Raw genomic sequence first — 70,436 nt, forward strand, 5'->3', positions numbered from 1 at the left:
CCCTGCAGTGCAAATTTTTAAAGGGTAAATTTCATGCTACGTGAATTATATCTCAACTTAAAAATCAAAATAAATTCTTCAAAATTGCAGCGCTCTTGGAGGCCCCGTGCCTTATAAAGCGGATGCCTGCAAACCTAGCAACACCCCAGATCAAGTACAAGGTGAGCCACTCCCCCAGGCGAGGGACCATGAACTGACCACGCCTCCAGGAGGAGGAAGTCCCGGCTTAGAGGCCGCTGACTGGCTGAGCTTTAGGAGGGGGCGGGGCGAAGAGGGGTGCGTCTAGTCTCTCTCGCAGGGGCGGGGCGGCCCGAAGCCTTCGCTCGCGAGATTTTGGTGGTTCCGCATTTTGGGTCGGCAAGGTGGGGGAGGCGAGCGCAGCAACTGGCACCCGCTCGACCCTCGGTTCAAAGCGGCGGCGCTCGGTGCTTTCGCTGACCGCGAGCTGAGGACTGTCCGCTTCCTCGTGGTTCCCGCGCGGGCTCCGAATCCAGGGCGCGGCGGGGGCCAGTGGCCCCTCCCCTCCGAGGATAGAAGATGAGCTTCCTCTTGTGAGTGTGGCGGGGCGGAGGGCCCGGAGGGCTGAAGGGCGAGGGAGAGGGCGGGGAAGGGGGCGAGCAAGCGTCTGAGGCCAGGACTGGGCTCCGGGGTCGGGGTCGGAATGGCCGACGTTTGCTTTGCCCGCCTCCCGCCCCTTTCCCCCGAGGGCCATGGGAGAAGCCCGGAGGTGGGCCCGGGCAGACGGAGATGAAAGTCGAGGCAAAGGAAGCAGAGAGAGAGAGAGAGAGAGGGTTGCGGAGTAAAGAGGCCCCGAGTCCGGCAGTGCCTGCAGACTTTTCCGCCTCAGCGCCCCTGAGGGCGGAGGGACGACCCGGGGGCGGAGCCCCGAGCCCCGCTGTTGGGGCTCCCGAGTCCTCTCAAGTCTGGAGCCTTCTAGTACGGATCCGTGCTGACTTAGCTTTTTACTCCATCGTATGCCAAGTTTTATTATCTTCTGTATTAAAACTACCCCCCAGGAAAAAGGCTACCCCAGGAAGACGTGGTTTGAGAAGCTTGAAGTTAAGCTGCGGCCTTGCATGCAGACTTCTCTCCAGTTCGGATTCAGCCCGCTATGTGACTTTGTGTAGATTTTAGTTAGTTTGTACCCTCCACACCCATCATGAGGCTCAAACTTATAACCCCGAGATCAGGACTAGCATGCTGTACTCACTGAGCCCAGCGGGGCACCACTGTGACTTTGTGTAATTAACTTTTCCTGGGTAGAATCCTGTTTTAGAGATAAGGCCTGGGGGCCCAAATGAGGCTTAAGTGGAAACTTTTGTAAATTCTCTGATGATTCTTAAGCATGTTAAGGTTTGGGAAGCGTTGCTCCAGCACCTTATTATTTTCAGGTGGCTCTCTCTACCTGGTACATCACTTAAATTTTTGTGTTGTGTGATTGAGGACATCACCCACATATTTGACATTTTCGTTGAATTTTATTGAAGTACGTAGTGTTCCTTAACCAGAATTTATCCGTTTCCTTATTGTGAGAATGTTTTGTTTTGGGCGGCACATTATGCTCAGAGACTGGGTTTGTCTTTGCTGGCAATGTATTTAACACAGGTTTGCTGTGGGGATTTCATAGGCCAGTAGCATAGCAGCTAGTGTTTCTTATTAAACTAATGAAATACTCCAAGCCAGTGATGGATTAAATACACTATTGTTCCAGACAAGGAGAGATGAAAGAAAGAAGGCCCAGATTTAGTTGAGATGTACCTTTATAGGTCTTGGTACTGAGGAGGGGGGTTGGGCTTGGCCAACCCAGAGCTGGGGTCCAGCAAGTGAAGGTCCTTGTTGCCAGGGGACGACAGTGCTAGTGTTGACCTGCAAGTGGATTACCCTTCTGGGCTGAGCATTTGATTGGAAGGGCCAGTTGCCCCAAGGTTTTCAGAGAGTTGTTTAGATCAGCAGTGTCACCTTGCCCAGACTGAACACTCTAAAGTATTCCGCACAAATTCTTGGTATTTATAGCCAAAATGTCTTCTTGCCATAGTTGCTTCTTCATAAGTTTTCACTGATAAGCCCCAGTGGGGCCCCTCGGTAGCTGAACTACTACTGGGTGCGAAGAGATGAGATGATGACATCCTGACACAATTTACTTCATTCTTACATGAAAACAACTTTCCTTTTTGTCTTTGTCATAAACAAGTGGATTAAAGCAAATTTCACTTGTCTTTAACAAGTGGATTTGAAATCTTACCAAACCAATACACAGCAGAGAAATTTGGATTCTATGTAGTATTTTGCTGTTATAGCACTACTGAGAATATCCTTGTTCAAGTCGTGTTTTCCCGCCTTTCAGTTATTTTTTAGAAGTATGGGCTACACGGAATGATTACCATGTCTGAAAGTTTTTCTGATTTAGATTGTAATTGTAAATCTCTGTATTACTGGAACAATCTTTCCCTCCACTCCCAAAGTCTTTTTCCTATGAGTTAATGTTTAGTTAGTGGTTTGTTTGTGGATGCCCAGTTGCTTAGTTACTTTTTGGATCAAAATGTAAGGCTGTTTTTTTTTCTTCTGAACTTTTTGTTGACAGGCATTTGCATTTCCACTTCTTGGCTGTTACGAATGATGCGGCTGTGAACTTTTGTGTTCACATTTTTGTATTGGATGCGTAGGTTCATTTCTTTGGGGTAAATACTAAGAAGTGGAATCGCTGAGTTATATGCTAACTATGTTTAATCTTTTGAGGAACTGCCAAACTTTTTCAAAATATGACAGCATTTTGCATTCCCACCAGCATTCTTTGAGAGTTTCAATCTACCCACACCATAGGTAGCACTTGTTAATTGTCTTTTTGATTATAGACATCCTGAATGGATGGGAAGTGTTATTGTGATTTTACTTAGCATTTTCCTAATGACTAATGATGGTCAGCATCTTTTTGTATGCTGTTGGCCATTTGTGTATCTTCTCTGGAGTAATGTCTGTTCAGATCCTGTAATCATCTTTAAATTGGGTAGTTTTTTGGTTTTGAGTTGTAAGAATTCAAAAATACGTATATTTTTGAAGATTTTATTTATCTGAGAGAGAGAGAGAATGAGAGAGAAAGCACAGGTTGGGGAGAGAGAGGGAGAGGGAGAAATAGGCTTCCTGCTGAGCACGGAGCCAGAATTGATCCCAGGATCTTGAGATCCTGACTGAGCCTAAGGCAGATGCTTTACCAACTGAGCCACCCAGGAGCCCTGAAAGTATTACTTTAGATGAAGATCATATTGACTCTTGAGACATCATTTCATGTTAGTCTCTTTCTCTTTCTTTTAAGGTTTTATTTTTAAGTAATTTGTACACCCAGTGTGGGGCTTGAGCACAACCCCAAGATGAAGAGTTGTGTGTTCTACTGACTGAGCCAGCCAGGTGCCCCATTTCTGAAACTTTTTCTGCATTTAGAAGATGGGCTTCTGCTGGACATTTGGTCCTTCATTATGTTTATGACTTGATATCTTGGCATGTGAATACATGTAGCTCTAACTTGTTCTTCTTAACTATGTACTACTCCACGTTATGGATATATCAAATTTATTTACTCCTCGTCTAATAAGTTTTGGGATTGTTTCCAGGTTCCTCTTTGTTCTTTTATGGAAATTTAATTTTTATGGTTAGAAATCTCTCCATTTTTTTCTGGGTTTCATATCCTGTTAGCTTCCTTAAAGAAAATCATTTTTCTCAGTAACCAGTGGTTTCATTTATTTTCCCTGCTAACTTCAGAATGTTAATGTTGCTTCTACTGTGGTTTGCTTTGATGGCATCATAAACCTTTTGATAAAGAGAACTGGATTTTTTTTTTTAGCTCTTCAAAACTTAGGGCTATCTCTTTTCTCCATCATTGTCTGTAGGTAGAAATTGAAGCCAAAAGGAAGTTTGTTTTCTCAGACAGTCACAGAATTAGTGGCAGATCAAGGACTAGAATCCTGGTGCACCATACTACTTCATGAGGCATAGTAAAATTGTGTTCTGTATGAAATTGTGTTGCTAATCCTGAATCTTTGTGAGGAAAAACATTTAAAGTATTCTTTATTTGTGATTGTCACCCTCTCCCCGTCCTGGCACTTTTCGGGGAGTATTTTTTAATTTTCAGAACAATTTGTATGCCTAAAATTATGCCATTCTGCTTTTATTCTTAAAATAAAGATTGATATACTTTTACTTTCAACCTAACAGCAGCAGCCGCTCTTCTAAAACATTCAAACCAAAGAAGAATATTCCCGAGGGCTCTCATCAGTATGAACTCTTAAAACATGCAGAAGCAACTCTAGGAAGCGGGAATCTGAGACAAGCTGTTATGTTGCCAGAGGGAGAAGACCTCAATGAATGGATTGCTGTCAACAGTGAGTTTTTAAGAACATTCAGCTTTGTTGATTTATAGGAACGTTTTGCTAAAATCTTTTTGTTAATCAAATTTCTTTTTCAGGTATAACCGTTGTAGTAAAATGAATTACCTATAAAGAAACTTATAGGGATGCCTGGGTGGCTCAGTTGGTTAAGCGGCTGCCTTCGGCTCAGGTCATGATCCCAGCGTCCTGGGATCGAGTCCCACATTGGGCTCCTTGCTCCACAGGGAGCCTGCTTCTCCCTCTGCCTCTGCCTGCCACTCTGCCTGCCTGTACTCTCTCTCTCTCTCTCTGACAAATAAATACAATCTTAAAAAAAAAAAAAAGAAAAAAGAAAAGAAAACAAGAAACTCATAGGTACAAATATATCTGGAACTGTTTTGTTCTCTTCAGAGTACTTGGTTATGTAGCTTATGTGGCTGGGTAGAGACACCTGAGGAGAAATGTTGAGTGCTTTGGGGTGATTTCTGAGAATAGAAAGGTAGGAATTATTGGGTAAGGTCAGATAAAACATTGGAATACAAAATTCTACCGGTGGTGGACCATGACTTTGTAGGGAGCCTGCCTCCCCAGTCGCACCCCCCACTCCCAGCAGCTCTCACCTGCCTGCATATACACAGACATCAGTTGCGGTTCATGTGGGCAGTCACGTGATTGTTATGACTTAGGAGTAATAGGAAATTGAGAGATTGGGAGAAAATGGGAGGGACCCATGAGCTGAAAGCCGCTTGAGTTCAAGAAAATGAGGGCATGACGTGGACAGTTATATATACTGAGGCTAGAGATTTGAATACTTGAGCCTGTCATTTCTGAGGTGAGATCAGTACCAGCTGACAAGATTTAAATCTGTTAGGGACTTCAGATGTTCCAGAAATTTTTAAACTTCTTATTGAAAAATTTCAACACATAGAAAAGTAGAGAAACTAATACAGTGAATTCCCAGGCATCCATTGTCCAGTTTTAACAGTCAGTTCATGGCCAATTCATGCTTCTATATCTCGCTCCGATTAATTTTTTTTTTTTTTCATGTTTTGATTCCTCCCTCCCCTCTCCACCTCTTCCCCACTCTTCCTGTCTCTCCCCTAGTTTCTTCCGTGCTGGCAGTGAGACATGGCCAGCCCGCCTCACCCTTATTGTTTTGAGGTGCATCCCAAACACATTCTTTCTTTCTTTTTTTTTTTAAGATTTTATTTATTTGAGAGAGAGGGCACAAGCAGGATGGACAGAGGGAGGGGGAGCAGCAGACTCCCCACTGAGCAGGGAGCCTGATGTAGGACTCAGTCCTGGGACCCTAAGACCACCACCTGAGCTGAAGGCAGATGCTCAACCGACTGAGCCACCGAGGTGCCCCAAACATATTATTTCATCTATAAATAGCCCATATCTCTAAAAGACAGGCACCCCTCCCTTTTTTTTTCAAGATTTTATTTATTTATTTGACAGACAGAAATCACAATTTGGCAGAGAGGCAGGCAGAGAGAGAGGAAAGAAAGCAAGCTCCCGGCTGAGCAGAGAGCCGGATTCGGGGCTCGATCCAGGATGCTGGGATCATGACCAGAGCCAAAGGCAGAGGCCTTAACCCACTGAGCCACCCAGGCGCCCTGGCACTCCCCCTTTTAAAGATAATGACAATACTTCCATTGCTTTATGTTAGCAATATCCCTGGTTGTCTTCTAAATGTTGTTGTTTTTTAAAGATTTTATTTATTTATTTGATAGAGACACAGTGAGAAAGGGAACACATGCAGGGGGAGTGGGAGAGAGAGAAGCAGGCTTCCTACGGAGCAGGGAGCCTGATGAAGGGCTCAATCCCAGGACCCTGGGATCATGACCCAAGCTGAAGGCAGATGCTTAGCAACTAAGCCACCCAGGCGCCCCTAAATGTTTCTTTTTTAAAAAAGTTATATTTGGTTTAAATGAGACTAATAAGACTTCTGTGTAGTGTTTCTGGAATCTCTTAATGCGCAGGCTCCCCCTCGTTGCAGTCTTTGTTCCTTGCTATTTTTGCTGTTGAAGAAACCAGTTCATTTATTTCCCACAGTGTGAATCGTGTTGATTGTATCCCCAAAGCATACATTACCACGTTCTGTTCTTCCTTTTACTTCCTGTGAGTGTTAGATCTAGAGCAGCACTGTCCAGTAGAACTTCCTGCAATGATGCAGATGTTCTGTATCTGTACTGTGGCCATTTAGCTCTTGAAATATGGCTTGTGTGGCTGGAACAGAATTTTTATTTTTATTTTTTTTTAAAGATTTTATTTATTTATTTGACAGACAGAGATCACAACTAGGCAGGGAGACAGTCAGAAAGAGAGGAGGAAGCAGGCTCTCCGCGGAGCAGAGAGCCCGATGCGGGGCTCGATCCCAGGACCCTGGGATCATGACCTGAGCCGAAAGCAGAGGCTTTAACCCACTGAGCCACCCAGGCGCCCCTTAAATTTATTTTTAACTAAGTTGCCATTTGTGGCTAGTGGCTCCCACGTTAGCACAGATTTTGAACTTTGCTCAAATTCGGTTTTAATTTTGTTTGTTTGGAAGGCTGCTTTATAAGTGGTGACATATACTTCCAACAGTGTCCAGAATGTCCTCCATACTATCCAACTGTCTTTCTATGTGGTATTATTCAGCTGTTGATAATCATTTCTTTGATCAGCATTGTCCGATAGAAATATAATGTGAGCTACAAATGTTATTTAAAACTTTCTAGTAGCCATAATAAGAAAAATTTTGGTTTTTTTTTTTTAGCATGTTAAGAAGCCATTATTTGTATTACTAAGAGAAACAAGGTGCATAACTACGGGATATGTTAAATCTTTTGTGTAAGACAGGATACAGGTGCTTGGGGGCAGGAGACCAAAAAAATAATGTAGTGGTTATCCATAGGGGGAAGCTGGGGTGGTTGGGATTAAGATTTATCACTGTATGTTTTTATAGATCTTTGTGAACCACGTGAAGCATTATATATTCAGAAAAGACCTTCCCCTGTTTTTTTTTTTAACCTTAACTCAAATTATCATTTGTTTTTCTGAAAGCATCTGTTGGCCTTTCTGAACTGTCAATTTCCTTTGAGACTTTCTGCCTTAGCCTGTTCTCCAACTTTTTAGCCTCAGGATCTCTGTATTCTCTAAAAAATTATCAAGAAACCGAAAGAGCTGTCAGTTATGTGGGTTGTATCTAGTGATACTTACTGTTTTAGAAATTAAAACTGAGAAATTTAAAATACTTTTAAATATTTAAATAAGGACCTAATGATTACTTTATCTTATAGCACAGTTACCAATATGTCTGTCATCTGTTATTCTGAAAGCATCTGTTGGCCTTCTTCCGCCTTCAATTTTTCTTGGAGACTTTTTGCTTTAGATAGGCTGTTCTCCAACATGACTCAGTAAGAGGAAGGTTTGTAAGTGAGGGAGTTTTATATAAAATTCCTTTTGACAAGGAATTTTTTTTTTTAATCTATTTTTTTTTAATCTATTTGTTTTTTAAGAAATGCGGAAAAGCCCCAGGTGGTTTTTAGGGACTCCTTTAGACAGGGAACTAAAACATTTTTTAAAACTTTCCAAGGCTTATGTGGATGTCTCTGCAGAGGAACATTTGACTCTGACAGATTGACTACTTACTCCATTCCTCTTCCATTTCTTCCATATTTAGCAGAAGCTCCTCTTGGAAGTGCTCACTGACTACCTCAGCCCCTCGAGATGCTGCTTTTTCTCTTAACTCTTACATTCCTTTCAGTTTTGTCCCTTTGGATAGCTGGAGTCTCCAGGACAAGGGACATTATCCCACCATGTCCTTTCTGTGTCCTCAGTATGCATTAGGCCTCAGGTTTTTTATGATTTTTATGATAAGATGTTTTAAATGCCTGTTGATACAGCTGATAGACCTTCCCCCTTACAGGATGTTCTCCGATGCATTTTGCTTTTTCCCAACACAAATGGTATTGTCTGGTCCAGATTGATAGGAAGCAATGAATATTTTCATTCCCTTGGATATAATCAAATTATATATTCTAATGATACAATAATCACCATTAAGTTAGAAGTATTTCTAAGATTTTATTTTCTTGCTGTTCTGTGCTGGCTAAAAACTTACTATATTAAAGCGAATATAGATTAAAAGTTAATTTAGGTGTGACAGCTTAATAAGGGAATTTGTAGTATCTCTGGATCATTGAATCTCTTACAGATTTATTCAAGAACTTGAAGGCATTGTCCATTTTTCCTTCAGCTGAGAGGTCTGCGTTTTATTGTGTTTGCACAAACATTTTAACATAATTCTGCTATTATGTTTCCAGCTGTGGATTTCTTCAACCAGATCAACATGCTGTATGGAACTATTACAGAATTCTGCACTGAAGCAAGCTGTCCAGTCATGTCTGCAGGTCCCAGGTACATATACTGACTATTAGATAGGTATTTGAAGTACTAAAGAAAGCTGATCACTCATTGTTAGAAATGAAACAATAAAGCCTTTTCGTTTTTATCTGTTTATATAAAAGCAGTTCAATCTTACAAGTTCTTGAATGCTTCCTTATAAGCTTTTAGTTATTAAATACTTTGGTCTGTGGTACTTAGTATTTAATTGTATTATGCTGAATAATGAACGTTCAGTTTTTTTTCTTGTGCTTAGTGTTATGTCCAAATTGTGCCGCTTTAATTTTCTGGCTTAAAGATGTTAGACTGAAAAAATTTGACTATAGGGGTCGACTCTTGATTTCTGCTCAGGTCATGAACTCAAGTGTCATGGGATCGAGCCCCAAGTCAGGCTGTGCAATTGGCAGGGAGTCTGCCTGAGATTCTCTCTCCCTCTCTCCATCTCCCTGCTTGTGCATACACGTTTGCCCTCTCTTTCTCTCAAATAAATAAGAAATTTTGAGTATAAAATTTTTTAAGAATTATTAAGAATCGTGGAACTCTTTTATCACCCATAATGTTAAGTCAAGGTGTGATGGGATTAATGTTTAGTGTTTCTTTCCAGCCTTTTTTTCTAATAATAAATGACTAATTTTATGTGACATAATGGTATCGAGATGTTTACGCCTTGGGAAAAAATTGTCTTTTCCTGGATTTGCTACAGGTATAAAGGAAAAAAAAGGTCTCCAATGAGTTTGTAGTTCTATTTTTAATCACAGTATTTTGGAGGGATGTTTTTATTTTGTGTTTTATTCCTCAAACTTCTTCAAAATAAATTTAAAATAAGTAAGAAAGTTAAACTTCTCTGTGACTTAAATGCTTCACACAGTGAAGTTTTGTAGAAGTCTTAATATACATTCTAGCTCAGCAAAGGGAGGGAGAAGAAATGCATACCTAAGGGTATTTGTTTAGTACTCTCTGTAGGAAATAGTCTCTCTTCCTCTCTCTCTCTCTCTCTCTCTCTCTTTTTTTTTTCTTTGTTAAGATTTTGTATTTTTTTCCAGTTGAATTTATTTTTTTATTATTTAGTTTTTATTTTTTTATTTATTTTTTTTTTTTTTAAAGATTTTATTTATTTATTTGACAGATAGAAATCACAAGTAGGGAGAGAGGCAGGCAGAGACAGAGAGGAGGAAGCAGGCTCCCTGCCAAGCAGAGAGCCCGATGCGGGGCTCGATCCCAGGACCCCGGGATCATGACCCGAGCGAAAGGCAGAGGCTTTAACCCACTGAGCCACCCAGGCGCCCCTATTATTTAGTTTTTAAAGATTTCATTTATTAGAGAGAGAGCGCACACACAAGCAGAAGGAGGTGGAGGGGCAGAGGGAAAAGGAGAAGCAGACACCCCACTGAGCATGGAGCATGGAGCCCAGTGCAGGGCTGGATCCTGGACCCTGGGATCATGACCTGAGCCGAAGACAGATGCTTAACCAACTGCGCCAACCTGGTGCCCCCAGGAAAGAATCTTATTATGTAGACTCTGTTGTTGATACCTTGATGGTCAGCTGTTGCAGGATGTGGGGGATCCATCTGTTTCTGACCCAGTTCTTAGCTCCCTCTAGCATGAAGATACAGTTCCTTTCTCTTTAAACATCCATTCTGGCACTGTCAGCTGCCACATTATCCTCCTTTTCTCTTCCAATTATAACTATCCTATTTCAGGATAATTCTATAGGGAACTCTGAGTAACCTCCAGTAGAACTTGAAGTCATTTACTAAGTTATATTTAACTTCTATTGATAACATGTAGACCTTCTTTGATTACAAATTGTACATTTGTTACTGCTTTTGAAAACTCTATCAGTAAAACCTTTTTCTCTCCAGATATGAATATCACTGGGCAGATGGTACTAATATTAAAAAGCCCATCAAATGTTCTGCACCAAAATACATTGACTATTTGATGACTTGGGTTCAGGATCAGCTTGATGATGAAACCCTTTTTCCTTCTAAGATTGGTGAGTTAATGTTGAATATTTTCCTTTTTAACTGATAAATATGTTGTATTCTTTTTAATACTTTGTTACTTAAAAAGAAAAGTAATGATGGCCGACAAATTCCTCTCCAAAAAGATTGTAAATGCATACTCCCTCCAGCCATATTTGTGTCTGCCTGTATTTCTTCACTGATAGTACTGGTTGGCTACCTATTTTTTAATCTTTTCAATTTGGGTAAATAAGCTTGTTTGAATGTACATAAAAAAATACTGATGGCATTGAGATTTTTTTGGTTTATCGATCATTGTGTGTTTTCTGTTGCTATCCTTTGTCTATTTCTTTGGTAAGGATACTAGCTCTTTGACATATATGTCATATGTATCTTTCCCTAGCTTGCCTCTTGTCTTATTTTGTTCATGAGATATTCTTGCCATATGTAACTTTCTATTAATTTTTTCCTTTGTTGTGTGGATTTTAATATAATGATTAGAAAGGTTTTCCCTACTTCAAGATTATAAAAATATTTGCCCTTGTTTTCATTTAGTACTTTTGTGGTTTTGTTTTTACATTTAAATCTTTGTTCTTACCAGAAATTTTTTTCTTAAGGCTCCCTTCATTTTTTTTCTAGTTATAAATGTGAATCAGTTTTGTATAGTACCATTTATCGAATGCATGTGTCTCTTCTCCCTGGGTTATTGTATGTGTACACCAGATTACCATGTAATTTGGAGTCTTTCAGTCTCTTTATCTGTTCCTATAGGAATTCCACACTGTTTTAATTACCATGGCCATATATCTTTGAGCATCTTGTAGGGCTGGTCTCTCTTTCTTGCTCTTCTTTTTCAGAATATTCATAGCTCTTCTGGGATATTTGTTCTTCTTAGAATCATTTTGGCAAGGTAAAATAAAAGTATTTCTGAGATTTTGATTATTTCATTCAAGTTGTAGATTAACAAAGGCAGTCTTGTTCTCTTGACGATACTGGGTCTGCCCAAGAATTAGGTACATTTCTTCATTTCTTCATCTTTTCTTTCTTATTTCCTCTTGTAAAATTCTGTAGTGTACTTTATGTTAATCCTTCAAGTTTAAGTTTATTCCTAGACATTTTATGGTGTTTTTAAATTGATGTCTGGTTTACAAATGGTTATTGTTTAATACATAGGAAAGCTGTTGATTTTTATATAAAATTTTGTATAAATTGACCATCAGATTCTGATTGTTTAAGTTGTTCTGGATTGGTTTTCTTGAGTTTTTCAGGTACAGAATCACATCATATTAAGATAATACTAATTTTGCCTCTTCCTTTCTGATACAGATGCTTCTTGTGCAGCTCTTATCTCATTGCCCCAGAGTAGTGCTGAGTAATGGTGATGATGTGGCAGACCTTTTTTCTTGTTGCCTTACTTTTATGCAAGTGCTTCTAGTACCTCAGCATTAAGCAGGAATCTTGCTTTTGGTTAGAGGTGTGTAAATTTTTAAAAATCAGGTATGATTGTTGAGTTTTACGATATTTTCCCAGTGTCTTGTTGGTTACCACAAGGTTTTCTCCAGTATCTTTTTTATTTAATGTTTTACTGGAAGAGTATTTTTTATTTGCTAATATTTTGATCAAGATTTTGGCATCGGTATTTATGGATGAGATGAGATCAGTCTTTTCATTTTCAGTTTAAGAGTGTCTGACGAACATCATGTTGGATTCTGTCTTGTCTGTTCGGGCTGCTAATTACAAAACTACCAGAGATTGGATGGTTTATGACAACAGAAATTTATTTCTCAGCTTTTAGGGCCGGAAGTCCAAGATCAAGGTGCCAGCGTAGTTGGGTCCTTGTGAGAGCCCACTTTTGGGTTGCAGACTTCCGACTTCTCAGTCTTCACATGGTGGAAGGAGCCAGCAGAAGTTCGCTGGGGCCTCTTTTATAAGGGCATTGATCCTGTGCAGGAGGGCTCTGCCCTTGTGACCGAATCACCTCCCAGAGCCCCACGTCCCCACGTTAGGATTTCAACATAGGAATTTTGAGGGGTAACAAATATTCAGACCATAGCAGATTCCTTTTTGTGGTCTAATCAGTGACTCTTTTGGGAGAAAAGGTTGTATCATGCTAACACCCTGTCTCTTTGCTATTGGTCAGGTTTTTTATTTTATTATTAAACCGTTTCCTTTCTCACAGATTCTTTATTGTGTATTGACTGTGCTTGGATGTTTCTGTTCAGCTCAGCTTGGAAAGTGCTTGGTTTAAGACAAATTACTTCTATTTCTTTAATGATTAAAGTCTTCCAATTATGGAAAATAAAGAATACTTAAAACTTTGTTCTCTTTTCTCAGCTTTCCATTCATTAGTAATCCATCCTAATGTTCCGGAAGCCTTTTCCCCCTCAATTAGGCTATTACTTACATCTTACTTCTGCCAGTTATTTATTCTTACTAGATAGAACTGTTAACTCACTTTTATTAGCTAGAGACATATATTTGTAAATTCTAAGAGAAGGAGTTTGACTTAAAAATCCAGCTTTTCAGTATATGAGTATAAGACACCAGTCCAGAAAAACATGCCCACAAGCTCCAGAATAAAGTTAGAAAATGCAGGTTGTTAGGGACAACCTAACTGACTCATTCGGTAGGGCATGCATCTCTTGATCTCTGGAGGTCTTGCGTTCAAGCCGCATGTTGGGTGTAGAATTTAACTTAAATAAAGTTAAAAAAAAAAACACATGCCAGTTGTTAGCCAAGATGGGATGGGGGGATCAGAAAAAATTTGCTTGCAAGAGCAAAATAGACTAAATTTTAGGCTTTTAAGGACTGGTTAAGAAATAAATTAAAATGCAGGCAAGGAGAAAGTGTTTTAACCATTTTTTTCTGAAAGATTGAAGAAAAGGAAATGTTTCTTGAGTAGTGTTGTGGAATAGCCTTTAAGGCTGTCTAATCTAGGTTAGACAGCTGATGCCTTCTTAATGTGTTTATATACTGTACTCAGTGCCACTTGTATTGTCTTGCTCCTGTCTCTATTTCCTAAGACTTTGATCTTGTCAACTGGAATTCTCAGGAACGTGACCAGAGGTTACCAAACCCTCTCCCCATTCTTTTCTAAGGAAGTGTTTATTTTCTTTGCAAAATAGTGAGGTGCTCTGCCTCCCTTTTCCAGGAAGTTTGTCCCTATCTTGTATTACAGGAAAATGAAAATAGCACTTTAGAGAAAAGATAAAAAGTTGGGGATTCCTAAAACCAGAAAACTTGTTTTTCAGAGTAATGCAGATAAGATACTTTTTATTTATAGACCGTAGATTATAATGCCTTTTTCTCTTGCTTAGTTTTCATTCCTGGTTGAGTGTGTGTTTGTAAAAAAATTTTTTAGAGTTATGAATTACAAAAATAGAAATTGTTTTATTTATATCAAAATACTTGTTGCATTTAGTCTTAGGAAGAAACTCTCCAGAATTAAACAGCTGAAATTATATTCATGTTAGCTCCTTATAAACTTGGTGCCTGTGCCTGTTCTTCTAAGGCAGTCAGAAAAAGTGCTGTGTGAGGATACCTCATATATTTATGTTTGGGGTTTTTTTTTCTTCGTCTTTTTTTTTTTTTTAAAGTATGTATGTGGAAAACAGGTTTATATTTGTGAATGTGTGTGTTTCTGTGTTGGAGTTGCTTATGGCAGCTTCTAAGCTTTCCGCTGTTCAGTTGGATAAAAGACAATTGATATATATGTGTATTTGATTACAGGTGTCCCATTTCCCAAAAACTTTATGTCTGTGGCAAAGACCATTCTGAAGCGTCTGTTCCGGGTTTATGCCCACATTTATCACCAGCACTTTGACTCTGTGATGCAGCTGCAGGAAGAGGCCCACCTCAACACCTCCTTTAAGCACTTTATCTTCTTTGTTCAGGTAAGTTGAACCCTGTTGACTTCTTTGTCCTTTGACTTGGACTCGTTTGTCAATTTTAATAGAGTAATTGAGAGAACTATTTTACAGACAGAGAGTGAAGTATAAGCAGAGTCCTCTCTTTTCTCTTTTCCATGCTGTTTATTTCGTTGGTGAGCATAGTGGCAACATAGAAAGCATCACCCCTGTTTTGGGCCTTCTGCCTCTGGCTGCCACAGCCGGGTCTCTGATTAGGATAGGACAGGGAGCACTGAAACTCCAGGTCAGCTTTTCCACATCCTCCTATTCCATCACCACTGCTGAGTAGAAGGGATGCTCTGGAAAAACGTCTGGATGTCTGTGCCTGGGAGAGAAACTTTGGGGAAAAACTTATTAGCTGTTCTCTTGGTTTAAGCTCCCAGAAGTCCCATTTCAGGCCAAATCTTATGAAGATAGCAGCTAGAAACTTCAAAAAGGACCGCCCCCTTCAATGATGTAGCCTATTACCTAATGCGCCCTAACTTGGAACTGGAATTTTTTTTTTTTTTTTTTTTTTAGATTTTATTTATTTATTTATTTAACAGAGAGCACCCCGGAACTGGAACTTTTTAAAAATCAAAATAATTGGGGTGCCTGGGTGGCTCAGTGGGTTAAAGCCTCTGCCTTTGGCTCAGGTCATGATCCCAGGGTCTTGGGATGGAGCCCTGCATTAGGCTGTCTGCTCAGCGGGGAGCCTGAAGCTTCCTCCTCTCTCTCTGCCTGCTTCTCTGCCTACTTGTGATCTCTGTCTGTCAAATAAATAAAATCTTTAAAAAAATATATTATAAAAAAAATCAAAATAATTCACATTGTTTGAAAAAGATATTAAAGAATTGGCAACTTTAGCAACTTTAGAGATAAATAATTCTCTATGCAAAATGTACATACGTCTGTCTAGATAACTGTTTTTTGGTAGAAAAGCCGGAAGTCTTAAAGTATATATTGTGTATTTCAGTTATATGTGCTGCACAAAGGAGAATGTACTGTGCTTTTCTCTGTCTTCTGAGATTGTTGCGTAGCGTGGATCTCGATAAGAGTGTAGGTGCTGAAACAGGTGTATAGATACAGATACGGGGTACATACAGATACAGTGTAGAGAGGTAGTGTAGCTATAGTACAGACACAGATGGAGGGTTAGTATAGATCTATGAAAGACAAAGGGCCACTGCCCAGTAGGTGGCCATGATCAGAAGTTCGTTGTATAGCTTTAAGATCATTTCCATGGAAAGGCAAACATAGACAGTTTTGATTTTAATGTTTTACACAGTGAGGATCATGTTAATACATACGGTTGCTTCTTTGGTAAGTCCCCTATATTTTAAAAAAATGAGTAAAATGATCCCATTTTAAAATGTTCACAGAGAACATTTTCATCATTTTTTTTGTATTTCAGAAAACCAGGGCTGGGAATGACATTTATGGAGTTTTAATTTTAGGCTTATTTTTAAATTTTACTTTTCTTCTCTTTTTAGGAGTTTAATCTGATTGATAGGCGTGAGTTGGCACCTCTTCAGGAGTTAATTGAGAAGCTTGGATCGAAAGACAGATAAATGTTTCTTCTAGAACACAGTTACCCTCTTGCTTCATTTGCTAGAGCTATCTCATTGCTATCTGTTATAGACTAGTGATACAGACTTTTAAGAAAACAGGATAAAAAGACACCTGTGTTCGTGTCTACTGACAAAATTGTCCCACAGGTAGATTGGCCCAATCCTTCAGTGAGAAATTCAAGAGGCAGCTGACTCTGAGGCACTGTTTGACCACTCCTATTACTGTCAGAGTTGGACTTGCTTGTAATATGTGATGATAACATGTAGTCTGTTCATTTTCTTTTTTTTTTACTAAAGAAAACGGGTGCTTCAGGTTATAGCGTAATAGCGATTGGGAATTTCCACCAGTACTTTATTAACAAGTTTCCAGAACAAATTACCTAATAACGCAATCAGATCCATTTTATCCTGTTTTTATTTACAAATAGAAGAGGTATTTTTAAGTTTCCTTAAGATTTAGAACATTTGTGTGTTACTTTGGGTAACCTTTTAGTTTGAAGTCAGTATGCTGGTGTTTTTATAGGTAAGACTATATATTATATGTTTATTTTTTCAGAATCCATGATTGCAGTTTAAATCCTCATATGACTTATGTAGTATGGGAGTAACCAGAGTTATTTCTAAAATGATGTTATTTTTTAATCTTTATTTGGGATTTTATTCACATAAACCTATCTAAAGTTTTAGGAGTTTGTATATCAGAAATAATTTTCTTAAGGCATGTAAGGATATTCTTGTACATTTTTATTTTGAAATGCTTCATTCAGATTAATTTTAATAGGTAGCTTTTGGCTAAGAAAGAAAACTCCAAAAAATTATGACCAATTCAGGTCTCAGAACCACTATTTTCATTCATGTTTTTTTCAGAGCTCCTGAGATCCTGGAGAGGAGAATGGAAGTACTCAGAGTACTTGGTTATTTTCTTTTGAGTGTCCTTTAAAACAAAAACAAGAATTACTGCTATGTGTTTTTATTGTGACTTGATTCTTCGTTAAGAGTAGTGTAGAAATGTCCAGCCTTTCTCCCAACAAGGATAAAACTTAAGGAAGACCATAATAAAAAACCTTGATGGTGTACACATTTTATAACACAGCTTAAAGTTTGGTGTGCTACCTGATTGTGTGTGTGTGTGTGTGTGTGTGTGTGTGTATAAACAAAATGGGAGGAATAAGTAAAAGATCTTTACTTCATTCTGTTAGTAGTCAAAGGATGGCTTGAGCCCCAATAGGGGTTTAAATCCTGTTTTAATTGTTTTTGAATCAAAACTTGAAATTCTTCTATTTCTATTGGGATGAAAAAAATCTTCCCTTTTAGTGAAATAAAGGTCTAATTTTCGTTACGTTTCTAGGATTTAGTAAACTCCATCTACCCGTTAAGAATGTACTGGGCACAAGTCTATTGAGGACTTGCCCGCCTGGCATTGCTTGAAGTTGGTCAGCATTTGGTGTGAGTTCAGAGCTGGGATTTTTGCAGAGTGCTCACTAACTCCCTTGATGGCTTTGATAAAAGGTTAGTTTGGTTAGGTTTTTTTTTGTTGTTGTTACTTATTTTTATTATTCCACTGAAGTATAAGGAAAAAAATAGCTTAGGAACTCCATTTTTATCATAACCGAATTTCATATCCAGATATACAGAATTTTAAAGGAAACAAAACCTTTCACCTATTTTATTTAGGCTGAAACCATACATCACTTCAGGAATTAAAAAGTGGGGTAATCCCTTATTAAAAAAGAGAGAGAGAAAAAAAAACCCTGAAACATTCCACAATTCATGTTTTAAGCTTATCCAAAGGTCCCTATGTGGAGTTCTGTGTGTTTGTGTTGATCATTTATAAACAAGAAAGCAGGTTTCTAGATGCCACACAGAATGTTAACTGCCTCTCGACTTTGGCTTTAATTACATTTTCATGGAATGAAATTCTGTTTCTCAACTAGGATTGTAGTTTCCATCATTTCTCATATTTCACATGATTCCTAAAGCAATTCTCACTTTTCTCCATTTATTTTCAGTGATAGAAATCCTCTCCCTCTCCATGACTCCATCCCAAAACAAACCAAAGATGGTCACATGCTAGACATAAATAAAAAATTGGAGACTCAGAATGTCCTTTTTTAAAATAATAAACGTATTACCAGGTTCCCAGGCTAACCGGGCTTTACCAACAGTGCACCTACCCATTAAGTTACCACTACTTGTTCACATCTAAAACCAGGGGGTAGAGAGCAGGAGAACTGGAGGAAGCAGGGAGGGTGAGGCCTTCCAGACTGGGATGAGGGCCAGCCTTTGAGAAAAGTCAGAAGAAATCAGTCTGTCTTGGACTCTTCTCCCTTTTGAATTACCTTCCTGTGCCCAGGGTCCGATTGCTGCTCCTCACCCCTGAGTACAGTCATGGAGTAGAGAGTGCTCACTAAATTATGTAGGTAGTCCTATGGTGCTTAATTCCCAGGCCTTTAAAAAATACTTTTAGACAGTGATGTGCGGGTTTTTTGTTGTGATAGCCAAATGTCTTCATTATTCTCCAGACTGTGAATAAAGCGATTTGTCGAGGGCTACCCGCTAGCCAGTTTCCTCTCCTCTTGGACTTGTAGAGCCCTGGCTTCTGTAAGCTGCTGCCTGCTTGCGTAATGCAAACCTGCAGTCATCGTGACTTTGATAAAAAAAGGCAGGCTTCCCTAGTAGCGCAGAGCCAAGAGGAGCCAACCGCTGGTGATTCTAACTTCTCCAGACACTTTTGAAGTTTTCTGATGATACCGTTGGCTTTCTCTCAGAGAAGTGAGGTTATACTGGAAGTGGAGCTTCTAGACATAACATCATTACCTCACCAGCATAAACAGATCATCCCCAGAGAGTCCCAGTCTTAGAACTGTGTTTCTGAGCAGCAGCAGTCCCGGTGCTGGTGGTGCCCGCCTGGTACGGGAGGCTGCCTCCTGTCTAAGAACTCCGGCCTGACAGATGCTGGCCGAGACCCCAGACACAGCCCCTTCGACAGGGATGGACTTTCTTCCTGAGGTCAGTTCAGTAAGTGGATTTGATTTTTACTATTGTAGAATTCTGGCAAAGAGGGAAAGTAGTGGTCCCTCAGTCTTCCTGTGTGTTCCACATTAGATTTTGATATTTCCAACTCTACAAGTCTTGGGGGGATGACACTGCATGTGACAGCGGTGACTTTATTGAAGCAACTGCGCTGAAATTCACTTGGGTTTCTCTCATTCTCAAATTCTGTTCCAGACAAGTATTCTGTAAATCCAAATGGATTACCAGTGTGCTATAGGTTTTTTAATAGAACATTCTATGTTTGATCTACATCAACAGTAGTTTGCATAAGTTAGTCTTGGTTACCATCTAAAATACTTTTAAATGTTCTTTACATGAAAATTTATGTTGTATTTTTAAACCTTTAGGGGCTTTATCTATTTTTCTAAGTCAGTTAATTGTACTTTTAAAGAAAGTATTTTGTATCTACTTTTGTAACTTCATCAGAATAAAATATATTAAAAGAAACGACTGATTATGTGCCTCAACACTTTCTTTTAAAGATTTTCTTTATTTGAGAGAGAGGGAGAGTGTACATGCATATTCCCTTGAGCGAAGGGGGACGGGCAGAGCGGGAGGGAGAGAGGCAAGTGGACTCCACACTGGCTGGATCTCATGACCCTGAGACCACGACCAGAGCCCAAATCAAATCACACACAAAACCGGCTGAGCCACCCAGGCTCGTCCCTCACACTTAAATCTATTTAAATGTGAAACTTAAAGTTTTTGCTTCTATAGAGGGTTGTCTTTGGTTATCATTTAGTAGCTAAAAAGTTTCCTTAACTTTTAGAGGAAAGGGAAGTTCCGAAATAAATATTCCAGGGCCCCACTCCCAAGAAAGAAACTAGGCCTATGATTATAGTGGCTAAAACCCACCCCAGACAAAAAAATTAGTAGTCTCCTACATTAACCAACCTGATCTCTTTTTGCATATTCCTGGTTGTGGACTGAGAAAAAGGAAGAGGAGAGAATGGACTCATGATTTTCTGACCTTGAACTGAGTGTTCATCATATCTATAAAACACCGCCCACCCCAAACAGCCAGTTTTTGTTCTGTAGGAGAAAGAGAGTTATTTTTGGAGGTTTGAATTACTGGTACCTTATTTTAATGCAAAATAACAATGATAGAATTGTTTTGAGCTTTTGATTAGAGTTAAAATTTATAAGTTAATATAACTAAATAATATGAGTTAATACTCCTATTTTGTATAAGATATAAATACACACTTAGTTTTGGATTTTTTTTTTTTGTTGTTACATTTCAATAATAGGATTAAAATCGCTCACAAAAATGTAAGGATGTCTAATGTCTAAGTTTGAAAGCTCTTTTAAATTTTTAAATGAGTAGTAGAATAACCCAAATAATCTTTGGGAGGGCCAGAGTCAGGCTTCAAATCTACATAGCCAGAACAGTCTGAACCCTGTCTCAGGCCCTCTAGCCATTAACTCATTGCTGAAGGGCTTGGAATGGACATTACGGCCTGCACCATTATTGTTGGCCACTAGATGTCAGTCTCTGGGTCAGCATCTCCCAAAAGCCAGATGCATCAGCCCTGACCGGAATAAAGAATTTTACCTAAAACTCTTCCTTTCCTGTGTCTTCCTAATACAAAAAAAAATGTACATGGGTGACAAAAATAAAGAAAAATAAAAACATGGGCACCTCAGATTTGGTAGATCCTAGGTCACATACCTCTGTCCTGGCTGCTACAGAGGCTGGGCAACTTGCTGGATTTTACATGGAGGTTTAGGGTTCACAGCAAAATTCATGCTGGATATTCAAAAAACTTGGACTGGCTCCTTCCCTGAACTTTTTGTTCTCGCTCTGCGAAAAGATAAGGGAGTTGGCACTAGAATGTAAGTTTCTGGGCACACTGTTCAGTTCAACTGATATTTTTTGGTAGCGTATTTGCTAAGTGAAGGAAGTCAGTTATTGATTCAAATTCTGGTCAGGTTCTTTGAATACCACAGGTTCTTTGATGAGTGCTTTGAATACCACTTCTTTAGGGGATCTACCTGTTCAGGGGAGTCCTTCAGTGGATTGTCTTATTTAATCCTTAGAGCCACCTGCGAAGGGGGCGGTAACAGAGGTATGTTAAGAATTTTCAATGTTTTTCAGAAGGTGGCACAGCTGCTCTGACTTCAAATAGCTAGTTCATAGTGAGACCAGTGTTTTCCTCTGGGATGCATCTGGAAAATTAGGTGTGCTGATGAGTGCCAGGAGGCTCTATAAAACAAAATGACTGCAATTTATACCTATGAGGTTAAAAAAAAAATGTATCCAAAGAGATCCTCCTGAAGGAGTTTTTTTGCAATTAGCTCAGATGTAAATATGAGTGACCATGGACCAATATAAGCGAAGATAAGAGAATCTCAAGTTCAGAGCAAAAAAAGGTAAAATGCAGAAGGGATAGACCCATTTCCTGGGATTAAAGTTACTATACTTTTCAATCATAACAAAACTGGCCTTTTATTTCCTTCTATCATAAAAAGTTACACTTGAAATGTTAAGTTGAAACTAATTTGGAAGCCCAGAATTGCTGAGATTGTTCTGTAAATCCTTTCCTAAAAAGGTTCAAATTCACACTCTGGAGCTAGAATGGCTAAACCACTTTTCAGCTCTATCCTAGTGTGTGCACTTTTTGTTCTATTCCAGGCTGGGCAGCTGACAACTAAAACTAGAGCCTGGGATGGAGGTCAAGGATCTCTGGGAAAACAGACACCCACGTAAATTGGTAGAGTTCTCCGATTGCCATATGTGCAATCAAAGTTCTGCACAAGTTGTGGGCCCCTAAGTTTACTGTGGGGCAATCAGAGGTGGCTGCCTGGAGAAGACAAGGCTTGAGTTGGCTTAGAAGATGGGTAACCACATAAGGAAGCTTGTAACATAGATGGCACAAGTAGGCACCAGCTGTCCAATATTACTGAAGGATGGATGTCAGCTGGACAGGTAGGTAGGGGTTAAATCATATGAAAGAACTTGGGGTTTTGCCAGTAGGTGATGAAGGGTTAGAAGGATTTTAGGTAAGCAAATAATGGACAGGTTTTCACTTCAGATGGCTCTGACAGCAGTGTGGAGATGGGAAGGGGAGGATTCTAGGGCAGAGTGTTGGTCCAAAATAACAATAATAATGTAAGCCATCATGAAATTAGGAAGAGAAAGTTTGAAGATAAGCAAAAGTACCAATTTCACCAAAAGAGGTATTCATTCAATACAAATCAATGAGTTTAACGTGGGTGTCTTACAAGTAACAAACACACTAACCAACTAAAATGACTTTAGTGCTTATTTCTGGCACCCTACAGTGTCCAGCATCTGTCTCCCAACAACTTCTGGATCGACTTCATTTCTAAACGGGTGCTGCGCACATGATTACAAAGATGGCAGCCGGTGGCAAAGGACCATTTCTCTTCCTTAGTGCCAGACAAGTCTCTAGAGCAACTCTCACTGGGCTGGCTCAGATCATGTGACCAACCCAAACCAATAGGTGCCTGATGGGCCATGACTCCGGTCATGTGACCACTCAGGGGAGGACAGGTCCACCTCCTCTGAACCTTGGTGGTATGAGGAGCGAAAGGTGGTTCACTACTACACAATGGGTAAAATATTTTTGGTAGTTTTAATTACTCCTGAGAAGAAAAATGAGAAGTTAGCAAATTATCCCTAATCCCACCAGCCATGATGTTTAAGGAATGAAGCAAAAAAAATGTGAGAGAGGTTACTAGAGTAATCCAAAGGAGAAATGATGAGACCCAACAAAGAAGTCACTCAGTACTGGAACGAGTAAGCATAAATCTGGGTGATCACTATAAGGGCAACTGTAGGCCTGTCCCACGTGTGGATGAACATACTGAACATGGTGACTGCACAGGCCGGAATGCAATAGCAAGAACGGGGAAGTCTGCAGGGTTTACCAGACTGCCAAAATATACTGCCTGGGAAAGGGCATGAGGCCTTGAGGTCTGTGAATCAGTCCAAAGGTGGGGCAGGCTGGCTGGATAATCGTACCTATCCTCCAGCCGGCAGCTTCCACTACATTCTCAGGACTCCACGGTCTGCGGCTCCAGTCTACTTCTCTGCAGGCACCTTAAACTCAGGCAAAACCCAAACCGAGTTTGTTGGCCCCTTTCACTCCAAACCTTGCCCTCCTCCACCCATCGCACTGTCCACACCAGACACCTTCCTCAGCCTCGCCGCCCAGTCCAGTCACTCCGTTTCCTTCCCCTCCCAAGTATCCAGATCCACTCCTCCATCCCTGATGTCCAGCTGTCGCTGAGACCTCACATCTCACGTGGGCCATCGCGGCAGCCCCAGAACTTCTGTCCTCATCTCCAGTGTCAGCACCCCCTACAGTCCCTCCTCTTCGCAGGAGCCCGAACGGTCTTTCTAAAACGCAAATCTGAAAACGACTCCCCTGCTTTAAGTCCCTCCACGACCCCCCTGTTCTGTGGAGGGAGAAACCCACACTCCCCAGTTTGGAAGCCAGGTTGCCGGCGGTGGGGATGGGAAGGGAGATGTCCCTCCTAGGGCGAGAGGGGCATTGGCGTGCGGGCAACTCAGATCGGAGGGCCGAGAACCCCGGGCGTCCCCCGGCTGGGCAAGAGGAGCCCGCCGGTGGAACGACCCTTGGAGGCTGGCGGAGCTGGGCGCGGAGCGGGGCGGGCAGGCTCGCGAGCTGGCGGAGCAGCAAGTTCCGAGGAGGCGCCCCCGGGGCGAGGACGGGCGGGAGCTGGAGCCGGGCGGTTCGCGACCTCCGGGCAGCAGGGGGCGGCCTCGCCCGCGGCGGCGGTGGCTTCCGGCCCCCGGCTCCGCGCCTCTCAGGGGACGCGGCGACCTCGGGCAGCGGGCCGCGTCGGCCGGGCATGGCGGCGTGGAGCCCGGCTGTGGTGGCGCCGCTGCTCCGCGGGATACGCGGGGTGAGCGCGGGCGGGGCTGGGCTGTGGTTCCCGGGCGGGAGCTGCGGAGGGGCCACGGGGCCGGTCGAGGCTGGAGGACGGGCTCACTGAGAGCGCGGCGCCGGGCCTGGGCCCCCCTCCCCTTCCCTTCTCTCATTCATTCCTCGTGGGTTGGGTCTTTCCGTGGGCCCGGACGGCGGGGCTCCGAGAAGTGTCGGGCTCCGAGAAGTGTCAGGCCCCGGCGCGCGCTGGCGGAGCTCCCGAGCCGGTGGAGGTGGGGGGCGAGGGGAACAGACACGGAAACAGTTGTGATCCGGCGGGCGCGGAGAGAGCGATGTGGAAGTACCGAGCCGGAGACACGGCAGTCCCAGCTCGCAGTCCTCCAGGCACGCCGGAGAGTGCGAGGGTCTGGGCTTTGGGCAAGTACCCCCAGCCTCTGGGACCTTAACCCTCTCCAAGCCTCACACGCCCTGAGTAAAAGCCCAGCAGAGGGCACTCGCCACGCGCTCTCCGAATTTTCTCTCCCCACTGATTATACTTTCCCTCGCTTCATCCACTTTGCTCTCCCGTTCTTCTTCTCTCCTGCCGCTCTTGAACCTGCATCCGCCAAGTATGAAGAGCTGGTGACTCTCCACGCGGACAGTCGGGGTTCTAGGGATTTTGTCAGTAGATTGCTCCTGTAAAGGCCGCTGCCTGCAGATGAGCTAAAATGGAGGAAAGACCTCCCAAGGAATCAGCAATGTTAAGTACCCTCAGCCCTTAGCGATTACTGCTTCTGCCTGCCACCTGGTTACCCTCTGCCCTTGCCCCTCCAATGCTCTGTCTTCAGAAGAGGCTCCATCTTACCCCCTCCTCCAGCCCAGTCTTAGGCCCACAACATCAAGTTTCTGTCCCTCCGTCTCACTCCAGACCATTTTTCTGACCTGCATTTCAGCTGCCTGCTGGAACGGGGACTTCTTTGCAGGTGCGAGCAGGCATGCCCTGCGTGCTGTGCTCATTCTGCTCGTTCATTTGTTCATTCGTTCAGCCATCCATCACCCAAGTCTCCTGGAGGGCCTATCCCGGCCCAACTTTGGAAGGCTGCAGTAACAGGGTGGACTCAGTCTTGGCCTTTGAAACCAGCTGGTGAAAGAGCCAGTGCACAGATCATTTTAAAGAAGGTGCTTCAGGGGGCACAGGTGGCTTCAGGGTCAGGTGTCCAACTCTTGATCTCAGCTCATTTCTTGAACTCAGGGTGGTGAGTTCAAGTCCTGCGTTGGGCTCCACACTGGGTGTGGAGCCTACTTAAAAAAAAGAAGAAGGTGGTGCTTCGAGAGTCTCTAACACAGGACCCTGTGTTAGAGGGTTAGAAGACCCTAGGCCTTCAGGAACGGCCTGAGGACAGGCGGGACTAAAGGCTGAAGGGATGGTACGTTCAGCACCAGCACAGATGAACAGCACTCCTGTGTCCCACCTGCCATCCCCCACCAGTCCCAGGCCCAGTCTACTCCGTTTGTAACAATACCTCTCATCTGGGCTAGCTTCAAAAGGCACTGTTTTGTGCCAGTGACTTTGGCACCAAGAGGCCTAATAAACTCCAAAATCTTTAGCTGGACATTCAAGGCCTGCCAAGCTCTCTTGTCAGTCTCCCTTTCAGCATGTGCTTAGCCCAGTCAAAGGGATGCAGATCTGGTTTTTGTTTTTGTTTTTTAAAGATTTATTTATTTGACAGATAGAGATCACAAGTAGGCAGAGAGGCAGGCAGAGAGAGAGAGAGAGAGAGGAGGAAGCAGGCTCCCAGCTAAGCAGAGAGCCTGATGCGGGGCTCGATCCCAGGACCCTGGGATCATGACCTGAGCTGAAGGCAGAGGCTTTAACCCGCTGAGCCACCCAGGTGCCCCCAGATCTGGTTTTTTGTTCTTCATCCCATAAGGTTGGAGACCTCCCCCTCGGAAGCACTGGCTCCCTATGGTACCCACTGGGGGCAGGGGGAGTGTTGTTACCAATGGTAAATAATCTAAAAATATTTCTCCTTCAGGTAATTTAGTAGAATTCTGCTACTTCTCCCCAGTAAGAATTGGTACATGTCGCAGACTGTAGCTGGCTTACTGAGCAGTAGGTCACAAGGCCACATCCCACTGGAGGGTGTGGAATGTGAATCAGGCCTAAAGGACAGGTGGCGTCTGGTTTCAGCAGTGTGTGGTCGGTGGCACGCTGGCCTGGGAGGCACGTCTGAGGCGGGTTGCCCAGACTCTGGCTCCCTATCTCACCAGTGAACCGAACCTTAGCCCTTGCTTTAGTCCCCCTGTTTCTTTGCCTCCAAAACTGACATCATGATGGTGTCTCTCACAGCGTTATCATGAGGCATTCAAAGATCTGTTGAGTTGCCTTGTGTCGGGAGTCAAAGTGTAATTTACAGTTCCACTCCCTACCTCCACTAACTCCCCAAAAAGCTTAATCTGGGTCTTAGGGAGCGTCAGTGGGCATGCGATGCCACACAGTGCCTGGGTTGGAGCCCATGGCCAAGCTGCTGGGAGGCCTGGGCCCTGGCTGGCAGGGCAGTGGCAGGTAGGCCTGCACCGTGGCCTGGCCTGGCCTGGGGGGTGCCATCGTCTTGCTGGGCGATGACTCTTCTCTGTTCTCTGGCAGCTTCCTCTTCACTGTGCCCGGCGAATGTTTGCCTCACAAACTGAGGGGGAGCTCAAAATGACCCAAATACTCAAAGAAAAGTTTCCTGGAGCTACAGCTATCAAAGTCACTGACATTTCAGGTGAGGTTTTTCTGTCCTCTTTTCCATGGGGATTTTGCCCTCTGCAGGGGGCAGGGGGCTGGGCAGAGCACACTCACCATCAGCAGCTTCTCAATACGTGTGGCTTTTGGACAGATGGAATTCAGCCTCTCCCAGCTGATGGCGTGGAGGTGGGGACGTGAAAGCATCAGAGGGAAACTGTGTGTGGGGATAAGGCCCGGCTGGGAGGACTCATGGCTGTTAGCCTGGCCTGGGTCAGATGAGGTCCCTCTCAGTCACCCTGGGGCTCAGGTCCACAGTCTTTAATTCAATTTGAAGATGAACATTACTTTACTTTCTCGACATTTTTCTGGAAGGTGAGCTGGAGTAGACCTCAGAAGGATTTTATCCTTTTGAAAATAACTTCCTTACTTTCCCACGAGGAGCCGAGCCCAGAAAGACCAGAGAATCTGCCCAGGCCCTCCCAGGGAGGAGGTGGCAGAACTGGAACCAGCATCAGGACACAGGGGACACAGGCAGACTCTGTCCTAAGTCCAGTTGCCAGCCCCAGGCGCCTCAGAAATTCAGACTGGCTACATGTTAGGCACAGGCTGGGGAGGTGAATTCTGTACCCACAGGCCAGGAGGACACGTGTGGAACAGCTCAGTGGGGATAGTTAGGTGGGCGTGCACCTGCATCTCTCCATGCCTACATGTGTCTTTGGCACCCTGCATTGCCATGAGGGCTCACTGCTTCTCTGAGAACCTAACTTCTGCAAGCATTGGGAAAAAGTTTAGAAAGTAGTTTTTATGGGAAACTACAGACAAATTCATCAATCCAAAGACCCATTGGTAGGGGAGGTCAGGCAAGCCCCCTCTGTGATGTCCCAGCTCTGAGGGCCTTGACCTTCCTAGTCCTATACCTGCCCCAGGCCTGGGTCAGGCAGAGCTGGAACTTGACCTTTGGTCTGGGTCTGCCTCATCCTGGATGGAGTGTGAAAAGGGAATCAAGGCCAGGAAGCTTAGGTTAAGCCAAGCTCGGATTCCTGGTACGCATAAAGCCTGCTGAGTAACTTGTACTTCTCACAAACTGGCTGGGGGCTCCGAGCACAGGGGACGTGTTGTCTCTTGTCCACATTGGTTCATGCTAGAACAGCACACTCCATCGGTCATTGGCATGAGCTCCCCAGCCATGTGGGTGCAGGTGGATGTGTCCACCACAGGGTCTGCCTTGACAGCTCTACCAGAAAGCTATTCCTGCCCCACGGAAGCCCAGGATGATACCCTTGATGCTGCTCACAGACCAGGAGGGCCTAAAGAGAGCCCCGTGCAGGGGCACCTGGGTGGCGCAGTCGGTTAAGCGTCTGCCTTTGGCTCAGGTCCTGATATCAGGATCCTGGGATCAAGCCCCATGTCAGGCTCCCAGCTCAGCAGGAAGCCTGCTTCTCCCTCTCCCTCTGCTGCTCCCCCTGCTTGTGCTCTCTTTCTCTTTCTGTCAAATAAATAAATAAAATCTTTAAAAAGAGAGAGAAAGAGACCCATGCAGCTCCATGGCAAGCATGTCTGTGGCCTCCACTGTCCTGCTGTGTCCCTTTCTTCTGCTTCCATTCCTGTCCTTTGCATTAGTATTATGCAGGTTTTTTCAAACCAAACTTTAGTGTGTTTTTGCATTTTTTTTTTAAGATTTTATTTATTTATTTGACAGAGAGAGATCACAAGTAGGCAGAGAGGCAGGCAGAGAGAGAGGAAGGGAAGCAGGCTCTCCGCTGAGCAGAGAGCCCCATGCGGGACTCGATCCCAGGACCCTGAGATCACGACCCGAGCCGAAGGCAGCGGCTTAACCCACTGAGCCACCCAGGCGCCCTGTTTTTGCATTTTTAAAAAGACTGATTGCCGGGGCGCCTGGGTGGCTCAGTGGGTTAAAGCCTCTGCCTTTGGCTTAGGTCATGATCCCGGTGGTCCTGGTATCGAGCCCTCAATCAGGCCCTCTGCTCGGCAGGGAGCCTGCTTCCTCCTCTCTCTCTCTGCCTGCCTCTCTGCCTACTTGTGATCTCTGTCTGTCAAATAAATAAACTTAAAAATTAAAAAAAAAAAGACTGATTGCTGCTCCTTTGGAAGGCTGAACACGGAAATTCGGCCTCTCCCATCCCTCTTCCATGGGGTTTCTTGGCCTATCAACAAAAACACAAGGCAAACTGACATTTCCTAGGCCTTCCATGCTCTGTGCCTTCTCTTCTGTGCCCCACAGGCATAATCCTGGGTGAGTGCATCTGGCTTGCAAAAGGAAGAGCACATTTTGGACCGAGGTGGCCCCGTGGGGAGCATGTGGTCCAATCGTCAGCCATGAGGTTTTTCTCACCATGTTAGCAACTTTGTGCTGAATAAGAATATTCAGACCTTCTTTGGATTGTACGGTACTTTGAGGACATATGGGATGGTGGCTGCCGTAAGCTAATAATTGAAACACTTTGAGTCATGTTTATTTCAGGAGGCTGTGGGGCGATGTATGAAATCCGGATCGAGTCAGAAGAATTTAAGGAGAAGAGAACTGTCCAGCAGCACCAGATGGTAAATCAGGTCAGTAGAAGCAACACGGCTCTGGTTGCTATTGGTCCCCAGTGTCCTGAAAGAGCCTGACGAGCGGGGATGATATTTAACTGTCAGCCCGAGGAAAGAATAAGGCTCATGCAGACAGCATTCAAGAAAGACCTGAGAAAAATATAATATGGAACTTATCTGGAATCAGACTGTGGGCAAATAGGAATTTTATTCAGAATTAAAAACAAGCCACCCAATAGTTATTTTGCATTTCCTTCTCTATTTCTTTGTATAATGCTACCAGTGTTTACCGTATATATTTGTAAACATACAGGTACTAAAAAACATGTTTTTGTAGATTTGAAGATTTTTTTTTTTTTTAGCGTCCTTTTGGACTCCTTGACAGATGTGTAAATTGAGGCACGGCATGATTGAGAATTGCTCTACCTGCCCCAGACCCAGGGACAGGATATTGAGGGTCTGGAACATCAGATTTAACCAGACTAAGGTCCAGTTTATTCAATGATCTGTGCTTATTTTACTTGGAATTTATACCAGGCTGGGCCCCTGGCCTGTATCTGCAAAGTCACCCCCCGCAGCAGGTGTGTCTGACATTATTTTGGAAGATCTTGTACATTGGGAGCTAGCTAGTTTGATTTTTGTCCAGCACAGCTCTGGTCAGGAGAATCCCTCTGTGGCCCCTTGTGTCTCTAGTTCAGATGTCCCAGACTGCTGTTCCAGGCCTTTCCCCACCCTTCTCCGAACGAAACCTCCCTTGGCCTCTGCCCATTGTTCTGTCTGTGGCTCTGGACCTTTGCCCAGATCAGCCCTCCTGCCTGGGTGCCCTTCCTCTCCAGCACCCAGCTCAAAATGCTGCCCCCGCCACCTGCCTGGCAGGGAATGGATGTCCCTGCACCCTCCTCCAGCGTTCTCTGCCTCTCGTCCTAGGTACTTATGTCCCTGTTCACTGTCCCTTGGCCCCATCATCCCTCTGTGGGCTGTTCCCTTTCAGATCCATCTTTGACTTCCTCACAGAGCCCAGTCTTTCACGTGCATGTGGACACCTACGGCCATATGGTGTGCTGCGGGCTTGCTGGGGCGTCTGGGGTGGGAGGGCTACTCTGCTCCTCCCAAGTGCTTCTAGTCCCGTGTGATCTCAGGGGTGGGAGCTGAGGCAAGACAGGGAGGCCCTGACAGGGAGGCAAGACAGGGAGGCCCTGACAGGCCCAAATCATCCCCAACCAATAGGAGTTTTGTCCCCAAAACTCCCCTGGCTGCCTGGTGTGCTTGGGCCGCTAGGGGCGCTGTGAATTTGAGCCCATCCCCTGGGCTGGGGCTGCCATTTCAAGGGGTTACGGATGCAGGTTCTGGAGTCTGTCTGCCTGCACTACACATGTGGGCTGTGCTGCTTTCTAGCTTTGTGACCTTGAGCAACTTACTAACCCTCCCTGTGCCTCGGTTTTCTAATCTGTCACCAGGGAGAGAAACAGTACTTGCCTCAAAAGGCTGTTTTGCAGATTAGTGGCAGAGCACGCGTGCGGCACTGCAGACACTGTCCGAGCTTGTAGCCCTTGGTAAATGTCAGCAGCCGCTACCCTTGCCATCCTTGTCCGCAGCGTAGTGTGGAGCCTGCGCCGTGTCTGGGGGGAAGGCAGCCATTCTCTGGGTTGGGGGCAACGTCCCCACATCATTGTGGGCTCAGGGCTTCCTCTGGACCCCTGCAGTACTCGGACTTCCCCTGGCACCCTCAGAGCGGGAGAGCCTGCGTGCTGACTGGCGGGGCCCTAGGAAGCCAAGCTCACGTGGGCCAGCCCTGAGTCTGTTTTGTCCACTCTGTGTCCCCACACCTGGCTGCTGGCCCCTAAAGGAGCTCAACCGGTCTTTGTGGAGCATTTGTAGACAGTAAGGAGAGCTGACCTGGTGCGGTTATTGGCTTACAGACAACAGAAATGTTGGGTGGCTGCACGTGCTCCCGTTTCAGAGAACGCCCCTGCTGGCCCTAGTGCGCTCATCACCCGGGGCACCCCAGCAGCCAAGCTTGCCCCCCCCCAAGTGCTGCCAGCCGCCATAGCGAGCCCTGCGGGCAGGCCATGTGGATCCACAGCAAGGTGCCCGCTGAGCCAGAGCCTGACCCTAGGCGGGGACCCTCATTAGCCACAGCAAGCTGCGAGGGCTCCGGTACAAGGGATTTGTGCACTCCTGGGCCTTTTCCAAGGGTTGCATTTGCAGGTGTTGGCCATGGGGGAGTCCGTGGGAGCAACAGAAGGCAACGCCTTTAAGAGCAAGACATTTGGCCTACAGGGGGGCTGAGCTGGACCTGAAGTTCACTGCCCGCCTCTTTGAGGTGTTGGGAATCACGGTTCCCAGGGGCTGTCATGGAGGAGGAGGCCTGCCTAGCAGTGGAGTGAAGGAGAGGGGAGCAGACGCCACAGCCCGGCTTCTGCTCCGTGGGTGCCGAGTCAGCAGCTTTGGGAGGGTGATGGTTGGTTCCTCTGGATGCCCAGGCTGTCGGGTGGGGTCCTGATGGCCCTGGGCTGGGGTAAAGCTTTCCTCATTGATCTTGCTTAGTCACCCTAATGGAACGAGACTTTCAGGCCCCAAAGGCCCTGAAAAGGCCACCTGGTCCATCTGTTACTGGAATCCACTACTGTCAGACAGTCGCTGCCTGGTTCCCCAGGGACAGGGCGTCCCCGCTGTCACGACTCACACCTGCTCCACCCTCAGCAGGAACGTGCTGCCCCGGGGACCCTGCCGATGCGTAGCTTGGCCTCTTTTAGCTCCCGGGGTTCATCAGCCTTCTCTTCCGGAATAGTCACTGGTTTTGACTTTGGGCCAGACCCCAGGGTTGCCATCCATCCTATTCCCGCGCTGGGGAACAGCCACAGGGAGAGAAGTGAGCGCTGAGTTCCCTTTTGTGCTGGAGGAAGCTGGCTCATTCCTAGCCGTCTGCTTCACAGCAGGACCCAAGCCTCAGTGTGCAAAGATCGCAGGAGGTGTTGGCCACACGTGCCTGGCCTCATGATGTATGTGGAAGGCATTCAGGCAGTACCAGTCCTCTTTCCTGCTCTGGCCTCTTTGCTGACTGTTGCCTCTTCACCTGCCACCGAGGGTGCCTCTGCCCGTGCCTCCCGCCCGCCCCAGTGCCCTGCAGCGGTGCCCTGATGGCCCAGGGAGTCCAGACCCACTCTCCACTCTGTGGTCTGCCTCCGTCTCGTGTGGCCTACACCTGACTCACAGCCAGGCCTCCCCCTGATGAATTGTGACAGGTTCCCAGCCTTCCCTCCTGGGTTTGGTGCTTGGCCTCTCTGCCCATCCCACTCTCAGCTGCCTGGCTCCACAAACAGCCAAGGCAGGCTGACATCCCCCCCCCCTGAACACCCACAGCAGCGCTCGTGGCCTCAGGGTCTGGCAGTGCCTGTCACTGTCCGCCATGTCCATTTTCTATGCCCTTGTATTATTTCCCTTTATCTTTTTCCTCCTTTTCCCATGCCTTTTGCACCTGTGACCCCAGCATAATAGCAGGCGCTGAGAAATGTTTACCCAAATGGCATCTTATACACTGTGGGCCTATGGCCAAGTCACTTCCCTACCAGGACCTCAACTGTGAAGTGACCCACGTGACCTTTAAGACCCTCTGTAGCTGAGAGATACTGTGACCTGGGTGACCGTGGAAACCTGCAGGAGAGCTGGAAGAAGGCACTGAGAGGGTTAAGTACACAGGGCACGAGGTGGTCAAGGCCTTCCTTGTAAAGGGTGGTTGGGCCCACGCCTAGCCAAGGAGGCTTTAAGGATTGTGGCCCTGGCGACAGCCCAAACACAGGCATGGGGACAGCCTTTAGGGTGCATTCTGTACCTGCAGAAAGCAGAGAGCTTGTGGCCCAGGGGGCTGTGTTCCCTTCCCCGCGCCCCCCCCCCCCCATGACATGAGGCTTCTTTCCCAGGGCATTTCTGTTGTCTGCAGAGTTGAGGGGGTTGCACGTGAATAGGGAGAGGGTCGGGCAGTTCTCTGACACCCAGCACATGGCAGCTCCTGGCGTCAGGGCTGGACAGGAGCCCCAGGGGAATGAGGAGTGGCCAGAACATCAGCTTCTCATCCTAATTCTGTTCCTCTCTTGCTAAGTGTAAATGGGGGGTAGGTTCTGTTTCTTTCTTCTTTTTTTTTTTTTTAATCAAAGAAAGGGATAGAACTGGAGTATCTGTCTCTAAGGATCCTTTGCCCTATAAACCTATCTACATGTGTTAGGAATTTTTGTTGTTGTTGTACGGGAGCAAAAGTAAACAAAGGGAATTAGCTGGCCCATGTAATTAAATTACCTAGTTTTGTGGCATATCTAGATTCAGGGTCTTAAGCAAGTTCTTTTGCTTGTTCTTTTTCATGTTCTCTCTCCCCCTCTCTGACCTTCTGGCTTTCTCCTACTGGAGATGGGCTTTCCCTGCTGGAGAACACGGTCCCCAGCATTGTTCAAGGATAGTGACCCAACAGACAAGGCTCCACACGGAAAAATCCCAGCAGAGGTTCTGATTGGCCCAGTTTGGGTCATGTGTCACCCCTGGACCAATCAGGTTGGGCAAGAGGCACGTGGCTACCCATATCCCTGGTAAATTGGTAGGCCCACCAGCAGTACAGTTACAATCTCCGGTGGCTAGTGGAGAAGGGGAAGTATAGACCAACGTGTCTGACATGCTACCATGTGTGTTATTAAAAGGTAGTGGGGTGGATATGTATTCATATTAGCTTAAACATGCATTTTGCAATCATTGCAAAGACACAAGAAACTGACACCACTTCTCTCATTTGGCGACAGAGGTGGGAATGGAGGGTGGTGGAGGGCAGGTGTCAGAGGAAACCTCACTGCATGTCTTTCTATAACTAGATTTTTGAGCCTCCTTAGACATTAATTTAAAAAAATAAACTATTTTCTAAAAAAAAAAAAAAAAAGGCAAAACTGCTCAGACAAAGCACAGGCAGGGCCTCCCGTGGAGACTGCTGTATACAGATACTCATAGAGACTGCTCAGTGTCAAGTGCAAAACAGTGATGCTCTCCTCCTTGCTTAGGCGCTGAAAGAAGAAATCAAAGGGATGCACGGATTGCGGATATTTACCTCCGTCCCCAAACACTGACCATGCCCTGGCCGCATAGATGCTGCTGCTCAATGCCTTGGATGAACTTGGCTGACACCATCCTTTCCTAGGCATTTGCCAAAAAGTTATCTATTTTGTTCATAGACATTTCCGTTTTATAATCATAGAAGAATATGTTCTCTATTTAGAGTTTAATTAAAGGCAACAGACAACTGAAACCTTTGAAGAGTCAATGGTGATGCATCTTGCTCGTCTGTTTTGGAGGCATGGTCCTTTGTCCAGAGGTCTCTCATCCTCCGACAGTTGTGTCCTGCTGCCGAACCCGTGGACAGGAGTGCCAGCTCCTTTTGTCGTGTCAAGGCATTTTCTTGGTTCTTCTCCTCTAGGAAACTGCTAGTAAGGCCCCTTAATCTTGCCCAGAAGAAAAGAAAAAAAGAAGAGAAAAAAAATATTCTTGGGTTTTGCTGTTCCCTTGGTGGAATGCCTGTCTTTTCCTCCCCTTCCAAACTTCTTACAAGAATGATCTTAGACCTTCAATTTCCACTCCCTGGAGTGGACCCTGAGGAGTCTGGGATGTCAGGATCAAGGTCTTCCTCCTATTTGAATATCCCCCACCCTCTGCATCTCAGAGGGAGGTGCAGCCTATCTCCCACAGCAGAAGAAAGGTCTGCTTTCCCAGCTCCCTTGCCTATGGGCGCAGGTCGATGGTCTAGACTCGCCCATCAGATGGATCTGGACTTTGAATGCGGAGCAAGCGAGCCACGAGGGAGCCTCCATGGCTTGCGGGTCCAGCGTTCTGGCTACTGACAACGACGGAGTCAGAGTCACAGGTTGCTGTCTCTGCAGTCCGTGGTGGTGGTCGCGGTGTGTGGGTCTGTGGCATGATCTGGGGGCTCTGGTGACAGAGCCTTCCTGTTCCTGCCCAATTTCAGAAGCTGGTTCACCAGTCTTCCCAGAAATTTTGTGATTGTTCCATGTGCTTTCACTAAATTCTTTATTGTTCACATCAGTCTGGTCAGTGTCTGTTGCTTGCAACCAAGGAGCCCTGAGGGGTTCACCTGCCCCTCACAGTGGGGTTCTTGCCCCCCAACATCCACTTCCCTCTTGGACTGCTTTCTGAGGCTGTGTCCACAGCCACTCTCAGTCCTCAGTACCCCAGTCACCATGGTGATGACAGGTTGACCATCTACTCCTTCCTCAGATGTCTCTTTTGTCTTTCGTGGAGCTGCTCTCCAGGGAAACCAGTGGTCACTATCATTTCTGGAGATCCCTAGTACCTCCCTAAGTCATGAAAGTGTGTGGTTAAAACAACCTTAGGCCTGAGTTTCAGAGCAGCACAAATTTTAAATGTGCTGTTCATATACCATGCCCCCATTTTGGGGTTTAAAAATACTCTCCATCTCCATAGCATGGGGGTGGGATTGGTGGCCTGCCAAGGCGGAGCTGCCTTTCACATGGAACAGATTCACTGAGTTGTGTAAGAGCAGAGAAGCCAGGATAAAACAGAACAGAGGATCAGAGACATCACTGAGAGAGTGCCCCAGAGGACAGCTTTTAGGTGGTATAGTGAGGAAACACTGAAGAATGGAGTCCCAGGGGCCAGAAGAAGGTAGCAGTCAGCAAGGACAGAGAGATCACAGAATTAGACACATGTTGGTTATTCTTGTAGAGCCTACTTGTCCCGAGAGTGGGCTGGACATAGTCATCTGCTTCTAAAGAACAGAATCCAGTAGAAAGGACAAAGGGCCGCTTCAGAGACCACGTCATAAAAGGCACTGAGGCCTCCTCCTTGCTCTGTCTCAGGTTGCTCACTCTGGGGGGACAGTAGCCGCCATGTTGTGAGGGCACTCAAGCAGCCCATGGAGAGGTCCATGTGGGGAACCGAGACCTCGTACCAACAGCCAACAGCGCAGGCCTGCCAATAGCCAGCAGGGAACCAAACCTGCCCAAACAAGAGCAATTTGGGTAAGCCATCTTAGAAGTGGGTCCTCCCAAGTCACAGTCACTGTGAAGCCTTCAGACAACTGTCGCCCCAGCTGACATCTTGACTGCAGCTTGCCAGAACCAGTCCACTAAGTTACTCCCAATTCTTGCCCAACAGAGACGGGGAGGTAATAAATATTTGTTGTTTGAAGTCACTGAGTTTCAGGGTATGTTCCAGAGCAGTAGATAACTGTGTACACCGGTCCACATGTGTAGTATGGGCAGCACACTGGGGCATCTCACATACTGAAGGGGAGATGGAAGGGCCAAACTGCAGAAAGGACGGGGGACAGCTAACCGTCAGGAGCCCACGACATCCCTGGTTCTCTGCAGCTCCTGTCTGCTGCTCTCTGCAGATCAGCTTTATTATAGATTTATTCATCATGGATTGGCCTTCACCATCTACTCCCAGGTTAGGACTCACTGTCCTGCCCATAGCTCTTCGTTTTTATACTTAATGTCCAAGCCACGAGAAGGGCAGACTTTCCTTCCAAGTTTCAGTCCAAAGAATGCCAGGCAAGGCCTTCGAAGGGCCCACCTGGAATCCGGAGCCACCCAGGAGTCATGTGACCTGGCAGCCTCTCTCCCGACTCCGCGTCAGAGAAGAGGGAAGAGCAACTGCCTCAAAAAGTGGGGGGTTCTGTTCCACAAAGAGGCTGGGGACAAAAAACAGGTATTCTTGACCGGAGGGAAAGGTGATGGGGCCTTGAAGGCCTGCTAGGGGTCCAGGGACACCAGGGACACTCTGACTCCTCCTTGGCTTGACCCCAACTCCCCACCCCAGGCAACTCTTCAGGCCCAGAGAAATGTGTCAGCCCTACCACGGCCACATGTCTGTCCCCAAATCTGGCAACAAGAACCTTTTCAAGTGACTCCCCTCCCCCCTCTGCAGTTGATCTCCCTCCAAGATTAAAAGGAAAGTTGGAGGAATCAGAGTTTCTTTTTAGTTGATTAAATAAGAAGAAATTGTTTAATCTGTGTGGCCAGAGTATAACACTGCATTTGACACAGCCAACTCTTAGCTTTCTGATTAAGTGCTACTTGTGGAAATTGCAGAGTGGAGATGGTGCAACTTCTGAGTCAAGTGTCTTTTTTTTTTTTTTTTTAAAGATTTTATTTATTTATTTGACAGAGAGAGATCACAAGTAGGCAGAGAGGCGGGCAGAGAGAGAGAGGAGGAAGGAGGCTCCCCGCGGAGCAGAGAGCCTGATGCGGGGCTCGATCCCAGGACCCTGAGATCATGACCTGAGCCGAAGGCAGCGGCTTAATCCACTGAGCCACCCAGGCGCCCCTCAAGTGTCTTTTTGAAAACAGTTTTCCAGTGGAAAATCCAAAGCACCTTGAGGTAAGTGCTTACTGCCTAGAGAAATCAATCTAAGGGACACTGGCCTGTGCATCCCCACCCCCAGGCCCTTTTGGTCCCAGGCGTTCATGTAGTGACCCTCTCTCCCCTGAGTAGACCACTCAACAAGCAGCCAGGAAACCAGCCTGCAAGGGGACCTGTGGCCACAAAACCCCACCGCCACGAAGACCCATGCATATCCTGGCAGTGGCAAAGAGCGAAAAAATTTCTCTTCCTTGGGAATTCAAACTGGAAAGAGTGAATGACCCAAGGACCAAGGACAGCGCATGGCTGGTGGAAAGCTGGAGGCAAACAAGGGCACTCAAATCGGGAAATACGGGGAGAATCCATCCAGGAGAAATGGAAGTTAGAAAGATGGCCTGGGAGAGGCCAGGCAGGGCCCTGGCCAATCTGAGCTGAGCGGAAGCCCACTCTGGGGAATAAAGGCAGTGATTCTCAATCCTGCTGCAAGTGAGAACCACCTGGGGTTCTGAAAATACACCTGGGGCGTTCCCAGGTCCACGAGGCAGAGACCAGGCGGTTAAAGGCAGACGTGAACCGCCCCGCACGCCACGCGGAGTCAGGACGGACCCCTACCTCTGCCCACGCTTTGCTCCCAGGAAGCTGCTGCGCCTGCGTCAGTTCGCCAGCTCCCCCCTATCCCCTACTCACCTGGTGGGGGTGGGGGCGGGGGTAGGGGTGGGGAAGGCCCCCACCCCCTAACTCCACGGGGTTAACAGTGGGAGAGCACCCACACCACCTGCGCTGGGGACGGGCCCTGGGCCCCTCCCACCTGCCCCGGGCGGAATCCGGCCTGTGGAGTTAAAAGGAGCGGCTGCCAGCTGGGAATCTCCTGAGTTTTCCGGAGCAGCGCCGCGCGCGGGCTTCGCTACCCTGCGCTCCCTCCAGGCCACAAGGTAGGAGTCCCCACATGCGCCCCCGTGCGCGTCAGAAACCCTTGGCTCGAGTCTGCAGAGTTGTTTCTTACTTGCCACCTAGAGAGCCTTAGGTCGCGCCCTCGGCGTCTTACAATTCTCCCCTTGGCGAGCGAGCCCGACTCCTGACCTCTCTGCTCCGCGTTTGCTCCGCTCGCGCCGGGGGCTGGGGAGGCTGTGGGGACCGGGGAGGCGGTCGTTAGACGCCGCCTCTCCGGAAACTGCTCCTTTCTTAGCTCGTGGTTAAGATAGCTTGACACTGTGAATTTCAAAGAACACTTGAATTTTGTTTTGTTTGAGAAAAATACAACGCTGATTAAGGAGGCAGAGAAAAGATGCCAGTTTCTTCAGTCACGCTGACCTTTATTCAAACACGTTGGTTCAGAAGCCCGGCGTCGGTGCCGTCTCCGGCCGCGGGCAGCGCCGCCTCCCCGGCGGTCGTGAAAACACAGAGGTCCTCAGAGAGCAGAACAGCCGGCCAAACAATTGGATGAAAGAATAAAAAGTGAGAACAACTCAAGTTCAAGTAATAATGTTAGCTTTTTTTAAGTAAACGGTTTTTAGGACAGTTACGTAACTGCGTTTGGAACTATTTTAGATTTACAGAAAAATGGGGAAGACAGTACAGAGAGCCTGTGCATCCCGTAGCGTTTCCCCTCCTCTTAACAGCCGAGCTTAGTGTGGCACATTCGTCACCATGAATGCACCGGTACTGACACAGTATTACAAATTAAAGCCCAGAGTTTATTCGGATTTCTGTAGCTTTTCCTTAACATCTTGGACCCGGTGTCCCCTCCGCAACTCTACATTACATGTCGTTGTCGCGTGGCCTTTGTCTCTTCTTGGCCCCGACAGTTTCTCAGAATTTCCTTGCATTCAGCGACCTTTAAGATTTTAAATAGCAGTGCATACCAATATATTCTGTGGGGGAAACAATGGGTGTGTTTGAACAGAAAGCAACTTATTTATTTATTTATTTATTTAGTCATTAAAGACAAGCTCCTGCTTGGGGGAACCTGGCTGGTTCAGCTGGAGGAACATATGACCCTTGATCTCTGGGTTGTGAGTTTAAGCCCCATGCTGGGTGTAGAGTTACTTAAATAAAAATTTTTTTAAAAGTCTGAGCTTATTTTATATTTAAGAACTGTGTCTTAGATGCCAATAACATATTCCTCAACCACATATGGTCACAGGAAACATTTTGAGGGCACCCTGGAACTACAGCCATATTAGTAAACATCTGGGTGTTTAGGGATTTCAGATTTGCAGTGTGTTTCCTCTTCTAGGGAAAATGTTTGGAGTTGAGCCTAAATAATAGCTTGGTTTTTTAAGCTTAAAGCACTTTTTGCATAATATTCTCACATCCCTGATTTCATTTGATCATTTAAAAAATAATTCCAGTATAAATAACTTACTGTTACATTGGTTCAGGTGTATAATGTAGTGATTCAGTAATTCTCTACATTACTCAGCTCATCATTTGTTTTGTTTCTTAAATTTCACATATGAATGAAATCATACAGTATTTGTCTTTCTCTAATTTATTTCACTTAGGATTATATTCCCTAGAGTCATCAACATTGTTGCCAATGGCAAGATTGCATTCTTTTTCGTGGCTGAGTAATATTCCTGAGTGAGTGTGTGTGTGTATGCACGAGTGCATGTATACACACCTTCTTTAGCCATTCATCTATCCGTGAACACCTGGATTGCTTCCATAATTTGACTACTGTAAATAATGCTGCAATAAACATAGGGGTGCTTATATCTTTTCAAATTAGTATTTACCTCTTCTTTGGGTAAATACCCAGTAAGTAGAATTATTGCATCATATGGTAATTCTATTTTTTAATTTAATGTGTCTTGTTTTTGTGCAGTACCGTATTGTTTTGATCTTTATACCTTTGTGGCATATCTTAAAATCTGGATTGCAAGTCCTCCAGTTGTGCTCTTTTTCAGAATTGCTTTGGCTACTCAGGGTCTTTTGTGCTTCCATATAAATTCTAGTTCTGTGGAAGATGCTGTTGGTATTTTGATAGGGATTGCATTAAATCTATAGATTGCTTTGGCTAGTATTTTCATTTTAACAATATTTATTCTCCCAGTCGATGAACATGGAATGTCTTTCCATTTCTTTGCATCCTCTTCAATTTCTTTCATTAATGTTTTACAGTTTTCAAAGTATAGGTCTTTCTCCTTGGTTGAGTTTATTCCTAGGTATTTTACTATATTTGGTTTGTAAATGGGATTTTTTTTTTTTAAATTTCTCCTACTTCATTGTACTGTTTGGAGATGCATCAGATTTCTACAAATTTATTTTGTATCCTGCAACCTAACTGAATTCATTTCTCAGTTCTAGTGGTTTTTTGGTGAAGTCTTTCAAGTTGTCTGTATTTGGAATCATGTCATCTACAAATAGTTAAAGTTTGACTTCTTCCTTGCCAATCTGGGCGCTTTTATTCCTTTTTCTTGTCTGACTGCTGTGGCTAGGACTTCCAGTACTATGTTGAATAAAAGTGGTGGGAGGGGACATCCTTGTCTTATTCCTGGTCTTAGGAGAAAAGCTCTCAGTTTTTCACCATTGAGTATGATATTAGCTGTGAGTTTTCATATATGGCTTTTATTATGTTGAGGTGTGTTCTCTCTAAACCTACTCTGCAGAGGGTGGGGTTTGTTTGTTTGTTTGTTTGTTTTGATATTGTATTTATTTGAGAGAGAGAGAGCAAGAGAGCAAGAGATCAAGAAAGAGCACAAGGAGGGGGAGTGGCAGAGGGAGAGGGAGAAGCAGGCATGCTCAGCATGGAACTCTATACCAGGATCCTGGGATCATGGCCTGAGCTGAAGGCAGACACTTAACTGACTGAGCCACCCAGGCGCCCCTGTAGAGTTTTTTTTGTTGTTGTTTTCTTTTATCATGAATGGGTGTGTACACTGTCAGATGCTTTTTCTGCATCAATTGAAATGATCATATGGCTTTTATCCTTTCTCTTGTTGATGTGATGTATCATGTTGATTTTTTAAAAAAATATTTTATTTATTTTTCTGAGAGAGAAATCACAAGTAGGCAGAGAAGCAGGCAGAGAGAGGGGGAAGCAGCTTCCCTCCTGAGCAGAGGGCCTGATGCAGGGCTCGATGCCAGGACCCTGAGACCACGACCTGAGCCGAAGGCAGAGGCTTAACCCACTGAGCCACCCATGCGCCCCTCATGTTGATTGATTTGTATATATTGATCCACCTTTGCATCCCAGGAGTAAATCCCATTGATTGTGGTAAATGATTTTTAAAAAATGTATTGTTAGATTCAGTTTGCTAATATTTTGTCAAGGATTTTTGTGTCTCTGTTCACCAGAGATATTGGCCTATCAATCTTTCTTTTGTAGTGTCTTCTCTGGTTTTGGTACCAAGGTAATGCTGGCCTCAGAGTATGAATCTGGAAGCTTTCTTTCCCTTTATGTTTTTTTGGAATAGTTTGAGAAGTATAGGTATTAACTCTTTAAATGTTCAATAGAGGAGGTGCCTGGCTGACTCAGTTGGTAGAGTGCAACTCTTGATCTCAAGGGTGTAAGTTTGAGCCCCACATTGGGTGTAGAGATTACTTAAAAATAAAAGTCTTTAAAAAATGTTTAGTAGAATTTACCAGATGGCCAAGCCATCTGGTCCTTGACTTTTATTTTTTGGTAGTTCTTTGATTACCAATCCAATTTTGTATGAGTAATTGATCTGTTAAATTTTTCTATTTCTTCCTGGTTCAGTTTTGGAAGATTTATGTTTCTAGGAATTTATCCATTTCTTTTAGATTGTCCAGTTTGTTGTCATATAATTTTTCATGATATTCTTTATAATTCTTTGTATTTCTATTGTGTTGATTGTTATTTCTCCTCTTTCTCTCTGATTTTGTTTGAGTCCTCTCTCTCTCTTTCTCTTCTCTCTTTCTCTTAACAAGACTGGTTAAAGGTTTATCAATTTTGTTGATCTTTTCAAAGAACCAGTTCCTGGTTTCATTGATCTGTTCTATTGTATTTTAGTTTCTATTTTGTTTATTTCTGTCCCAATCTTTATTATTTCCTCCCTTCTACTGGTTTGGGGTTTTGTTTATTCTTCTTTTTCTAGCTCCTGTAGGTATAAGGTTAGGTTGTTTATTTGAGCTTTTACTTGCTTCTTGAGGTAGGCATTTATTGCTATTAATTTTCCTCTTAGAACAGCTTTTGCTGCATTCCAGAGGTTTTGGACCATTGTGTTTTCATCTTCACCTCCATGTAGTCTTTTTTAAATTTTTTATTTTTTAAAGATTTTATTTATTTATCTGACACACAGAGAGAGATCACAAGTAGATAGAGGGGCAGGCAGAGAGAGGGGGGAAGCAGGCTCCCTGCTGAGCAGAAAGCCTGATGCAGGACTCGATCCCAGAACCCTGAGATCATGATCCGAGCCGAAGGCAGAGGCTCAACCCACTGAGCCACCCAGGCACTCCTCCATGTATTCTTTTAATTTTGTCTTTGATCTCTTGGTTAACCCATTCATTATTTAATGGCACGTTATTTAACCTTCGTGTATTTGTGCTCTTTACATATTTTTTCTTGTGGTTGACTTCTAGTTTCATAACATTGTGGTCAGAAAAGATAGTATAACTTCAGTCTTTTTGAATTTGTTGAGATTTGTTTTGTCCTAACATGTGATCTGTTCTGGAGAATGTTCTATGTGCACTTGAAAAGAATGTGTAATCCACTGTTTTAGGATGGAATGTTTTGAATATCTATTAGAGCCATCTGGTCCAATGTGTCCTTCAAAGACAGTATTTCCTTGTTGATTTTCTGTTTGGACGAATCTGTCCATTGATGTAGTGGGGTGTTAAAATCCCCTACTATTAAAGTATTAATATCAATATCAATATTTCCTTTATATTTGTTTTTAACTGCTTTATGTATTGAGTGATCCCATGTTGGGTACATAAATATTTATGATTGCTATATCTTCTTGTTGAGTTGTCCCCTTTAGGATTATGTAATGTCCTTTATTATTCCTTGTTACAGTCTTTGTTGTACAGTCTGTTTTGCCCAAATAAGTACTTCTATCCAGGTTTTCTTTTCATTTCCATTTGCATGATAAATGCTTTTCCATCACTTCACTTTGAGTTTACAGGTGTCTTCAGGTCTGAAATGAGTCTCTGGTAGGCAGCCTACAGATGGGTCTTGCTTTTTTATCCATTCTGTCACTTTATGTCTTTTGATTGGAGTGTTTAGTCCATTTCCATTCAGAGTAATTACTGATAGGGATATATTGCCATTTTGTTGCTTGCTTTATGGTTGTTTTTGTAGTTCTTCTCTGTTCCTTTCTTCTCTTGCTTTCTTACAGTTTGCTGGCTTTCTTTAGTGATACTTGGATTCCTTTCTCTTAATTGTTTGCATATCTATTACCAGTTTTTGCTACAGAAAGTACTGTTTATAACAAAGACAAAACTACAAAAGAAGTCACCATCCAGTTGGCCAATTGAAAGTTACTCTATCCTAGACATTTCGGCAAACACAAAATAGTCACATCTTAGACACCACACCAAAAAAAGTGCACTGGCATTATTAAAAATAAAATGAGTGCCCTGAGTTAGAGGCATCCGAAATTAGCAACTTCACCCAGACAGGATGGGTTTAAACGAGGGCATTGTCTTGGGTGAGTTTTGCTAGATTTATAAACAAGGTTAGGTAGGGGGCGCCTGGGTGGCTCAGTGGGTTAAGCCTCTGTCTTCGGCTCAGGTCATGATCTCAGGGTCCTGGGATCGAGTCCCGCATCGGGCTCTCTGCTCAGCAGGGAGCCTGCTTCCCTCTCTCTCTCTCTCTCTCTGCCTGCCTCTCTGTCTACTTGTGATCTCTCTCTGTCAAATAAATAAAATCTTAAAAAAAAAAAAAAAACAAGGTTAGGTAGGACAGGCTTCTCCACACACATCATTAACCTGTAAGTGTGTAATTAGTAACCTGTGAGACAAAGGAAGAAAACTTTCCAAACAAGCTGAGATTGTCCTTCTTTTATTTAACAGAGAACTGTTGGAAGAAAAAGAATACTTTGTGTGGACATAGAAAGTTTTGATGCCTTGGAAATTGTACTTTTTCTAATACCTCAGGCATCGACTAGCGGAACTAAAAATACAAAAGACCTTAAACTGCTCCAGCCCTGCCCCGCATCTTCCTCTGTTCTGGGAGCTGAGGTTTGCAGTGTAAACTAACACTCACACATTTATGCACACAGCCGCCTGCCCCGCCCTGTTCAAACCAACGGAGCTATTTTCTGAATCAAATTTGCACAACTTTAAAGAAAAAAAAAGTTCAAAGAACAGGATGTTTTTCAAGGCAGGCTTTTTAGAGGCTCATGTTGACTTGCCCTGTTTTAGGCTTTTTCAGTGTTTATTTTGCCTTCTCTGGTAGCTCACAGTTTGGAAATGAGTTCCTCATCTGGTGTGGGAAGGTCCAATTTTTTACATCTTCGTGCTCCCCTTTGTTTGGCTAAATGTCTGAAGCTAGGAATCTACTCGTGCTGCAGTGAGGAGAAGCATTTCCGGCTCATTATACCAAATCCTCATGGTTTGAAGTTCAGCTGATTTTCTTGCTACAGTGCCTGAAAAGAGACCTGGATCCCCCTGAGGAGGTCTGGGTCAAGATGAGGGGTGTTGATCAATATCATGTCAGTAAGGGCAGAATGCAACAGAGTTGTTAATTACAAAATTTAGAAAATCGTATAGTTGCAAGTCAGGCTGCCATTAAGTTAAGGCCACAACATTTCACTTTGGTGGCCCTTACAAAATGTAAGCTAACTCACTGCTGGGACCTTGAAACAGGAGTCAGTCAGAGCAGCAAGCATAGCTCCCCTCCTGCCACTTTTTGGTCCTCTGATTTGAGCTTATGAAATGAGCCCATAATATAGAAACAAGAAGCTAATTTTCCTGTGTAAAAGGAGGAAGGACATGAATAAATATTTCTCAGAGAAATAAAAAGAAGAACATCTCAACCTGACACCTTTCTTCTGACCCATTTAACTTAATAGCTGGTTCTCTGTGATCTCTGGGTAGATCTCATTACTGAGCATGATGAAACCCTGGGCTTAGTAGCTGTCTCTGCATGTGACTAGTTTCACTCTCCATCCTCCTGCTTCAGTGCCAATTTAAGAATGCAAATCCTACGTGGGCAGGTTTTTGAAGTTCGTGAGATATTTTTATTTTATTCTAGCTAAAAGTAATCATATTATTTTCTAAAGTGAGCCTTTACATTTATTGCTTTTTAAAAATCCCAGTCAAGGGGCACCTGGGTGGCTCAGTCAGTTAAGCATCTGCCTTCAGCTCAGGTCATGATCCCAGGGTCCTGGAATCAAGTTCTGCATTGGCCTCCCTGCTCAGTGGGGAGTCTGCATCTCTTTCTCCCTCTGCCTGCCACTCCCCTTGCTAGCGCAGTCTCTCTCTGTGTGTCAAAGAAATAAAATTTTTTTTAAAAAATCCCAGGGGCGCCTGGGTGGCTCAGTGGGTTAAAGCCTCTGCCTTCGGCTCAGGTCATGATCTCAGGGTCCTAGGATCAAGCCCCACATCAGGCTTTCTGCTCAGCAGGGAGCCTAATTCCCTCTCACTCTCTCTGCCTGCCTCTCTGCTTACTTGTGATCTCTGTCAAATAAATAAATAAAATCTAAAAAAAAAAAAAATCCCAGTCAATTTGAAGGTGAAGTTTTAAGGATGCCAATGATTTTAAAAATCTGCCCTTTGAGAAACACTAAGCTGAGTGTCCCTGTGTGACAATAGTGACTGCCACACCATATTCTAGTTTTAGGTCAGCCTAGGGAAGCATGAGCCAGATACAGTTCTTCTTGCCACAAAACTTGCTGAAACAGAACCGAGGGGGGTAAGAAGTAGACAAGCACTGTTGACATATAAACATGTCTATATGGCACGAGAACATCTGATCTATTGTGTTCTGCGGAGAGAGGTCAACTGATGTCTTGTGTAAAAATCAACGGGTTAGGGGCGCCTGGGTGGCTCAGTGGGTTAAGGCCTCTGCCTTCTCAGGTCATGATCCCAGGGTCCTGGGATCGAACCCCGCATCAGGCTCTCTGCTCAGCAGGGAGCCTGCTTCCTCCTCTCTCTCTCTCTCTCTGCCTACTTGCGATCTCTCTCTGTCAAATAAATAAATAAAATCTTTAAAAAAAAAAAATCAACAGGTTAGCTGTCCAAACTTTTCTGGATTTCACCTGGTTGTGTGTTAGCATAGAGACATGCTAGCATAGTCACGATGAACCGAGGAAAAATACAAAGGTTTATTACCAGTGTAAGTATTTTCTTATTTACTTCTTGACTCTAAAAGGGGGAGATTTTATTTTGTTCATGACTTCCCCTAAGTAAATGATGGGGAAATTTAACACACTAGCTTAGGTCAATTTATTGAGTTACAAAATGTAACATTCTCGGTCGCCTGGGTGGCTCAGTGGTTTAGGCCGCTGCCTTCGGCTCAGGTCATGATCTCAGGGTCCTGGGATCGAGTCCCGCATCGGGCTCTCTGCTCGGCAGGGAGCCTGCTTCCCTCTCACTCTCTCTGCCTGCCTCTCTGCCTACTTGTATCTCTCTCTGTCAAATAAATAAAATCTTAAAAAAAAAAAAATGTAACATTTTCGTGTCGTCTAATTTACAGTAGGCACTGTATCTAAATAAAAGAGCTGAAGTCTTCTACTCCCCCATGGTGCTTTCCTTTGTGGTTACAAAATGACGGTTAGAAGGTAGACTCCAACTTCTTTGTTGTATATGGATGCTGGTGAAAGAAAAAAGGATTTATCAGATTTTGGATAGCACCAATGGCAGCTTTCAGTGTAAAGCTTCCTCTTAGCAGGAGAGAGTGGATTAGAGTCCAGAGTAGCTGGGCTCTTTCCCGCTGGGTGAGCACTGCTGTCAGGGGTCGCACGCATGCTGCCGGGAAATTGGTGTGATCTGGAGAGGTTCTCACGGTGTTGCACAAGTTCCTTTTGTGACAGGCAGTATGATCCTGAGAACTCTTAAGGGCAAAGGACTTGCTCCTGGTGCCCCTAAGGATCTCTATCATGTGATTAAGAAAGCTGTTGCTATTTGCAAGCATGCTGAGAGGAACAGAAAGGATAAGGATGCTGAATTCGGACTGTACTCTGATCAAGAGCCATCATCCCTGGATGACCCAATATTGAGATGGAACAACTTCCCCCTCCTACTCCCTGCCCTGCCCCCCAAATTCAAGTCATCCACAGCCTCTGCCCAGGTGGCATCAATGTGTCTATGTGTTCCAGCAATAAAATCATTGTCTAGCTAGACAAAAAAGTGCCTGAGGTAAACTCCTAAAAGCCTACGTGGGAGTCTGTAAAAACATACACTGTTGGGCTATCCGTCCATCCATCCTGTGTTTTGGAGAACTGCCTGACAATCGCAGGGGTGGGGAGAAACATTTCCAGTCCCCCCCCCACTTTTTTTTTTCTTTTTTAAGTTTTAAATGAGAGATGAAATCCACATCTGGGCACCTTTGGCATTTTTGTCCAAACAGACTCTGACAAAGAAAGCAGGACCGTAATAACCCTGCTCACTTCATTTCTCCCAGGCGGACTCCCCTCCCATTTCGTCAGTGCCATAGGTGGTTCTGTTCCAGTGACCGCGATGCCTCCTTCCTTCTGCCCTCACAGATGCACAGAGCTTTACACGTTCCTATGGTGGGGAGGGGTTCCTGGTCATCAAACTCACTGTTAAAATCTCTACCCAGAGCCCGCACCTCACTCTCCCAACTAGGCTCCTCTGTGCCCCCCCGCCCCCCGCAGCTTGAGCACCATTATTTGGGGTTTGGGGGTTTTGTACATTTTCCTCTGTTGTCTGGTCCACATGCTTGATGCTGGGAGCCTGCTTTCCACCTCAGCCAGCCAGACTTTGTCACAGTTTTTCTATATTTTCTATATTTTCTGCTAACCTGTGACCCAAACTGGCTGGGTCTCCTATTTGAGAATTCTTTGGAGAGCCCTCCTTCATCTTTGTGATGCCATCTCTTTGATCCCTCTCCATCTGGATTTCCTTATTTGATTCGTTGACTTTCTTTTATGGTTTCTTCCTTCTTCGTTGAGGTGGAAGATTACTGAAATCCTCTAGCGTCGTAGCCCCTGCACTTTAGGCTTCTGAAGCAGGGAATTTGGGGTTTGAAGATCGTGAATTCACTAGAGCGGTGAGTTCCTTTTTCTGTTCGGGAGGCTTAGGAACAGCCATAACTGCTTTCTGGATTTGCTCACGGATTTGACCTCTGATTTGCCTTCTCCGGAATTAGAAAGACTGTTCTCAGACCTAGTACACCTCTTTGGCTGAGTGTCCTCCTTGGATGTCTCTGCCAGGCTCCAACTCTGACCTGACATTTTCTATGACCAGCTGTGGCATTTTCCCCATCACCAATCCAGCTGCCTTTCCTGTTCTCTCCGAGAACTTCTCATTGATTGCGCTCTCCTGGTGATTAATGTCTGCACATCTTCATTGACTCTCCTGTTCTCACTCTCCTCCTGGCCTCCACCCTTTGTATTTTCTGCAAGATGTTGGAACAATGAGGATAATATTCGCGTAGCTCACGGTAGCATTTCTTGAGGGAATTGATTCTGTTTGCTCTCCTCTGTCCCTGGCAACGCTTTCGAGCTTGGTGGTGTGCCTTTTCACCATCCACTTTTTAAAACATTCCTGTCAGCATCATTTTCTCAAAACACTGCTGAGCTCTGCCAGTCTTTTTGCAGTCTTGCCCAAATCATCTTTGACTTGATTTAAGTTGCTTCCGGTGAGCATCTGTCGTCCGTGCGTCATGAAAGCGTGATTTCCACTCCTGCGCAGGAGGAGGCCGTAGCCCGCGTGCTTCACAGTCACTGTGACGTCAAGTTCTCGTGGGTCTCGCAGGCTGCCCACCATGATCACTGCTTTAGCTCGCAGGTTGGAAGGAAAAGCTTTCCAGGATGTGTGTCTGTACTCTTCCTCCTTTGACTTCTGTTTAGGTTGGTATTTCTTCAAAAGGTCCCAAATGGCTCTGCGTAACTGAGTCAATGTGTTTCTCAAGAATAGCAATTCCCCACTGTGTGTGGTTTTCTGAGTCAAACTGGTCCCTCCATGCCCCAGGCCAGATGCAGGGGTGCAAAGGGGTACTTCCCAGGGGGCACAGTTCCTTTACGGATCCCTCCCTGGCCACCCACCATCCCATCCTCTTGTCACATGTCATGCAGCCACTGCCTCCTGGGTCTCCTCCAACCTCCCCTGCCCTGCACCCTGTGTGTGTTCCTTTGTAAGTAACCAGGAAGTGGACTTGGACAAGTGGAAAATGCAACCTTGTTCTTTTTTTTTTTTTTTAAGATTTTATTTATTTATTTAACACAGAGAGAGAGAGAGAGAGAGAGATCACAAGTAGACAGAGAGGCAGACAGAGAGAGGGAAGCAGGCTCCCCGCAGAGCAGAGAGCCTGATGTGGGGCTTGATCCCAGGACCCTGGGACCATGACCTGAGCCAAAGGCAGAGGCTTTAACCCACTGAGCAACCCAGGCACCCCAACCTTGTTCTTGTATAGAATGACCCAACACATAAAAAGTCAGTTCTAAGTAACTTATAAATTCATGTGAGTCAAATAAAATATTTATAATAACATATTATTATATGTGTGTGTGTGTGTGTGTGTGTGTGTGTGTAAAAGTATTATATATATAAAAGTATTTTTTTCCTGGCAGTAGGCAGGTTCATTCCAAAGTTCAGATAGAAAGATAAACATGCAAGGACAGCTGGGAAACTCCTGAAACAGAAGAGCAGCGAGGGTACACTAGCTGTCAACTAGTGGTAACTAGATGTTAAAAATATGATACACATTAAATTAAAATATATATATGTAACTACATGGTTGTGTGGGCCTGGCCCCATGTGCCCAGCACCCAGCCCAGCAGCTGCCAAGGGCAAGGTGCTCCGTGCCAGCTATGGAATGAGGGGGTCTGGGACGTGGGGCAGCAGTTTTGCTCCGCGTTCCAAATGCGAACATGCTGAAGAGTCAAAACGTCTTTGCAGAAATGCGTCATCAGGTGATCAGGAGGAAGCTAATTTCCAGGACTCTCACTTGTCAGTGGTGTGAGCCGCAGCCTGTGGGGCCTTGGTGGTGCCCGTTCTCACCTGACCTCATTCAGAATATTGCTGTTCCCAATGACCTTGGATTACTAATTCAGACCATTTATCCTGTGTCCTTTACGGGGACTCTCTGTATTCTCAGGAGGCCCTTCAGTAACTCTGTTTCGTGGTCTTTTTTTTTTTTTTTTAATGGAGACTTTTTTTTTTAAGATTTTATTTATTTATTTGACAGAGATCACAAGTAGGCAGAGAGGCAAGCAGAGAGAGGAAGGGAAGCAGGCTCCCTGCCGAGCAGAGAGCCTGATGTGGGGCTCAATCCCAGGACCCTGAGATCATGACCTGAGCTGAAGGCAGAGGCTCAACCCACTGAGCCACCCAGGCGCCCCGATATTTTATTTTTTAAATTTTTTTCATTTTATTTTATTTCTTTTCAGTGTTCCAAAATTTGTTGTTTAAGCAACATACCCAGTGCTCCATGCAATACATGCCCTCCTTAATACCCACCACCAAGCTCACCCAACCCCCCCTCCCCTCCAAAACCCTCAGTTTGTAAATATTTTAAATAGATTTTAAATTAGGGAATGACTTCTCAGTGGTATTACTTGCAGTGCCATTAGCCTGAAAGCCCCTTGGTATTTGAGAATCCACCGGGAAGGGAGGTGCCGAGACGATAATTCGATGACAAGAAGACCCCGCCTGGCCTACAGCGGTACTGCAGGAGCGAGCTCGGCGGGGTCCCGCAGGGCTCCGTGACAAAGCCAGGAACCTGGTGCACCTCATGCTGAGAGCTATACCAAATGGGGAGCAGTGAAGATGTTACAGGGAAATCATGTCATCAGATTTGGTTTTTATGAGGATTATCTGGGGAAGATTGATTTTGGCGGGATGGGCAGAGAGATCAAATAGAGGCTGGACAGCAGGCTTTCAACTATTGCCACTTGTTGAAAAAGTGCCAGAGCATGTCTTCCTGCAGAACCCCCTTGTTGCAGCCTGTGCCTCTTGTGTTCCCATACCCCTGGACTGCCGGCCATGCCTTAATCTCTGCTTAGAAGTAGGTTCCTGCCAGTTGAGAGCAATGGGTATCCTTTGAGTACACAGCTCCTAAGGTGCAGAAGAAGCAGGGGGTATGCAGTTGGATGGGCACAGGCTTTTGTGTCAGACACACCTGAGTTTGAGTCTGGGTTTCTAGCTGGATGGTCTTGAGTGAGTCACTTAATCATCTGAAAGTTCTCAGTTTTAGACCAAGTTATGAGAGAGGCCTCTGCTCTGGGCCACCAGCTTTAGAAGTGTCTGCTGCGGTCCTCTTCCAGCAGCCCCCTGCCCATGGTGGGAGGACTCTGTGCCAATGATCAAGACCCACGTGGCAGTCCATATGAAGGGTGCCCGTTCCCCACCCTGCCCAGACTTGTGCAGTACACACCCTGTGCATCTGCAAGGTGTGAGCTCCTAATAATATTGGCAAGGAGGAGCAGGATTGAGGATACAGAGGGGGTAAAATCCAGACTTGGTAAGGGTCAGGATATGACCAGGAGAACGATGGGGCCATTGACAGCCAAAGGAAAATGTGGCGGGGAGTTGAGAGGCCAGTTTTTGGTGTGTTAAGCCTTTGGCCCTGCAAAACACCTATCCAGCAGCCTGAACTCATGAGAGAGGTCAGACCTAGACTTGATTTTGGAAATCATCATACTGGGGTAATAGCTGAGGCCAGGTGGCTATATGAGGCCTTGGAAGGAAAGCCTATAGGCCATAGGGAAGAGTGAGACTGCCCCTCTTGGGAACATCTGTATTTATCTCATTTTTTCATTTATTTTGCTTTATTTTATTTTTTAAGGATTTATTTATTTTTATTTTTTCAAAAAGATATTATTTATTTGAGAGGGAGAGAGAGTGAGTGAGATCATGAAGTGGGGGAGAGACAGAGGGACAAGCAGACCCCCTGCTGAGCAGGGAGCTCCATGTGGGGCTCTATCCCAGGACCCTGAGATCATGACCTGAGCCAAAGGCAGACGCTTAACCAACAGAGCCACCCAGGGGCCCCAAGATTAATTTATTTTTAGAGAGAGAGCATTAGTAGGGGGGAAGGGCAGAGGAAGAGAATCTCAGGCAGGCATCCCCCTGCACACAGATCCCAAGGCAGGGCTCAATCTCATGACTCTCAGATCATACACTGAGCCAAAACCAAGAGTGGGACATGCAACCAACTGAGCCACCGAGATGCCCCTGGCTTTTTAAATTCCAACGAACATACAGTGTTAAATGAGTTTCAAGTGTACAGTGTGGTGATGCAGCAATTCTATGCATCACTCAGGGCTCATCAAGATAAGTGTACTCTTAATCCCCTTCACCTATTTTAGCCATTCCTCCCCATCCTGCCCCCCCGTAAACATCTCTTTGTTCTCTGTGGTTAAGAGTCTTTTGGGGGGGATTGTCTCTTTTTTATTCCTTTGTTTGTTTCTTAAATTCCACATATGAATGAAATGCTAAATTATATTTGTCTTTTTCTGACTTAATTTGTGTAGTCTTATACTCTATAGATCTATCCCTATTGTTGCAAATGACAAGATTTCATTCTTTTTTATGGCTGAATAATATTGTGTGTGTGTGCGTGTGTAAAGATCTGAGATCTACATCAGATATATCGTATATCAGATACAATATCCATTCTTATACTGATGGACACTTAATCTACTTCTGTAATGTGGCTATTGTAAAAAATGCTGCAGTAAACGTTGGGGTGCATGTATCCTTTCAGATTAGTGTTCTCTTTTTGAGTAAATACTGGATTTAGTAGTATGATTACTGAATTATATGGTAATTCTATTTTTAAGTTTTTGAGGAACCTCCGTACTGTTTTCTACAGTGGCCGTACCTGTTTGCATCCCCATCAACAGTGTTGCACAAGGGTTCCTTTTTCTCCACATTTTTGTTAACACTTGCTGTTTCTTATGTTTTTTATTTTACCCGTTCTGACAGGTGTGAGGTGATAGCTCACTGTGGTTTTGATTTGCATTTCCCTGATGATGAGTGATGTGGAGCATCCTTTCATGTGTCTGTTGGCCATCTGCATGTCTTCCTTGGAGAAATGTCTGTTCATGATTTCTGCCCATTCTTAATTGGAGTATTTGTTTTCTTGGTTTTGAGTTGTATCAGCTCTTTATATATTTTGGATACTAACCGTTACTTCATGGGATATGTTGTTTGCAAATACATTCTCCTATTCAGTAGTTTGTCTTTTTGTTTTGTCAATTGTTTCTTTTGTTGTCCAGAAGCTCTTTATTTTGAAGTAGTTCCGATAGTCTTTTGCTTTTATTTTCCTTGTCTCAGGAAACCTATCTAGAAAAATGTTGCTATGGCCAGTGTCAGAAATTACCACCTGTGTTCTCCTCTAGGAATTTTTTGTTTATTTCAGGTCTTGCATTTAGGTCCTTAATCCAGTTTATTTTTGAATATGGTGTAAGAAAGTGGTCCAGTTTCATTCTTTTGCATGTAGCTGTCCAGTTTTCACAACACCATTTGTTGGAGACTTTTTCCCATTACATATTCATCTCTCCTTTATCAATGGTTAATTGACCATATAACTATGAGTTTATTTCTAGGTTTTCTATTCTGTTTCATTGATTTATGTTTCTGTTTTTATCCTAGTACCATACTGTTTTGATTACTGCCACTTTGTAATATAACTTGAAATCTGGGATTGTGATTACTCTCATTTTGTTTTTCTTTTTCAAGATTGCTTTGGTTATTCAGAGTCTATTGTGGTTCCATATGAATTTTAGGATCACTTGTTCTAGATCTTTTAAAAATGCTGTTGGTATTTTGATAAGGATTGCATTAAATCTGAAAATTGCTCTGGATAGTATAGACATTTTAACAATATTCTCCCAGTCCATGAGCATGGAATATCTTTCCATTTATTTGCATTGTCTTGAATTTCTTTCATCAGAATTTATAGTTTTCAGAGTACAAATCTTCTATCTCTTTTTTTTTTTTTTTTTTTTTTTTTTTTAAAGATTTTTTTATTTATTTACTTGACAGACAGAGATCACAAGTAGGCAGAGAGGCAGGCAGAGAGAGAGGAAGGGAAGCAGGCTCCCTGCTGAGCAGAGAGCCCGATGTGGGCCTCGATCCCAGGACCCTGGGATCATGACCTGAGCCGAAAGCAGAGGCTTTAACCCACTGAGCCACCCAGGCGCCCCCCAAATCTTCTATCTCTTCAGCTAAGTTTATTCCTGGATGTTTTATTGGTTTTGGTGTAATTTTAAGTGGGATTGTTTTCTTAATTTCTCTTTCTGCTACTTCATTATTACTGTATAGGAATGCAACAGATTTCTGTACACAGATTCTGTATCCTGTGACTTTACTGAATTCATTGATGAGTTCTATAGTTTTTTGGTGGCATCTTTAGGGTTTGCTATATAGAGCATCATGTCATCTGTAAACAGTGAAAGTTTTACTTCTTCCTTTCCAATCTGGATGTCTTTTATTTCTTTATGTTGTCTGTTTTATTTCTTTATGTTCATTGCTTGGAGCTAGGACTTTCAGTACCATGCTGAATGAAAATGGTGAGAGTGGACATCCTTGTCTTGTTTCTGACCTTTGGGGGAGAAGCTCTGTTTTTCGCCATTGAGTATGATGTTTGCTGTGGGGTTTTTCATATATGGCCTTTATTATGGTGAGGCATTTTCCCTCTAGACCTACTTTGCAGAGGGTTTTTATCATGAATGGGTGTTGTACTTTGTCAAGTGCTTTTCCACCATCAATTGAAGTGATCAAATAGTTTTTATCCCTTCTCTCTTTGATATATCATGATGATTGTTTTTGCAAATATTGAATCACCCTTGGATCCTGGGAATAAATCCCACTTGGTCACAGTGAATGATTTTTTTTATGTATTGTTGGATTCAGTTTGCTAATATTTTGAGCATATTTGCATCTATATTCATGAGAGATACTGGCCTGTAGTTTAATTTTTGTTTTGTAGTGTCTTTATCTGGTTTTGTAATCTGGTTTTAGGGTGATCTTGGCCTCAGAATGATTTTGGAAGTCTTCCTTCTATTTTTCAGAATAGTTTCAGGAGGATAGGTATTAACTCTTCTTTAAATGTTTGGTAGAATTCACCTATAAAGCCATCTGGTCCTGGGCTTTTGTTTGTTGGGAGTTTTTGGATTACTGATTCAATGTCATTGCTGGTAACCACTCTGCTAAAATTTTCTATTTCTTCCTGATTCATTTTTGGTAGGTTATATGTTTCTAGGAATTTGTCCATTTCTTCTGAGTTGTCCAAATTGTTGTCCTATAGCTTTTCATAATAGTCTGTTACAATTCTTTGTATTTCTGTGAGGTTGGCCTGTTATTTCTCCTCTTTCACTAGTGATTTTTAAAATTTAGGTCCAATCTCTCTCTCATTCTCTCTCTCATATGAGTCTAGCTAGAGGTTTATTAATTTTGTTTATCCTTTCAAAGAACCAGCTTCTGGTTTCCTCTGCTCTACCGTGAGTTTTTTTTAAAGTCTTAAATAATTTTTCTGCTCTAATCTTCTTTCTTTTTCTTTTCTTTTCTTTTCTTTTTTTTTGCTGGGTTTGGGTTTTGTTTATTCTTTTTCTAACTCCTTTAGATGCAAGATTAGGTTGTTTATTTGAGACTTTCTCCTTCTCCCCCTACCCCCCTCCATTTTTCTTGCTTCTTGAGGTAGGCCTGTATTGCAGTAAACTTCCCTCTTAGAACAGCTTTTGTTGAATCATTTTCTTTTCATTTCCATTTGTCTCTATGTATTTTAAAAATTTCTTCTTTGCTTTCTTGATTGACTCATTCATTGTTTAATAACACGATATTTAACCTCCATGTAGTTGCGCTCTTTCCAGATTTTTTTCTTGAGGCTGACTTCTAGTTTCATAGCATTGTGGTCAGAAAAGTTTCATGATATGACTTTGATCTTTTTCAGTTTGTTGAGACTTGTTTATGGCCTAATATGTGTCCTATTCTGGAGAATGTTCTTCTCCAGAACATTCTTTTCAAATTTGAAAAGAATGTGCATTCTGCTGTCTTAGGATGGAATATTCTGAATATGTCTATTAAATCCACCTGGTCCAATGTATCATTAAAGGTAATGTTTCCTTGCTGATTTTCTATTTGGATGATTTGTCCATTGATATAAGTGGGGAGTTAAATTCCCCTACTGGGACACCTGGGTGGCTCAGTTGGTTGGGCCGCTGCCTTCGGCTTAGGTCATGATCCCAGGGTCCTGGGATTGAGTCCCGCATCGTGCTCCTTGCCCAGCTTCTCTTTCTGCCTGCTTCTCTTTCTGCCTCTGCCTGCCACTCTGCCTGCTTGTGCTCTCTCTATGACAAATAAGTAAATAAATAAAATCTTTTAAAAAAAAAATTCCCTACTATTTTTGTATTACTATCACCTACTTCCTTTATGTTTGTTATTAACTGCTTTTTGTGTTTGGATGCTCCCATGTTGAGTGCATAAATATTTACAAATGTTATAACTGTTTGTTAGATTGTCCACTTTACATAGTGTATTTCTTTGTCTCTTGTTGTAATTTTTGTTTTAAAGTCTGTCTGATGGGATGCCTGGGTGGCTTAGTTGGCTAGGTGTCTGCCTTCAGCTCAGGTCATGATCCTGGGGTCCTGGGATTGAGTCCCACTTTGGGCTCCTTGCTCTGTGGGGACCCTGCTTCTCCCTCTGCCTGCTGCTCCCCCTGCTTGTGTGTGCTCTCTTTCTGACAAATAAAAACATAAAATCTTTTTAAAAATAAAAGAATATAAAGTCTGTCTGATATAAGTATTGCCCTCCTGGCTTTCTTTTGACACCCATTTCATGATAAATGTTTCCTCATCCCTTCACTTTCAATTTGAAGGTGTCTTTAGGTCCGAAATGAGTCTCTGATAGACAGCATATAGATGGGTCTTATTTTTTATCCATTCTGTCATGCTATGTCTTTTGTTGTTTGTATTTATTTTTTCAGTATTCCAAGATTCATTTTTTATGTACCACACACAGTGCTCCATGCAATACGTGCCCTCCTTAAAACCCACCACCAGGCTCACCCATCCCCCCACCCCTCTCCCTTCCAAAACAGTTTGTTTCTCAGAGTCCACAGTCTCTCATGGTTATGTCTTTTGATTGTAGTGTTTGGTCTATTTACATTCAAAGCAATTATTGATGTTTATTGTCATTTTGTTGCTTGTTTTATGGTTGTTTTTGTAGTTCTTCTATTCCTTTCTTCCCTTTTTCCTCTCTCATGATTAGCTGGTTGTTTTTAGTGACATACTTTGATTCCTTTCTCTTTATTTCTTGCATATTGATTACTGGTTTTGGTTTGTGGTTATCATTAGGTTTTTACATAACATCATCTACACATAGCAGTCTATAGTAAGTTGATGATCACTTAAATTCAAAAGCATTCTTTATTCCTCTCCTTCCCCACAATTTAGTTATATGGTGTCATATTTTATATCCTTTTATTATGTGAGTCCCTTACTGATTTTTACAGATAGACTTATTTTGACTACTTTTATGCTTCCTACTTTCATTACCCTTAGGATCTTTGTTTCCATTCAAAGTGTACCCTTAACATTTCCTGTAGGGTTTGTTTAGTGGTCATGAATTCCTTTAACTTTTGTCTCAGGAAAGTCTGGGAAAGTCTCTATCTCTCCTTCTATCCTCAGTGATAGTCTTGCTGGATAGAGTATTCATGGCTGCAGATTTTTTCCTTTGAGCACTTTGTGCCGCTATTCTCTGGCCTTCGAAGTTTCTGTTGAAAAATCAGCTAATAGCATATGGAATTTCCCTTTTACATAACTATTTTCTTTTCTCTTGCTACTTTAAAAAGTCTCTCTTCACCAGTATTTTTTGCCATTTTAATGGCTATGTGCCTTGGTGTGGCCCTCCTTGGGTTGATTTTGTTGAGGGATCTCTGTGCCTCCAGAATCTGGATCTCTTTTTCCTTCCCCAGATTTGAGAAGTTTTCAACTATTTCTTCAAATATATTTTCTGCCCCCTTTTCTTGCTTCTCCTTCTGGAATCTCTATAATGCGAATGTTATTACACTTGATAGTGTCACTGAGTTCCCTAAGTGTGTTCTCGTTTTGCACAATTTTTTCTCTCTTACCTGTTCAGCTTGATCACCTTCTATTACTCTGTCTTTCAGGTCCTTAATTCCTTCCTTTGCTTTCTTTAGTATTTATTTTATTTCTAGAGTATTTTTAATCCTATTTATTGTGTTCTTGATCTCTGATTGGTTCTTTCTTATCTCTTTGTTAAGGGTCCCACTAATGTCTTCTACTCTTTTCTCAAGTCCAAGGAGTATCTTTATGATCATTACTTTAAATTCTCTATCAGGTATATTACTTATCTCCATTTTGCTTAAGTCCCTTGCTGTGAATTTGTCCTGGTCTTTCACTTGGGACATATTCTTCTGTCTCCTCATTTCATCTAACTTTTTATGTCTGTTTCTCTGAGTTAGGGAAGTCAGCTACATCTCCTGCTCTGAAAGTAGTGGCCTTATAAAGAAGAGGTTCTGTAGTGCCATGCAGGGCAATGTCCCCTGTTCACCTGAACCTGGCGCTTCAGGGGTATCTCTTATTTGTGTTGCCTGTGCCCTGGATGTGTGACTGAGCTGCTTTTGCCTTCAATCAAGTCATCTGCAATGGCTCTCTGTGTCTGTTGTGGGCCGGGTTTGGTCCCCGTGTTGTTTGTGGGCGAGTCTGGGGCTGTCTTGGGTTTTAGTTGAGTCAGACCAGACATTTGCCAGAGATGCAGTAGCACTGAACTGCAGTGTGCTTCCCTGTGTTGTGCCCCGAGAAGCTTTTGTGGTGCGTGGAACCTGCAGTCAGACCAGATGTTGGCCCCCAGCCTACTCCTGGGCCCACTGTCTGACTGGTGTGTGTGTTTATCTTTTCCTCTCCTTGGGGCAGGAGTCACTTTGGAGGGGTGCTGTTTCTTGTTAGGGCTGCAGCACACTGCCGGGCTTGTGGTACCTCTTTGGATGGGCTCTGGCCAAGAGTGTATTGGAGGGAGTGGGTCCGCAACATACCTGGGGGCAGACTGCACAGTGTTTGCAAGGTTTGCAAAACTGTCCCGAGGGAGAGGGGACCTTCAGTGCTGGGACTGAGTCAGGCCTGGCTGGAGGGGGCAGATCTGCTGAAGTGCAAGGCGAGGGGCTGTGGAGGGAGGGAGGGATCAGGGTGTTAGAAAGGTAGTGCTGGAAAGGCATTGTGCTGGATCCCTCAGGTGTCTGTGTGTTTATGCTGGCCGGCAAAGGAAGGAAATGGTGCCTCCTAGCTCCTTCATTCCTGGAGGAGGCTCTCGTTGCAATCCCTGCCCCTTTGACGCTCCCAGATTAGTAAGTAACTCTCTCTACCATATGCCCTAGGCATTTTTCCAGCTGCTACTTCTGTGCTGCATCTCCACGAGCTGTTTGTTTTGTGGACTCCTTAAGGGTGGGGACTCTCTCTAGGCTCTTCCAGAGCTGAGCCTGCTAATTTTTAAAATCTTAAGTTTTAAGTCTTTCTTGTAAGAAGTCATGAAGTTTGGCCCTTCTGGTTTTCAAAGCCAAATGTTACAGGGATTTGTCTTCCCTATGTGCGCTCCCCAGTACACCCATCTCTTTCTCTCCCCCTCTCTGTGCCTGTGGGTCCCTCCCTCCTGCGGACAGTCCCGTGATCTGTTTTAGCTTTTCAGTGTGTCTCTGCCCTTCCTACCCTCTTCCATGTGGCTTCCTATCTACATTTAGTTGTGGAATTTGTTCTCCTAGATCATTTTCCGGGTTACACTGATGTAAGTGTTACCTAGTTGTATCCCTGGGAGAGGTGAACTTAGGGTCCTACTCTGCCATCTTCCCAGCAGTGGGGGGGGGGTGTCGTATGTGTTTAAAGGACATGAGGGCACAAAGAGTCACCTAAGGAGAGGACCAGAGGACTTCAAGGTCTTGGGAATGTCACTGATGGTACAGCTAAGGAGCTGAGAATTTTGAGGGCATTCACAGAGTCAAATCAGTGAGGACAAAAGTGTTGCCCTAAAAGACCGCTCTTTCTGGAGGGAGTGGTTGGTGTGGAAGTTGAAGCTGAGATGTTGTCTACACCTGCAGAAATGTGGTGGCAATAGAAAGAAGTGAGAAAGGGGGTGAACATGGGCAGAGCAGGATCAAGCCAGAGTCTTGAGAGCACATGAGGGAGAGGAGCAGCAGAAAGCCGAATAACTGCTGCGGCAGGTGGTAAAGGAGAAACAAAGGGTGGATCTGGAGAGAAAACATCTGGACTGGGGGGATCAGCCTTGAGAAGAAGGGATCAGTGTGTGTGAAGAAAGAATAAGAAAATGTTTGGAGGATAGGAATGGGAAACTGGGAAAGCTTGTGGGGCCTGGGATTGGGCTTCTCAGGGGATAAGAAGAGTAGCCTTCTGCCAAAGCTTCTTCAGGGGTGAGTGGGGATGAGGTTGGAAGAATCTAGATTCTGCAGAAGCTTTGATCACATCTTCTTTGGGGACCTCATGGCTCTGGTGGGAATGTGCAAGGGTTTTATGGGTTGACTGTATTTTTGGCAGAACCACCACGCCTTGGGGATATTAAAGGATTCATTCCCTCTTATAGGATGGTGAGTGCCAATTATTTTGAGTAAAATGGGAGACATAAAGATGACTAACAGCCCCAAGAGGTTAAGAAGCCCACAAGAGCATCAGCCAATGAGCCTGTGATAAGGTTGTTGAGCAACTCTGTGTAGCTAGGATTCAATACCCACAGGAAGAATGAGTTAAGCAGTCTGTTTAAGACAGCTAAACTTCAGGGGCTGGATTAGGAAGGCTGGAGGTTGGTGGACTTGACTTGTCAGGAGTTCACATAAGAGGTCACTATGTCTTGGACTCTTTAGTGACCTAAGGCTTTGAATATGCTAAGAGTAATAATGACAGATTCTATTACTTGACATGTCTTGTATGTCTGGTACCTTTACTTCTATAGTATTTTTTGGTGCTCATATCAATCTTATCTGGTATCATTAGCCTATTTTATAGACAAAGAAAATGACATAGGAGATGAGCCATTTCATCTCCCCATCACACAATTGGGACATTAGAGAGCCAGCCATGTTCTTTTTACTGAGCCACACAGCCCTCAGCATGACTCAACTGCTTGAAAAGTAAATAAGCCGGTGTGCATTTATAAGGATGGCATGTCCAGATCATGGGACTCTTTGGTGCCTCAGCTTGGCTTAGGACAGCTGGATCACATCTGGAACAAATTGTTTATTTCTAGAGATCCCCATATAAAGAACAATGCACTGTCTATACAGACAGGGCATGGTAGGGGCAGGTAGGATGGGATCTAGAGCTATGTCACAAGGAGGTTCAGGGACTTAAGGATGTAGTTCTGTGGCTGCTGCTTAGAGCAGAAAGAAATTCAGTAGGTGGGACTTATGGAGGCAGACTTAGATTGGTCCATTTATAATTGCAAAATGTTGGGATCTTAGAGTTTAGTAATGATAATGATAATAATAATAATAATAAATGGATGGTTAAGTGCTTCTACATCCATACAATGAAGTACTAGGCAACTGTGGGAATGTGGACAACACTGACTCCATCTTTGGCCCTCCATCTTGTTTATTCCTGCACAATGACTTCCCTCTGGACTGTGTGTTGCAGGCCCTGTGGAGGATAGTGTACGCTCTGACTGGAATGTGGGAAGACTTATTCTGATCTTCCCTAAGGTGGTGGATAGAGGGCTCCACTTTTAGATGACTACCAGAGATGACTGGTGCACAGAGGACAGCACTTTATTTTTTTACTTTTTTATTTCCAGTATAATTAACACAGAGTGTTATACTAGTTTCAAGTGTATAGTACAGTGATTCAACAATTCTATACCCTACTCAGTGTTCTTCATGCTAAGTGTACTCTCTATCCCTTCACTTATCTCCCCCATCCACCCACCCACCTCCCTCTGGCAACCACCAGTTTGTTCTCTAGTTAAGACTCTGGCTGTTTTGTTGTTATTGTTTCCTTTTTAAAATTAAACTCTGGCTGTTTTGTTATTGTTTCCTTTTTAAAATTCGTTCATTTGTTGTGTTGCTCAAAATGGTTTTTGCCTTTCCCTGACTGATTTATTTCACTTAACATTATATCCTCTGTACCCATCTATATTATTGCAAATGGCAAGACTTCATTATTTTTAAGGCCCAGTAATATTCCACTGTGTGTGTGTGTGTGTGTTTGTGTGTGTTTGTGTGTGTCTGTACACATCACTTCTTCTTTACCAATTCATTTCTCAGTGGAAATTTCAGTTGCTTCCATAATTTGGGTATTGTAAAAAAAAAAAAATACAATGAACTCTGGGGTGCATGTATCCTTTCAGATTAGTGTTCTCCTCTTTTTTGGGTAAATACTGGATTTAGTAGTATGATTACTGGATTATATGGTAATTCTATTTTTAAGTTTTTGAGGAACCTCCATACTGTTTTCTACAGAGGCTGTACCTGTTTGCATCCCCACCAACAGTGTTGCACAAGGGTTCCTTTTCCACATTTTTGTTAACACTTGTTGTTTCTTGTTTTTTATTTTACCCGTTCTGACACGTGTGAGGTGATAGCTCACTGTGGTTTTGATTTGCATTTCCCTGATGACGAGTGATGTGGAGCATCCTTTCATGTGTCTGTTGGCCCTCTGCATGTCTTCCTTGGAGAAATGTCTGTTCATGATTTCTGCCCATTTTTTTTTAAGATTTTATTTATTTATCTGACAGACAGAAATCACAAGTATGCAGGGAGACAGTCAGAGAGGAGGAAGCAGGCTCTCCGCAGAGCAGGGAGCCCGATGCGGGGCTCGATCCCAGAATCCTGGGATCATGACCTGAGCCGAAAGCAGAGGCTTTAACCCACTGAGCCACCCAGGCGCCCCGATTTCTGCCCATTCTTTTTTTTTTTTTAAAGATTTTTATTTATTTATCTGACAGAGAGATCACAAGTAGGCAGAGAGGCAGGCAGAGAGAGAGGAGGAAGCAGGCACCCTGCGGAGCAGAGAGCCCGATGCGGGACTCGATCCCAGGACCCCGAGATCATGACCTGAGCCGAAGGCAGCGGCTTAATCCACTGAGCCATCCAGGCGTCCCTTCTGCCCATTCTTTTTTTTTTTTTTTTTTTTTTTTTTTTTTTTTTTAAAGATTTTATTTATTTACTTGACAGAAAGAGGTCACAAGTAGGCAGAGAGGCAGGCAGAGAGAGAGAGAGGGAAGCAGGCCCCCCGCTGAGCAGAGAGCCCGACGCGGGACTCGATCCCAGAACCCTGAGATCATGACCCGAGCCGAAGGCAGCGGCTTAACCCACTGAGCCACCCAGGCGCCCCCTTTCTGCCCATTCTTAATTGGAGTATTTGTTTTCTTGGTTTTGAGTTGTATCAGCTCTTTATATATTTTGGATACTAACCGTTACTTCATGGGATATGTTGTTTGCAAATACATTCTCCTATTCAGTAGTTTGTCTTTTTGTTTTGTCAATTGTTTTTGTTGTCCAGATGCTTTTTATTTTGAAGTAGTTCCAATAGTCTCTTTTTGCTTTTATTTTCCTTGTCTCAGGAAACCTATCTAGAAAAATGTTGCTATGGTCAATGTCATAGGAATTAACACCTGTGCTTCCTAGGAATTGTTTGCTTGTTTTTGTTTCAGGTCTTGCATTTAGGTCCTTAATCCAGTTTATTTTTGAATATAGTGTAAGAAAGTGGTCCAGTTCCATTCTTTTGCATGTAGCTGTCCAGTTTTCACAACACCGTTTGTTGAAGAGAGTTCTTCCCGTGACATATTCATTTCTCCTTTGTCAAAGATCAATTAAGCAATAATTATGGGTTTATTTCTGGGTTTTCTATCCTGTCACATTGATCCCTATGTGCCAGTACTGTACTGCTTTGATTACTACTTTGTAATGTAGTGTAACTTGAAATCCGGGACTATGATTCCTCCTGTTTCATTTTTCAAGACTGGCCATTCAGGGTCTTTTGTGGTTCCATACAAATTTTAGGATCATTTGTTCTAGATCTGTTAAAAATGCTATTGGTATTTTGATAGGGATTGCATTAAATATGAAAATTGATTTGGATAATATAGACATTTTAACATTACTTGTTCTCCCAATTCATGAGCATGGAATATGTATTTTTGCATTGTCTTGTATTTCTTTCATCAGTTTTATAGTTTTCAGAGTACAAATCTTTTATCTCTTTGGCTAAGTTTATTCCTGGGTATTCTATTGTTTTTGGTGCAATTATAAGTGGGAATGTTTTTCTTTTTTTATTTTTTTTTATTATTTTTTTTTTGGGAATGTTTTTCTTAATTTCTTTTTGCTGCTTCATTATTAGTATATAGGAATGTAACAGATTTCTTTGCACGGATTCTGTATCCTGTGACTTTACTGAATTCATTGATAAGTTCTATAGTTTTTTGGTGGCATCTTTAGGGTTTGCTGTATAGAGCATCATGTCATCTGTAAACAGTGAAAGTTTTACTTCTTCCTTTCCAATCTGGATGTCTTTTATTTCTTTATGTTGTCTGTTTTATTTATGTTCATTGCTTGGGGCTAGGACTTTCAGTACCATGCTGAATAAAAATGGTGAGAGTGGACATCCTTGTCTTCTTTCTGACCTTAGGGGGAGAAGCTCTCAGTTTTTCACCATTGAGTATGATGTTTGCTGTGGGTTTTTCGTATGGCCTTTATTATGTTGAGGCATTTTCCCTCTAGACCTACTTTGCAGAGGGTTTTTATCATGAATGGGTGTTGTACTTTGTTAAATGCTTTTTTAGGATCAACTGAACTGATTATATGGTTTTTATCCTTTTTTAAAAAGATTTTATTTGCTTGAGAAAGAGCACAAAGGGAGAGTGGGAGGGAGAAGCAGTCTCCCTGCTGAGCAGAGAGCCCAATGCAGGACTCGATTCCAGGACCCTGAGATCATGACCTGAGTCGAAGGCAGAGGCTTAACCCACTGAACCACCCAGGCACTTTGTCCTTTCTTTAAATGATGTGATGTATCCGGTTGATTGTTTTGTAAATATTGAACAAACCTTGTATTCTGGGGGTAAATCCCACTTGCTTGTGGTGTATGATTTTTCAAGTGTATTGTTGGATTTGATTGCCTAATACTTGGTGATGATTTTTACATCTGTATTCATGAGATATTGGCTTATATGCTTTTTGTTTCATTTTTGTTTTTTTGGTAATGTCTTTATCTGGTGTTGGTATCAGGGTAATGCTGGCCTCATGGAATGAATTTGGAAGTTCTCTTTCATCTTGTTTTTTTTTTTTAGAATAGTTTGAGGAGGAATAGGTATTAACTCTTCTTTAAATGTTTGGTAGAATTCTCCTATGAAGCTATCGGGTCACGGACTTTTATTTGTTGGAAGTTTTTTGACTACTGATTCAGTTTCATTTTTGGTAACTGCTCTGTTCAAATCTTCTATTTCTCCTTTAGTTTTGGTAGGTTATAGGTTTCTAGGAATTTACCCATTTCTTCACGTTGTCCAAATTGTTGGCATGTAAGTTTTCATAATATTGTTATAATTGTACTTTGATGTTGGTTATTTCTCCTCTTTCATTAGTGATTTTGAGTCTTTTCTTAAATGAGTCTGGGTAGAGCTTTATCAATTTTATTGGTCATTTCAAAGAATCATCTCTTGGTTTCATTGATCTGTTCCTTTTGTTTCTCCATAATTTCTTTCTGCTCTAATCTTATTATTTCCTTCCTCCTGCTGGTTTTGGGTTTTGTTCTTTTTCTAGCTTCTTTAGTTGTAAGGTTAGAGATTTTCCTTGCTTCTGGAGTAGGTCTGTATTGCTTTCAACTTCCTTCTTAGAACCACATTTGCTGCAGCCGGCCTGGCAATCTGAATTAAAAGGGGGCCTTATGGGAATGCTCCTTTCCCCAAAGACAGCAAAATCTAGGGCTCTGTATTTGGCCCTTCCTACTAGACCCGGTGTTCAGGTCATCAGAATGAACTGGAATCAGCTGTTTTTTAAGCAAATATTACATCAGAAGTGAACAATCTTAACTGGGGGGAGGGGGAGGGAGTCTCCATCTAGAATGAAAAAAGGGGATAAAAAGATAAAAGGGAAAAACCCAAAAGCAGAAACATAGATGAGAAAAAGGCCATCTCTGTTTTGTTCCCACATATGCCTCATTTACATCAAAAGCTGATGGCCTTTGAATGTTATGCAGGTGGCAGTAGGAGACCAGGCCAGGCTCTACTGTTGCTGTTAGTGAGGGCTTCAGGGGTGCACTTACAACACATGGTGGGAGGGCAGGGTTAGAGTTAGCTTAAATACCAGTCTGGGCCTGGCTCAAGGGACTGGGGATGCACAGGGGGGAAAAAAGGACCCACTCTGAATTTGAGTGCAAAAAATAAATATAAAATTTATTAAAACACCCACAATATTTTAAAGATACCAGGAGTAATACAGTTCACAAACCCAGTTGTTTGTGTAAATTATAATAAAATACAAATCAAAAAAGGATACATACTTGCAATTTCTAGGCACCCTAAATTAAATTTACTGAAACACTGGGGGAGAAGGGAGGGTAAGGAGGGGTAGCTCAGGAGGCAAACCAATAAAGTGGGAGGAAAAAATATTAACAAAAAGGTAAAAATTATACAAAATAAAATTATCAGCATAAATTTACTGTACTAAGAATATCTACAGTTTAATAATACACATCCTATTGCCTTGAGACATTGCAAAAATCTACCATTCATCCATCAACCCCAGATAAACTTCATTTCAAGTAGCCACAGTTACAAAGTCAAGACGGAATATTCAAGTATGGTTGTTAAGTTCACCTCCATTGGAAGCCAAGTAACCAAACAGGAATTCAAAGAGAGAAGAAATAAAACACATCAAAAAGCTATAGGGGTTCTAGATTAAGTCTAATGCATTAATATGCCACAATATGACCTGCCCTTCTTTTTATAATTAGAATATGCGAAAAAGAAATGACATCACTCCTGTTTTTCTCCTCCTTTTTCCCCTCAAAAGAAAAAAAACAAAAAACAAAATAAACAAAAAAAGGTACTGGAATCAAGAAAATTTTGGATGTTCAAATGAGCCAAATAGTATTTTTTTCAATCCCCATGTGAATAGTGATGAATTTTTTTCCCTGAATGACGACGGGTAGTCAAAATGAGAAGAGCGCAAATGACACCACTACAAAAAGCATCCCTGATATCAGAAGAGAAGCAAACGAGGAAGTCGGCCAAATCACGCACTGATCCTTAGGCCAAAAGCAACTTTAGACCTTGCATTTCTGTGCTGCAGCCTCTGCTCAGGGGAGAAGCCTATTGCTCTGCTCTGTGGGAGGAAGGGCCGGGAGCGCAAGACAGGGTCGCACGCAGAAACGCTCTACGCACGCATGGGGTGGAGCTGTATATAACCTATGCTGGGATACGCACCTCAAAAAATTTTGGTCCAGGGTCTGTCCAAGTTGGCTGCGTACTCCAGCAGATGCAGCTGGCTAAGTAGGTTTTGAGGACGTCATGTCAAATGACAGCAACAATGCCTGCCAAAGCTCAGTGAGATGGGCATGGGAGATTCACATTGTATCCGAAAGCAAAACTGACCAAGAAAATGAAAGAAAATCAACCACACTCCTTCCTTTCGATGTTCTGCCATGATTAACTGCCGAAGAGTGAAAAGTAAAATGACCCCAGATGCTTCAAGGTCAAGTCAGTCAGCGGATGGACAACCTGCAGGTGTCAGACCCTCGCGGAATCTACTTTACTGAAGTTGTCGCAACGTCCTGTTTCTGAGGTATTTAAAAAAACTACTGTGACAGTGGCTGACACAAAATGGAGCTTCCTGTTACGTTTCTCCAACATCAACTTTTGTGGACCCAAGAGGAAATGGAGAGTAGCACCAACTAAAAAGCAGCCTCAGTGGCATCAAGTGAGCAAAGAAAGCTCCTTCCTTTAGTTGGAACACGAGGAGGGACAAGGCAGGAGCAGCACTGGGGCCAGGGCTGGGGGGAGCAGAGGAACGAGCCTGCTGCGCACCGGGGCCCTGGCCAGTGCCAGGGGAGGAAGGCGGTCCCTGTGAACGCCTTGGTAGGCGAGGGCCTTTGAGACCCTCAGTGGTGCCTACTTGGCACCCTGGGCTGCAGGGGAAAGTGTGTGTCCTTGGCTACGAGAATGCCTGCCATGGTAGAAGGGGCAGGAGTACCAGACTCCCCTTCCTCAAAAGAAGCCCTTCACCCTTCCTTTCTCATCAGGCGTGAGGGGACACACGTGTCACCAGTGCCCCTGCCAAGCCAGGCAGGCCCACTCCCGTCACTGTTAGGGAGCTGGCCGCCTTCAGAACTTGCCTTTCTCTGTTCGGCCACCAAGGGAAGAAGAAGAAAACGAAACAGAAAAACTGCTCAGAGCAGGTTTTAGCACGGTAAACAGAGGTCTAGGAGACAGCACCAAAAGGGGGACGGGGGGAAGCCAAGAGAGACTGGAGCCCACCTTGTTTTTGGTTGGTTGTGGTTTCAGAACCTTGATAGCACCTCAGCAGGACAGGATCAGGGCCAGTCACATTAAAACACCATAGCACCATTTTATTTAGACTATTTCAATTCATAAAAATGCTTCCTAGTCCATAAAACACACTTCCGTAACAAAAGGAAAGAGATTGGTTGAGGCACGTCAGGGATATTACTTAAATTTTCCACCAGCATCGCCTTAGTTTTGAGATCTGGCGGTGGTTCAGCTTCACAAAGTCTGGCTGGATTTCTCTCCATGAAATCAGGTTACCATCTACTCATCAACCGTCTTCACACATCTAGGGCTGTTTGGTACAAAGCCCTTGAGCTCTGCTCCTTTCCTGGCTTTAGCACTTAAAAAACCCCTTGCTGTATAAACTACCGGTTCCATAAGAGGCTGGTGGAAGGACCAAGAGGGGCAGGGTATGATCTCTTTCCATGCACACCACGGTCACCCCGGCGAGAGGGCAAGCAGTACCCACGAAGTCAGCGTGTGGGAAACTTAGGCCCTAGCAAAAAAAAAAAAAACCAAAAAAACAAAAAACCAAAAAAAAAACAAAAACCCAAAACATCTCCAAAACAAAAACAAAACCCCCCCAAAACAACAAAACAAAAAAACCCAAACGACGACAAAAGAAACAATGAAACCTCAAAATCCACGCAACAACTTTAGTTAAGATTTCTGATAATGGGTTCTTGAGCTAGCACCAGTTATTTTGTGAGAACCTGCCGCAAAGCGATTATTTTAAAAATCTCTTAGCACAGAACTTTGCAAGCACTTCCCTTGCATGCAGAAGGCAGGGGAAACCAAACACAGGGGGACCCAGATATCCGCACTGCATGTGGCTGGCGTCTGTGGACAGGGCACACTGGGGAGAGGACTCTAGGACTCCATCGCTTCTCATTGCTATAATATTACTCTACAACTTGGTCATGCTGTTAGGTTCTTTAGTTGCAATGGCTTTATTTTTCTTCTCATGATAAAAATGTCTGTTAATCATCTTTAGGACTTAAAAAATGATAGTGCCAGTAAAAAATAAAAATTTGATTTTTCTCTTTAAGAAACCTTCAGCAGCAAGGGGGGGGAATAAGGAGCTGTGCATAGTTACTTTTTAAATATACGTCTAAAGCATGCTAATTTTAATGACTGAGATTTGAGGTA

At 43.8% G+C, this 70,436-nt stretch overlaps 3 protein-coding genes across 8 annotated transcripts in view; 2 read left to right on the forward strand and 1 right to left on the reverse strand.

Moving 5' to 3' along the window:
- Positions 1 to 319: 319 nt before the first annotated feature.
- MOB1A (MOB kinase activator 1A) lies at positions 320 to 19,680 on the forward strand. 2 transcript variants are annotated; one of them, XM_045979646.1, is made up of 6 exons: positions 320 to 551; positions 4,210 to 4,373; positions 8,669 to 8,762; positions 10,610 to 10,743; positions 14,441 to 14,604; positions 16,092 to 19,680. In XM_045979646.1, the coding sequence occupies exons 1-6, from the start codon at positions 538 to 540 to the stop codon at positions 16,167 to 16,169; spliced, it is 648 nt and encodes a 215-aa protein (XP_045835602.1). In that variant the 5' UTR covers positions 320 to 537; the 3' UTR covers positions 16,170 to 19,680. The 2 variants fall into 2 exon arrangements, with proteins under 2 accessions (XP_045835602.1, XP_045835601.1); XM_045979645.1 differs by having other exon boundaries at positions 325 to 551; positions 4,207 to 4,373.
- Positions 19,681 to 23,989: 4,309 nt separating this feature from the next.
- BOLA3 (bolA family member 3) lies at positions 23,990 to 35,432 on the forward strand. 2 transcript variants are annotated; one of them, XM_045979846.1, is made up of 4 exons: positions 23,990 to 24,119; positions 26,727 to 26,847; positions 29,293 to 29,381; positions 34,400 to 35,432. In XM_045979846.1, exons 1-4 carry the CDS (start codon positions 24,066 to 24,068, stop codon positions 34,463 to 34,465), a joined length of 330 nt encoding a protein of 109 aa, XP_045835802.1. In that variant the 5' UTR covers positions 23,990 to 24,065; the 3' UTR covers positions 34,466 to 35,432. The 2 variants fall into 2 exon arrangements, with proteins under 2 accessions (XP_045835802.1, XP_045835803.1); XM_045979847.1 differs by lacking the exon at positions 29,293 to 29,381 and having other exon boundaries at positions 24,006 to 24,119.
- Positions 35,433 to 67,182: 31,750 nt separating this feature from the next.
- TET3 (tet methylcytosine dioxygenase 3) overlaps positions 67,183 to 70,436 on the reverse strand; it is a 99,113-nt gene continuing 95,859 nt past the window's right edge. For all 4 annotated transcript variants that reach the window (XM_045978739.1, XM_045978743.1, XM_045978742.1 and 1 more), the window contains exon 11: positions 67,183 to 70,436. This exon is cut by the window's right edge and continues 4,591 nt beyond it. The gene's annotated coding sequence lies outside the window, so the exon portion shown is untranslated.

This window comes from Meles meles, chromosome 15, assembly GCF_922984935.1.
Source record: "Meles meles chromosome 15, mMelMel3.1 paternal haplotype, whole genome shotgun sequence".
Classification (NCBI taxonomy): Eukaryota; Metazoa; Chordata; class Mammalia; order Carnivora; family Mustelidae; genus Meles; species Meles meles.

What these genes read in the sequence shown, in the direction of transcription:
- BOLA3 (XM_045979846.1), top strand. Translation starts at nt 24,066, where the DNA reads ATGGCGGCGTGGAGCCCGGCTGTGGTGGCGCCGCTGCTCCGCGGGATA. An exon ending in TGCTCCGCGGGATACGCGGG is followed by an intron (nt 24,120 to 26,726) that starts GTGAGCGCGGGC and finishes GTTCTCTGGCAG; the next exon opens with CTTCCTCTTCACTGTGCCCG. An exon ending in CAAAGTCACTGACATTTCAG is followed by an intron (nt 26,848 to 29,292) that starts GTGAGGTTTTTC and finishes TGTTTATTTCAG; the next exon opens with GAGGCTGTGGGGCGATGTAT.
- MOB1A (XM_045979645.1), top strand. An exon ending in CCTTTTTCCTTCTAAGATTG is followed by an intron (nt 10,744 to 14,440) that starts GTGAGTTAATGT and finishes ATTTGATTACAG; the next exon opens with GTGTCCCATTTCCCAAAAAC. An exon ending in ACTTTATCTTCTTTGTTCAG is followed by an intron (nt 14,605 to 16,091) that starts GTAAGTTGAACC and finishes TTCTCTTTTTAG; the next exon opens with GAGTTTAATCTGATTGATAG.